The sequence below is a fragment of the Mercenaria mercenaria genome, unplaced genomic scaffold (assembly GCF_021730395.1).
Source record: "Mercenaria mercenaria strain notata unplaced genomic scaffold, MADL_Memer_1 contig_790, whole genome shotgun sequence".
NCBI lineage: Eukaryota > Metazoa > Mollusca > Bivalvia > Venerida > Veneridae > Mercenaria > Mercenaria mercenaria.
The window spans coordinates 1-71,819 of record NW_026463693.1 but is presented as its reverse complement, the minus strand read 5'-3'; the positions used below and the strand labels follow the sequence as shown (position 1 = coordinate 71,819).

The following is a 71,819-nucleotide window of genomic DNA, read 5'->3' as shown; positions in this document are numbered from 1 at the left end:
CTGGTTACTTTGGCTGGCCAGAGTAGCCAGAGTTTCTAGGATTTTAACATGTTTTGCTACTCTGGTCAGACAGAGTAGCCAGAGTAACCAGGTCCCATGTTCACATAAGTTTTTCAGTCTTAGCTGAATTTGATTATGAAATCTAATAATTGAACCGTTCCATGAGAAAACAAACATAGTGGCCTTGCAACCAGCATGAATCCAGACCAGCCTGGACATGCCAATCAAACGCAAAATGCCATTCAAAAATTGATCGTGATCACCTTATGCCATCAGACAATCAACATTCCATGTTGTATTAACTCGGTATTACTTGTGTACGTGTATGAAACGATATTGACTGTGTTTGGAATAAACAGTTATAGGACTGCTAACTGATAAGTAAGACAAGTCTTTGAAGTCCGTTTGATGAATCACTTGATACATGAAACACTAAAAACCCCTGAGGGTACAAAAAGGGGTCATTTCGCAACATGTTAAAGCCCTAGAAACTCTGGCTACTCTGGCAGAAGTCCGTTTTATGAATCACTTGATACATAAAACACACAAAAAATCAACCTTGAGAGAACCAAGATAGTCAACAATCTTCTCACAGCTTTCCAATGTAGCTTCCGTTCCAAACATAGCTGTGAGGCTCAGCTATTATCCTTTACACAAGAAACTTTTGACAATCTCCATTCTGGAAACAAAGAGATCTCATTGTAATGGATTTCTTGAAAGCTTTCGACAAGATCGATCATCAACTCCTTCTCTATAAAATCGTGAAACTTTGTGTCTACAGAATCTCTCTATCCTGGATTCAATCTTTCCTTAGTAACCATTCTCATTCTGTAGTAGTTGAAGGCTCACACTCTTTACCAGTTCTATCAGGGGTTCCTCAAGGTTCAGTGTTGGGTCCTTGTCTCTTCCTTTGTTTTATCAATGACCTTCCTGACTCTGTTAAAGGTAGAATATGCTTATTTGCAGATGACACTATCATATACCTCAACATAGACTCGTTAATAGACTCTTACAAAGTTCAAGATGATTTGACAAAATTAGAAGAATGGGAACGTAATTGGTCTATGGAATTCAATCCTGATAAATGCGAAGTAATAGAAATCGCAAAAAAAAAGAGAAAAAATATCATCTTTCCATATAAATTACTTAATGAAGAACTAAAAGCTACAGGAAATGCTAAATATCTTGGGATTACTATAAGTGATGTCTTAACTTGGAAACACATATTAAAATTACATCTTCAAAAGCTAGTAACACTCTCAGATTTATAAAACAATATGTACAATGTAATAACAATAATATTAAAGAAACTGCCTAAAAACATACGTTCGCCCACAATTAGAATACTGTAACACCATATTGCATCTATTGCAGAAAAAACGTAGTATATTAGATTATTATCATTATTATATCATCATCAACATCATCATCATCATATCATCATCATCATCATCATCATTATAATTATTATTAGTATTATTATTATAATTATTATTATCATTATCATTATTATTATTATTATTAATCCAGATTTGTTGAGCGCCCATTTAATATAAAATATACGTTCAAGGGCGCTTAACAATTAAACATGTTACATATCGCAGATATGTAGGAAAATCAAAAAAAACATGGCATATGCAATATTAAAACTAAAACTGAATGATTTGATTAATGGTTATTACACATTATTTGGGATGCAAGTATTTTTCTATTTTCTAGTGTCTGCCACATTTAAGTTTCAAGCATTGATGTTACGCTGCTTTGGTATGAGTAGCCAGAACATGTTAAAATCCTAATAAACTCTTGTTACTCTGGCTGAACTCTGCCTACTCTGGCTGAACTCTGCCTACTCTGGCCAGCCAGAGTAGCCAGAGTTCTGGCTACCATGGCTACTATAAATAGCCAATTTGAAAATAGTTATTAACTTGAAATTCAGTTTTATACTTGCTATTTAGAAAGAAATAACATATTAAGTTTCAAGATCGAATTCAGCTAAGACTGAAAATGTTTTGCGAACACGGGACCTGGTTACTCTGGCCACTCTGGCCGGCCAGAGTAGCCAGAACAGGTTAAAACCCTAGAAACTCTGGCTACTCTGGCCAGCCAGAGTAACCAGAGCTACTTTAATTAACCAACCATTTAAAAATAGTTATTAACTTGAAATTCAGTTTTAAATATGATATATTTACATAGAAATGACATATTAAGTTTCATAATCAAACTCAGCTAAGACTGAAAATATTTTGCGAACACGGGACCTGGTTACTCTGGCTACTCTGGCTACATTGGCTGACCAGAGTAGCTAGAACATGTTAAAATCCTAGAAACTCTGGCTACTCTGGCTGAACTCTGGCTACTCTGTTAGAAACAGCCAGAGTAACCAGAGCAAATGATATCCTGGTGACTGGGGCTACTGTGGCTACTTTGGCTGACCAGAGTAGCCAGAACATGTTAAAAATCTAGAAACTCTGGTTGAATTCTGGCTACTCTGGCCAGCCAGAATAACCAGAGTTCTGGATACTGGATGAACTCTGGCTACTCTGGCTGAACTCTGGCTACTCTGGCCAGCCAGAGTAACAAGAGTTCTGGCTACTCTGGCTGAACTCTGGCTACTCTGGTTAAACTCTGGCTGAACTCTGGCTACTCTGGCTGCTCTGGCTAATTTCACGCACATGTTATGATCGACGAAATGTACAACAAGGTAAATACAGACAAACACCTTATCATCGATCAAATGATGAAAGATCGAAAAGACGATACCATCATTCAAATTCGGGTGTTACAAACTCTCCTCCCAAGAATAGAAAACGAGAGTTCCGTTATAATTTAAACCAGGCAGCTCAGAATTGAGATCGAAGGCAGGCAAACATATAGATGACCTTAGATTCAATAAACAAAGCGTGCGAAAATCAGGTTTATATGCCACAGCAAGTCGTCGCGTGAGTGGAACGATGCTCTATCTACCATTTTTTAAACGTGGCGAAAATCGCTTCCAAAGTTTAACTCTCGTCTTTTTTCTTTATGTCTGGGCGAAAAAGATGATAAATATATCTTCTTGTTCCTTGCATTTAGTTCTTTCAGATTGTAAATGCTTTCAAATACCTTTCGTTTTTACTTTTCTGCAATTATACATTTTTCACTTTGGAGATAGAGCAAATTTGAAAAAAAAAATGTTAAAGGTGTATTGCTCTATCGGGACATAGAGCACTGTAAATTTACAAAATTGGACATAGAGCAAGATAATATTTATTACAATTGTATATGGAAAATAGGGCAAGAGCTCTTAAACAGTAATTACAGTCGTTGTACTCATTTTGAAATTATTTAAAGGAGGATTGGTTTTGGTTTTAGTATCGTCAAACTGACACAATATTATAGGCCATATTGCAACTTTTAAGATTGTCATTGTAGAGGAGGACTCTAGGTGCATTATTTTTGGCACGGGCAGATACCTGGGTATATGACTTCCTTCGTGTCAGCTAGATTGCTTCCTCACATGAAAAAGCGAGGTTTCAAACAGTGGTGAGGGGCAGGTGTTAAAAAATCAGAAGATTTGGACTGATTTGCCAGTTTTTACCATGCTGTCCAAATTGTCCAGAGTTAACTAAACTACTACGCTACAGACATAATTGACTATTAAACTAGGCATATTGGTCGAAATTATTTGCAGATGGATATTCGTAAAACCCTATCGTAGTATTGTGTTAAACAACAACAAAAAAATTGAAGTTTAATTACTCAGTGACCGCAATAATTATTATCAACAATGAAAAACAGATTTAAAATCGTTTTTAGTCGTGACTATTCTACATGTATTTGCCAAATACAACTAGCTTTTCATTACGCTGAGTAAGATTTCCATGTTTTGTTATCGGTTGGCATTAAGTTTGACATAATACTAAGCATTATAACAATACCTAATAACATTGTCTTTGCAATTAAATATTCTCAGTAATAACTGTATTCTTTCACAAAACAACAGTTTTTATATTATGTTCAATTTCTGCATGTAACACAATGTGTTATTCATGTCTCTTTTTAGCTATTAGTATAGTTGGATTGTACGGCGTCCATCGTCCGTCTTCCTGCGTCAACAATGTACTTAAAATTCTTCTCCTCTGAAACTACTGGTTACATTTATACCAAAACTTGGTCAGTAGAATTTTCAGATAGATCTCTATCAAGTTTGAACAAATGGTTAATCTTGGCCCCTTTAAGGGCCGCCAGAGCAGAAAAAATAGGAAAAAACATTTAAAGAACTTATCATGAACCTCTTGGTGGATCTTCATCAAACATAGTCTGTAGCATCATTTTAATATCCTCTCCCAAATTTGTTCAAATGGGGACGATTGGCCCCTTTGAGGGGTTACCAGAGCTAAAATTAGAAATGTCCTTAAATGATTTCTTCTCATGAACCACTCGATGGATCTTCTTCAAATTTGATTTGTAGCATCATTATAAGAATCTTCACCAAAATTGTTCTGTTGGGGGCATTTGGTCCCTTTCAGGGGCTGTTAGATTTCAAAATAAAAATACCTTTAAACGACTTCTCATGAACCACTTGATGGATATTCACCAAACTTGGTCTAGAGATCAGTATAAGGTCCTTTCTCAAATTTGTTTGATTAAGGGCACTTTGTCCCTTTTAGGGGCAACTAGAGCTACAAATAGAAATGCTTTCTTGTCATCAAAACCGCTTGATGGAACTTCATCAGAGATGGCCAGTGGCATCATTGGAGGGCTCTCTTCCAATTTTATTCAAGCGGCGGCTGTTTGCTCTTTCTAGGGCTAAAATTAAAACTACCTTTAATGACTACTTCTAATGAATCACTCAATGGATTGTCATCATTCTCTGTCCGTAGCATCATTATAAGGTCCCTCCATTTCTTTTTAATTGTGGGCAGGGATGGGGGCATTTGGCCTTCTAAAGGGCCACTAAACCTAAAGCTACAAATGCCCTTAAATGACTACTTCTCAACTGCTTGATGGATCTTTATCAAACATTTATTAGGTCCTTTAACAAGAGTTAAAAATTGAGATATCTTTTACTAAATTCCTCTCTATCTCCTGAATTGGTCTTCATAAAACCTTGTCTGGAGCATCATTATAAGGTCCTTTACCATGTTATGTCTTATAGTCAAATAGGGACACTTTGGCCCTTTTAGGGACCACTAGGGTTGAAAAAGAAATAACTTTAAATGATTTCTTCCTATGGTTATGTGTTTTGGTGCGTGACAGCAAAATGATCACGATAAAAAGTAATGACCAGCTTAAAAGATTTTCACAAACCCTAGTTAGAAGCAAAGTCAGATTGTTAAGGTTTTCTTCAGTTGAAGGATTTAGGCCCATTTAGGCCTCTTGTTAACTTTTCACATAATTCTGACAATTAAATCAAGGCTCAAAGATATTACATCGCAAATAATATGTCCCGGTCATACCTTTCATACTAATCTTATTGTATATATTCATTTTAGTTTCTGCATGTCGTACTCAAAACTGGTGGCATACATTTCAACTTAATACTGAGTATCATAACAAGAATTCATAGCATTAATTTTACAATTAACCATTTGCAGTCACAGCACATATGTTTCATATTCGGTACAGTTACATCATGTGATACTTTAATAGTTTTGTGGCATTGATTTTGATTCACACCAACCATTTGTAATAAGTATTGATTACTTGAAATTCTAAGAAACATCTATTCTCTCTCACAAACACAATCGTTATTTATATTCCTCACAGTTTCTTCATGTACGTACTTTCATTTAGCATCCGTTTGAATTTCACCATTGCATTCCCTGTTTGATATTTGTCTTTGTTTTTTAAGTCTATATACATATAATTTTCTCTGGTGACAAGGGTTGCAAGTTTAACGATAGGATTTTTGCATCTGGTAGTAGGGTTATTGTACTGCCAGTTCTTGTTGTCCTATACTAAAAAAAGTGATCAACAACAAAATTAGTTGGTGCCTTATTGTAACTTTGTAAAGTAAAATATGTTCTGTATTGGTTTTATTTCTACTGCTTTTAATAGACAATAACACAAATTTGCTTCACGGAAACATGTTTGCAAATATCGCTGTTATATCAGGCGCGTAGCTGGGACATTTTACATAGTACGCAGAGGTGATGTGGGGGTCGGGGTATCCTCCCCTTGATTATTTTTTTAATGTGAGAACGGCAAATGGTGCAAATTTTAGCGTATATTTGAAGCATAAATATTGCAAGAATAATTTATCCTTTCTCATTTCTTTTATATAAAATGTATTGTTTTACTAGATGTTCGTGTAATATTGCACATGTAAACTGTGGTTCATGTAGGCCTACATGTGTGCACATATTTATTCAAAACAGATGGTTCATGGTAACACATTTTCAAAATATTATTATGACTGGATATATCATTCAAGGGATATGTCTATAAGTATATATATATGCGATAGTTGTTAACAGGAATTTTGCCATATCGCAAGCTTTGCCATCGTGATTCCGCGCTTCACGTATCGCCTGTCCATGATGGAGAAGCGTGACACGCGAAATGACGACGGCGAAGAGCAAGATCATGATTGCAAAGTGCGAAATTAAGCAATGTTCGTGATTTCACGCTCTGCTTTCTCTATGAATATGAGAAGCGCGAGGCCACGACGGCGAAATGGGAGATTTGAACAATTTCGTGCTTCGCCATTCGCGTATCACCTGCGCATGTTAGCGGAGCGTGAAGAGCGAAATAACGGTGGCGAAGCGAGAGATCACGATGGCGAAGTGCGAAATTAAGAAAATTTCGAGATTTTGCGCTTGTGATCTCGTGCTTTGCCGTCATGATTTCGTGTTTCGCCGTCGTGATCAAACAGTTCGCTTATCACCTGATGGAGAAGCACAAAAAGCAAAATTATGTTTGTGATCTCGTACCTCGCCATTGTGATTTCATGCTAGCAAAATTAATGTATACAGTTAACTTCAAATATAACGAGCACAGTTATAATGAATTTTCGATAAATTTTTGGTTATAAGGAACAATTTAAAATGTCCCTTCAATGTAAAACAAAGTGGTTATAGCAAACATGATTATAGAAACTATCGGGTGTAAGGAACATATTTCCACGTCCCAGTGTAAAATATATATTGAAATAACATATATTAGACTATAGTCTAATAGTCCTTTTAAGAAGTTTTATACAAGGGTTGAACATTAGCACTGGGCAGACATTGTACTAACATACTGATTCATAAAACAAATGTTAAAAACATAGCGTGATGGCTGATATATCTCAACGACATCTAAAACCAAGTACCTTGTATTACACTGAAATCTTGATCTGATAAATTTTAAGAATCTTGTTTAAGGTCTTCTGAAATATAATACTTATAATCTAGTTACCTATTAGGCCATTGAAAATTATGTAATTACCAATAATAAGAAAGAAGATATTTATCTCACTGTGAACTGGATGTCACGAACTATCTGAATTAGTCTCTAACCTCGGATGACTTGTACCGGTGTCATACCAGGGCAATAACTGGGTATAATTATTTGATTTCTATTTGATTTTATTTTCTTCAATAATGTGACCATGGAATAATTGATAATTGTATACACTTAAGTACAATTATAAGATAGGGGCCTATATCAGATATTCTATGGCGTCTGAAAATAACTTAATAAGCTTTATGCGTGAAAATTATGTCTGCAGTATTATATATATCCTATTCAAAATTTCTTTTAGGCTTGAAAGCCACCAATTTCTTTTCAATTTTTGATATTGTGTTATAGTTCTATTATAGAAGTTTGCCTTTTTAAACCGTTAGCATAGACGGCGTACGATTGTAATATTTCACATGTTCAGGATTATTACAAAATAAGTAATCAAACAGTAGGATAGAGCGCTCAAGATAACGAAATAAATTGCAAAACTGTACCTAAATTGTTAAACAGAATATGAAGTAAGCAATGATTGCGTATGAAGCAACTTCCGTTGCATGATATAGACTTCTTACTGCAACGAAAGAGATTAGCCAATTTAATTGTGTATGCTTGCCAGATTTTCACTACGCAGCTGCGTATCTATAATATTCAGTGGTATTTCTCAAGATACAGCTTCAGAATGATGAAAATAGCTTCTATCCGAAATCCACATCACTACAAGTTTGTTGAAAAATCTTGCATGTATTTTCTTGCCTATAGCTTGACAAAGCTATGTGTTTGTATAAGTATTAAAATGATAAAATAATTAATCTATGTAAGTAATCTCGCCTATGCATGTCGTGTAGATAGGCATTCTAAGTATATTTCAAACATGCTACAACTATGCCTATCCGCCATATTTTGTTGTGATCACTATGTAACTGTGCATTCTATTGGTTAAAATGGAGTTAGAGCAATTCTGGATTAAGTTACCTGGAGATAGAACACTCCTTTACAAAGTCTAATGATGATCACATGATGTTAGTTTATGTGTATGATTGGTCAGAATAATTTTAAACATTACAGTGCTTTAAGTCCTGGAGATAGAGTACTTTAATCGCAACTGTTACATTCGAACAGAGGACATAGAGTAAAGTAATGCCCAGGATCTTCCTCTATGACGTCAAAAGTTACGTTTTCTTGCTCCAGAACGATAGAGCTCGGCGAGACAAACAAAATGATGTAAAAATCTCATTTTTTCAAAAAATGGAGATAGAGCACTATAAGAATCAGGCGACGAAGTATTAACAGGAAGTCAGTGGATTGTTTGATCGATACCGGAGCAACTTTAACTCTCCTATCCAACAGATTGTGGAGTTCAATAGAGAATGAGCACGCTTTGAAAGAATTTGACTCCCAAGTTGCATCCACGAGTGGGCATTATTTGAAAGTCAAAGGACAAACAGAGCTGTCAGTTTTATTTGGTAACAACTAATATTGCCGTACTACTGTCATAGTTGCAAAGATTGACATTGACGTAGTACTTGGCCTTGATTTTATGTGGATGCATGATGTGAGCATAGACATTGTAAACAATACCATAAAAATCCGTGGACAAACTTTCGACATGTTCTGTTCCGGAAGAATAGGTTGTTATCAAGTAGGTCGCTTAGAACAAGTTGATGAACCGACTGAAAGATGGACATGCCGTAGGAAAAGAAAGGCTTATACAGGCAGTGAGAATAAAGTAAACGTAGACTCCTTACAAAATACAGGTGTTTGCAAAGATATTAGCATGGCAGGCAAGACGAAGAAATGTCAACTTTTGCCAATATGCCCTGTGTGCAGGACATATATACCAGAAGGTATTAGATTTGAAAGCCATATTGTTGAGTGTTCTAAGATGATTTAGATAGAACATGTAAAGTATGCAGTAAGGTTATGCTGAAACATACATACCTGAGAAGGCATATGAAAATGAAACACAGCAGTGCTGTTGTTAATGACTCTTGTTCATCAAATGGCAAATTTTACGTGGACGATCATTGAATGGATAGATCCCAGTAAATCATCAAAATGTGATTTTGATGTTTCATCTTTAAAATTAATAACAGGCTGAGATTTAAAAAACTGACTTATGTTATTGGTAAAAAGTTAAGATTTCATGACAAATATTGTCTATATGTATGTATTTGTTTCAGGGAGGATCATTTTACAATGCCTCGGTATACTCTGAATTTTTCAGTTTGTCGTAATTTATTAATACAAAGTTATAAATTTCTAAATGTCATGCGGGGCGCATGAACTCGGAGAGGGTAATGTGGCGAGATGCCCCTATCAAGATTTATATGTTGATATGATTTATTTGTCGCATACCTTATAATCCGTACCTAAAATATTTTAACCCAATCATATTCGCACCCGCCGATGATCCGTCATAATTCAATTTTTTAGAGAATAGACTTAAAGAAACAAACATTAATCTCTAACGAAGTCTCAGAAAAGAAAGTTCTATCTATTGATATGAAAATTCCGATATTTTAACGCTCCTATTATGGAAAATATACAAATTAAGGACAAATTACGCATTTCGATGATTATTGTACTAGGGAGCTTGATTTAGTCATAATCATTGAGCGCTCATTAATTACAGTTGTGTAAAAGCTTATAAATACGAGGACAGAGTCACGAAGTGATCAGAACCTGCCTGGCTACCGAGGAGACAACAACGTCAAAGTAAATATATTAGAGAATCTGCCAAGCTACCGAGAGAATAACCATCGCTGAAAAATAAATAATATAATAAATTACCAAATACTATTAGGTTCTTGACCTCCTATCATAGTCTGAGTTCTTACTCGAAACATTGCGTTTCGTTTAAGGGCCACGACGATAGGAACTTGACATCTGATTGTATTTTGGTAAATCGTATGTATGGTATTCACCTCAGGTATTGTTTGTTGTGAATCACCATACTAAAAGATCCCATCCACGAATTTTGAGTGCTCGTCATCAGTTAAAATAAAATAGATTGATTCACATTAATTATTTTACACATTACCAATCATTTTAAAAATCATTTGTTTCAATCAGTCGGCAAGGAAGCCCATAGGAAAATCTATACTATATTTTATATACTGAACTAGGCCGTGCACGCTACAATATGTTAAACCCAATGATGTATTTCTGATACCTGGGTGAAATAAAAGTTTTGTTTTGTTCTGTTCTGTTCTGCTTCCGCTGCTATGACTGAAATGATTCTTATCTGAGTAATGAATTACATGATCACCTCTAATAAAAAGGTGTTGATAAGCAATAAACTTGGAAAAAGGTGTTGAATTGTTATAAAATTCTTTGGTTTCTATGGCAGTATCAGATGATCTGAAAACAATTTACTCAAAATGTTGCATCATTATAGTTTTACTTTTAGTTTATTTCAAATATTCCATTAGGCCAAAGGGCCCATGAGGATTTACAATCAATATAATGGCGAGACAAATAATACAATGATATACAAAACACTTAAACGGAGAAGGTTGTATGGTTCTAAATCACTATACATACAATTACGTATTACATTGTCTAGTGAAGATTTACTGAATAACAGAAATGGCATAATAGCTTAACTAGCAACTGGTGTTACGTCGTATACCATGTTTACATGATACTATTGTCAAATGCTTATTCAACTAATTTAAATAATTATTACAGTGCGTATGTCAAAAACGACAACGATTAAGACAATTTTATCTTGAATCCATATAACAAACGCTGATCTTATATAATTATATAAATCCTTTATTTTATGTATGGCTAAAAAGTTCGTGTATTCGGGTGAGTCTTCAAAGTACGAAACTGTGGCTATATCGTATTAATTCTTTTGAGAGAAAAAAAGAACCAACGAAACAGATAAAAACCATAATGCGTAGCAAAATTGCTTATCAAGTAATTATCTACTTGCAAAGTGCATTATGACTTGTAAAATATAATTATTTTTTTTATTCATTATTCTAACACGATTCGCAACACTTCTATATAAATATATAGCGAAATCGCCTTTACATGATTCTACAATAAAATATAGCTGTTCCATTCCACCCTACGGTTGTAACATGACTATGAAAATCTACATGCAGACTAAATACTCTCCTTTTTCAGTGCTTCGTAATAGTAATAAAAAGTACATCAAATGTTCTGAAACAAACAAATTCTAAATGATTAATTTATTTGTTTATATCTTTACCGAAAGAAAATGTTTCAGCCAGTGAAGTTTCAATTTCAACATCGGTGCATCTAGAACAACTGGTCATGTGCGTAGTTTACAATTTCTGCGTTGTAGGCACCACAAATTTTAACTATATTCTACTTTGACAGTAAATAAGTTATAAGTCATGTTCTAGTCTTCTAGACTCATATGTTTACATGCAACAATGTTCTGGCGTGTATCATTTCAGTGCCATCATGTAGTTGACGTGTACTATTTTTAGAAACTGCATATATACGTTCCGAATGAAGATTTCTATATCCGACCTTAAATGTTTAACATTTTCACAGCAATAACTACTTAATACCTTAATCAAAATTTACTAAATGTCGAAAATTCCGTTTTATGCAACGTTTTCCATTCATAGGGAGGTTTTTATAATAGCATATACCAGCCGGATGACGTATCGAGCTAAAATGTAGTCCCGTAAAATTCGAGGAATTTGCGTGGTTAGAATCGAAATAATAAATATGTTCCAATAATATTACCAGTTGATAAAATATGGGCTGTCGTTCGGATGCGGATATAAAATCACTCGTGCTACGCACTCGTGATTTAATTATTACGCATCCGAACTCCTGCCCATATTTTATTAACTGATAAATTATTATTTCTTAACCCTTAGCCTGCTGGTGGCAATTGATTCTGCCTTTGCGACCAGTGCAGACCAAGATCAGCCTGCACATCCGTGCAGTCTGATCATGGTCTGCACTGTTCGCCATTCAGTCAGTATTTTTTTGGTTAGCATCCCTTTTAACAGTTGATGGTACTGTCCAAATTGAAAGATGGACCAGTCCATTTTAGAAATTTAGCAGGCTAAAGGTTAAACATCATACGTCAGCATCCTCCCTGAGGCATTTTATTACGGAATGTGGGAAAATTATAAATATTATTCCATTAGTTCATCCAACACAAAACATCAAATTCCCGAGCTGTCATTGTCACTTCTATAATTATCCACAATAATAAAACGTATTTTCCAAAATTAACATCTGGTTAATGGATTACTTAACCGCTCCAGTCACACAAAATCGTTGTCGTTAAAGGTGATAAATCTAAATTATCATTTGAATCAAAGATAATTAACATACTCTAGTTTCTTTTCTAATTCAATTCAGTTCAATTCATTTCTTTCTTTCTTTCTTTCTTTCTTTCTTCCTTCCTTCCTTTCTTTCTTTCTTTCTTTCTTTCTTTCTATTGAATTACCAATTGACAATAATATTCTGTGGTAACAAACGGCTCTTTCTGTGTCACCGGCAGCTTAACTTTGGCAGACTCTCGTATATTTCCGCGAGCTAAGGAAATACGGATGTAGCAGATTAGCATTAAATACAGTTGATGCTGACGGTTACGTACATGAAAATTGATATCAGTTGGCGGTTAATAAACAAAATAAATATTATAACAATGGTATCAAGTAAGTTGAATCGGGGGTTGAATTGGTGCTTTGCTAAAACAGGCATTTTAGCGAAATTTATTCATTATGGTTCCTAAAAATTTACGTGGTTTAATTCTATGGTTTAAGCATTTGAGTGTTTTCAGACGACAGTAACGTTTTAAATGATAAGTTTTGTCTAAATGACTGCGATTCCCCTAAGAAACGAGCTCTTTGTTGTTGAAAGAAATCACATTGAAACAGATAATGACTCTCAGAACAGATTTCGTTTTTATCGCAGATATTTCAGATTCTATCATGATAAGGGATGTTCTCTTATCTTTACTTTTCAACCGGGTAGTTTGAAATTGACAGTTCTAAATCTGAATAATGTCAGGGCGTCATCTAGATCTAGAACTTTAAATATTTTTTGAAACAATGTTGGTCTTTAAATACGTTGTATGTTCGTCCTGTATTTGATTCCATAAGTTTAGATGTCCATCGTTTATATTGATCTATAACTGTTAGCTTGACTGACTTATGTATACATCTACTGGTTACTAAGTTCTGATCAACTTCATAAAGAAGTTCCTTGGGAATCTCTTGAAACCCGGAGACGAAACCATAAACTCATACTACTTTTCAGCTCTAGTTCCTCCGTCTGTTGGTGAAGCAACCCGATACAACCTACGCAATGTTGATGATATACAGGGTATACGCACTCGAACTTCTCTTTACTACAACTCCTTTCTACCACCTGCTCTAAGAGAATGGAATAGTTTATCGTCAGAAATACTATATTTACCAACCCTGACTTCCTTTAAATCACAGCTAAAGCGAAACACCTCCACATGTCCAAAACACTTCTACATTGGTGCACGGAAATGGCAAATTTATCATGCCCGGCTGCGTACTGAGAGTAGCTCTCTGAACCAACATCTTTACATGAAAAACATTTCTCCTTCACCCCTTTGTCAGTGCGGAAGCACTGAGAGCAATCATCATTTCTTTTTTGAATGTCCAGATTACAATGATATCCGTAGAAGACTCCTCCAAACAACCTCTAGCTTCTGTACTGTCTGTACACACTCCTGTATGGTGACCAAAATCTTAGCGACGACATCAATAACAGCATATTCCTAGCAGTTCAAAACTACATCAGGGAAAGTAAACGTTTTCCATGAGTTTAAAACTACATTAACTAACATTCCAGTTTGCTCCAAACCTTCATCAATCCAAATCAAACCTCATACATTTATTTCTTTTTCCCTCTCATTTCTATAGGACGCTTTATATTTGACTAATATTATCTGTCTATACAGTTCATACTAAAGGACGGAATCTTCTTATACATAAAATTTCTCTCTTTTTTTTTTAATGTTTTATATACTATAAACTTCGATTTCTAATCTCGATTCTTTTCAAAATTTGCTAATTCCTAACTTGATACTAATATTTTGTTTCATGTCATTTTTTCTATTCAATGCATATTAGCTAAATGTTTGTTCGATAACACATTTCAAACAAATTATGTAATACCGCCAAATTTACTGTAATTTATCCCATATAGGAGAAGACCTTTATAAGCTTAGCTTTCGGATCTTATCCTTTTTCAACATGTATAATATCGATATTGTAAATTGTAAAATGTAGTATGCGCATATGTTTGAAATAAAATATGTTTAAATCAAGCTAGGCTTTCAAATCCAAATATTTCTGAGCCATATGTTAATATAGGTAGCACTGATGGTGTTAATGAACACTGGACTGTGCCTCTTGTTTATTGCATATTTTGTCACAGTCTGTCCTGTCATTCTTTCGTCCAAAATAACATTATATAAAAATAGACTGGTTTTAATTCTTAAAGTAGTTTTTTTTAGTTTGGGCCATTTCTTAATTTTCTTAAGCCAAAAATTAGCAATTTGAACATTTTGCTCAAAATGCCCTTTCCAGCTCTAGCCCTTTATATTTCCCGCAGTAGCTGCATGTAGTTCTCGTGTGGCTATCAGTGTGTAACATTATCGCATTCGCATTAACCTTTAATAAATAGGCTATAGTATTTGTTTTTAACCATCGGTATTCAAAAGATTACTTGAAGTGTTAAAGACCAACCACCACCTAGTGACCTACTTTTTCCTCCCATATGAACTTGGTGCAATTCTGGTCATACTGGTATAATAGCTGACAGGTCGACAATTTAGGCCCTGATTTCACAACTTGATATGCACACGTATTCAGTCATTCTCTTCTCGGTATAGTTGTATAAACATAGAATAATAACTATCTTACTCTGTAGAAACAAAGTGTGGTCTAAACTCACCTTAATACATGTAGTGCCGTGCACATTACTACATTAATTTGGTAATGTATTTAGACATAAGTTACTGTCAATATGTAACTAGATACTTGTTATTTCTCATTTTCTGCATGCAAAAATGTATGTTTACTATCATGGAAAAAATACCAAAGAATACAAGTATTTTGTGGTTCGTCTTTATGGTAACTTGACAAACAGCCAATACTGACCTTGACATTGTACAGGGAAAAATACAAGTATGTATAACTCTCAAAATAAACTAAGTATTTAAAATTGAACTTTAAACAAGAACTGTCACTGTTAGTGACAAACGCCCCCGAAGTGTGCCAAAGAATGCTACAGTTGTCTGCATAAAATATGCAAGAATAGTTTAGGTAACCTTAATCTTGGAGCCATGGGTATGGCTTGAACATAACACACCAACTCATATTAGGGAACAATGATGACAAGTAATTTCAGCGTCCTTTGATGGATGACAGGGTTATTGACCTGACAAGAAACGTACAATTTTAACCTTTGACTTCTAAGTGTGACCTTGACCTTGAAGGTAGGGGTCTTGGTCTTGCGTCTGACTCGTCATCTCAATATAAGGAACGTTTATGCAAAGTGATTTTTAAATCTCTCCATCGATGGAAGGATTAAGGAATGGACATATTAATTTTTAATCTTTAAATGTGACCTTAGCTTAGAGTTAGGGGTCTGGATGCTGTGCATGACACGTATTCGCGTTATGGGGAATATTTATGCCAAGTAATTTTGAAATCCCTGGATGAATGGCAGGGTTACGAAACGGACATAAAACTGACCCTATTTACCTTTGAATTGACTTCTTAGTGTGACCTTGATCTTGGAACTAGGGGTCTTGGTCTTTCGCGTGACACATCGTCTCATTATGGTAAACATTTATGCCAAGTTGTTTCAAAATCACTTACATGGATGACAGAGTTATATACCGGAGACGACAGAGATCCTTATAACCTTTGACTTTTAAGTATGGCCTTGACCTTGGAGCTAGCGATCTGGGTCTTGCGCATGACACATTTTCTGATTATGATTAACATTTTTAACATTTATGCCAAGATATTTCAAAATTCCTTCATGAATGGCAGAGTTATGGACCGGACACAAAAACAGACCCTGTTAACATTTTACCTCAGAGCGTGACCTTAACCTTGGAGCAAAGGGTCTGGATCTTGCACATGACACGTGTCTTATTATGATAAACATTTATTCTTAGTAATTTTAAAATAACTTTATGAACGGCGAAGTTATGAACCGGACACGAAACAGACCTTATTAACGTTATTAACGTTTGACTTCTAAGCGTGACCTTAACCTTGGAGCTAGGGATCTTGGTCTTACGCATAAAACGTCGTCTCATTAAGATAAATATTTATGCCAAGCTATTTCAAAATCCCTTCGTGGATGGCAGAGTTACAACCCGGACAAGAATTTACAAAGTTGCGGTCGGTCGGTCGGTCGGACGGACGGACGAACGGACGGACAGTGCAATTTTAATATGCCCACCTTCGGGGGCATAAAAATCAAAGAACTTACTGTAGTGTAAATAAAAAGTTATTGCCTGAAACATCGTTTAAAGATGTTAGTGAGTTATTAATAAATAAATAATAACCTAAAATTATCATATGTTTTCGTTAAAACTCATGAAATATATTTATGCTGAATAACTTAATGAAAACGTAATATATTTAGCCGCATGAGCTCTAGTGGGTTTAAATTGTGCACAAGTCACTAGTGTACATGTATTTTCAAATTTACAACTATCCTTTGCACGGGATGTCACGGATCAGTCAGGGGAAGGTATACTGGCTGTACTCATTAGTATAATGGATCCTTTTTCAACGTTGAGAATTGACCCTGTCAACATTTCAAAATTAAATTTTGACCAAAATGTCCATTTTCAACGTTGAGAATTGACCCCATCAACATTCCAACATTAAATTTTGATCAATGGGGTCAGTATTTAATATTACGTCGGCGCTGAGTTAACAAACTGTAGGTAATCTAAAGTGGTAGTATGTTCATGGCATGATCCGCTGCTAGAAAAAGTTAGACCTAAGTATTAATATTTGTTGACGGGCACCGAAGATGACGATTTTCGTTTTGGCTACATTAACATTTAAGCGCCAAGTATTGCAATACGTTAATTAAGTGAGTCGCGGCAGTTTTGTTAATCTGTTGAAGTACTAGCAAGAAGGACAGTATCGCCTGCAGTGTGTAGAACTAGCAGCTCAAGCTAAGGTGTAAAATCAGGAGAGTCTTTACACACGGTATAAATTCTCCCCTCGACGGACACCGTTCAGGCGTTTTAGAGGGGGTTAATTTTACCGATAAGACGGCGAACTTAGCCTAATTTTTGATCAATAGGAAAATATAATAGCCTACTGCCTAATGTGCACAAATAGTTCAAACTTGCAAAGTGATTGTTTTCTAATTTTTGTCCTTGTATTTGTTGTCATCAGCTCTATGTTGGAGTTGGCAGCATTTTAGACTGATCGGAAATAGATATAATGCTATTGGAATAATCAGATACAATTACAATAAATCGTAAAAACATTGTTTACTCATTTAAATTCTTCTTAAGTCGGAATGGTTCAATGATTTAAATATTGCACACATGAATATATAACACAATTTTGCTTTTGAAGTTTCCCACTGTGCCCGCATCTTTGTTTCTTCAGCAGTTTTGAAATGATAATGGTCAAAGCTAGTATCGTTTTGGAAATTGTTAGGTTCCTTAATTGATAAACAAATTGAGTGCACGGTCGTTGTAACTTCACCATGATACGGATAACAGGGATTCTTCTTAAGCTTCTTCTTTATGTTTTTATGTCTTTTTTTCTTAAAATACTTTTAGAAACTGCTGAAACTGTGTGTATGAAATATCACAGATAGGAAACAGACATGTTTGTTTCTCTAAACCATACATTATCAGAAACCGTCAAGAAGGTAAATTTACTTTTCCCTCTACTCACCCTGGCGTTGGCGTCGGCGTCGGCGTCACACCTTGGATAAAGTTTTGCATGCAAGTACATATGGCTATCATTTAAAAACATATAGCTTTGAAACTTATTTTTTCTCTTTCTAGGTCAATTACCAATCACATTTGGTCAAGCCCAACTAACTATGACATGTATTTTGGCCAAATTATGCCCCCTTTTTGACTTAGAAATCTATCTATCTATATATCTATCTATCTATCTATCTATCTATCTATCTATCCCATCCCATTCCCTCCCTCCCTCCCTCCAAAACCCACCCGTCCGTCCGTCCGTCTATCCATCCATCCATCCAACCAACCATCCATCCATCTACCTAAGCAAAAGCAAAGAAAGCATCTTTATTTATATAGATTACAAGCTAGGCCTTTGCATAATACTCAACAAGAAACAAATATGTACACAAGTGCAGAACCAGATGGTTATTCAGTCAAAGAAAATGCTTCGTAGATTTTTACGTACTTCCTAAACGCCGAAAACGCCTCATCACCTATTATCATCTATTTTCTCCCATAAAACGTTGCAACTTTCGCTCTTTTGACTTGATGGACCTTCGCTATCAGAAAAAGTATGTGCAAATTAGATATCTAGTACACAGAAAAGCCGATTATCGAGAAAAAAAGATGGAAAATGAAATTTCTTGTAACTCATATAAACCGTTAAAATACATTTTTGGTATTGTCTCCATTTTTCAGGGCATCATTGACAAACGATGGTATTGATAATATGCATATTCACACACTTTGAAAGAACAAGGTCTTTGTTTTTTGATGGAACACTAATATTTGACACAAAGTGAATACAAAAACGATTTACCCTGCGGATAAACCCTCCAAAACGGGTTGAATCGAGGAACTCGACCCTATTTTGTTCCGTACTTTTGATCATTGTCTTTTTGCATACGACACGAACATAATTCCTTATAAAAAATTCAAGTGGAAATCCCGACGGGATTTCGGTAAGATTTCAGTGGGAATTTCAGCGGGAAAATTTTTCGGGATTCCCAGTGCCTTCCGGTGTGATTCTCAGTGGGAAACATTGGTTTTCCCGGCGGGATCCCACTTGATTTCTCATTGGGAATCCCGGATTTCAAGTGGGATTCCACCGGGAATTTATATGGGAATTCCGGTGGGATATACCGGGATCTTAGCGGGATATACCGGGATCCCGAAAATTTTTCCCACTGAGATCCCGGTAAGATTCCAATGAAATTCCGCTGGGATCCAAATTGATCTCAGTGGGATCCCAGTATATATAGACTGTGGGAATAACCTGGATCCCAGAGCGTTTTTGGTTGAAATCCCGCTGAATTACAGCAGGATCCCAACAAAAATAACGCAACAAAAAGTCTGGTGAAATCAACTTCCGGTATTACATAGAGAAATAAATGTCTTTGCACAGGTTTTAAAGTTAAAAGGTTGCAAATTAACATCACGTTTTATATTTTCTTTCAAATGAAGTTGTTAATTAGTTTATTGTAACATTTCCCCTTTGCTCTGAGTCTTTTCTCCAATGATACCACATAGTGACAATGATTACTAATCAAAATGATACCTACTTATCTGGAGAGAAAAACGAGTTTAAACTCATGCTAGATCTGTATTAAAGACGACCTGAAAAAATACAAATCTCTCCAAAATAACAATAATTCTACTAAAACAAGCACACATATCGACTGCAGAAACGAATGCGATGTTAGTTTTAGCTATTACACCAATAATATTTCCACATAATCTTGATTTATTTTATATTACTCGAAATAAAATAAGACCATGTACCATTCTATGTCTTTTATTTACCTCATTGTTAAACTGTTAAATATTTTAAGATCATATAACACATTATGACGAACAAATGACTTCAAACTCTTGATTTCTAAATTAATATATTGTACATCTGCTAAGGTAAATGCATCAACAGATCTGAGAAAACATTGAAAAGTTAAGTTGGCATGTTTTTGACCGCTCTATCTTCAAGCGAGAGGAGACCAGGCGCAAGCATGAGACAACACGCGATGCGATGACCCCTAAAAACCGCAGACGGCACCCAGCACACGAACCACACCCGAATGTATGACAGTAGACCTCAGCTAACCACGGCTCCGCACCAAAACGATGCCACGAAGCAAGTCAAGGGCTACCGCCAAACACTCAGCCCTAGAAAGCTGTTTAATATATGTCTGTGCTAAAAGCAAGAACGACAAAATTGGCATTATTGTCCACGAAAACGACACGCGTTAAATATTTATGAGACAGCTCAATGCTTCAGCTAGTAAAACTAAAAAACGGACTGACTGGGCCTACCACACAAAACACCAACTGATGCACTCTAGACACTTCAGCTTGCAAGACGCAACGCAACATCACCAACTTTATAGTGAAGCATTACAGACAACGGACAGACAACGGAATGAAACCAGGGCCTCACCAGTACCATTGTGATACATTACAGACACTTCGTATCGCAAGAAACAATGCAACATAGGCATCACCAACACTACAGTGAAGCACTACGGACAACGGAATGCAACCTGAGCTCACCAGTACCATAGTGATGCATTACAGACACTTCTTTTCGCAAAACAATCTAGGCATCGCCAGTGATGCACCACAACGAAGTGTTTTAACTTAGCAAAAACGCAACACAACATATGCTTCACTAATACTGTAGTTATTCACTACAGAAGCTTCACTACGCAAAAGGCAAAGCAACCTAGGCATCACCAGAGCCTATAGTGGTGCACTACAACCACTTCACAAGCAAGCAACGCAACGCAATGCAATCTAGGATTCGCCAGTACTATAAGGACGAAATCCTAGTGACCCGAAGCAACTTAAGGTCAACCAACCTTAAATAGTAAAGTGCATCTTTTGCAATGAACAACCTTTGGTGTACTGTTTAAGACAATAATGTCTCTATGATAGGCCCCGATAAAGGCACACATAGTTTCACAAAACTGAGCGGACCGTGTCCATAACTGAAAGACGACAACGCCAATTACACTGAACTGTTCCGAATAAAATTCATCACACCAAACGCTTAGATGTATCTCTAGTTCGGCGTCTACCGTATAAATCGCCACAAAACAATGAGAAAACACCCAACCGGTTATTGTTGAGCAATCTACTTAACTCGATATCTCGCCTGATCCCCTATTCAACATTATATGAGCGACAATCCTAACATTTAAGATATAATTACAGATTCATAAAAGTTACTTACTTATCGCAGAAATAACTCTCAGTGAGCCTTATCATATACATGTATATAGAAGCTAAGATATAAATGAAAATAACTAAGCTAATGTAATACACAAGTTCATGTAATTTCTTTTCCTATATATTCTTTTTAAAGAGAATGTCTTAAACATTAATTTAATTCCCGATTTCCTAAAAAAGCACACAGTTCCAGTTAAAACATTCCAACGAATGCTGTTATTTATGAACACAATACACCTGAATTCCATAAATCGGGAACGATCCAAAAGTTCATTTCCAGGAAGTATCTACGGTACTTTGAAGTTCCTTCGACTTGGCTTCTATAACAGAACATTCATTCGTAACTTCTTTGAGTATGATTATAATTGAGATATCGGAGACTTCACAGTGTTGCACTACCAGCTCACTGACAACTTCAATAAATGCCATATAAGAAATCTGTACCCTGAAAGTATAATACAAAAAGCAGCAAATCTGATACAAATTTCTCAAGAACGTCAGGTCTTTCACCAAAATCTAAGTTAACCATAAAATTACTACATTAGCACCCATAGGGGTGTGGCGGGAGGGTAAGTTTATCTTTACCGAACGACGTGTAGAAGAACAGTGAGAAATCTGTCAGTCAGTTTATAATAACGGTCTATTCGCCCTTTCAGATGCAACGTGAGAAATCTGCACGGGCTTTTTGCTTTTATATTGAACAATTGGCTGTGTTCTCGGCTCGCTGAACATGCACATCAGTACTGTATTGATAAAACGAGAACCAGTTCAACTGAATGATAATGGCCGATTAATCCCGATTCCTTTGCAACTAACAAACTTATTTCTCCAGAAATAAATGAAATTATTTCAAAGAAATAATTTATATTATTTCATATTACTCGAAATAAAATAAGAACATGTACCATTCTATGTCTTTTATTTACCTCATTGTTAAACTGTTAAATATTTTAAGATCATATAACAAATTATGACGAACAAATGACTTAAAACTCTTGATTTCTAAATTAATATATTGTACATCTGCTAAGGTAAATGCATCAACAGATCTGAGAAAACATTGAAAAGTTAAGTTGGCACGTTTTTGGCCGCTCTATCTTCAAGCGAGAGGAGACCAGGCGCAAGCATGAGACAACACGCGATGCGATGACCCCTAAAAACCGCAGACGGCACCCAGCACACGGACCACACCCGAATGTATGACAGTAGACCTCAGCTAACCACGGCTCCGCACCAAAACGATGCCACGAAGCAAGTCAAGGGCTACCGCCAAACACTCAGTGCTAGAAAGTTCTTTAACAAGCACCAGGCGTCCCGTCTCCTCTCGATTTATTGATTTTTTCCGCCACTATAAAGTTTGTAAAAATGTATCCCCCAAAAAATCAACACAAAGAAAAATTCGACATTTACAAGTTTCTATTAAGCATCTCTGTAACCGAGGCAAATCTCAAACAAAATGCAATGAATCCGCGCGAAAGAAATTATAGCGTATGCATAAAATATAGGTAAACATTCAATCCACACGGCCAGCCGATCACTCTAATCGACAATATCACGCGGTGCTACCGAAAAATACTGTAATATTTCTAACACGAATGGGCAGTTAATCCGTCTGCCAAACCTAATAGAAGCCTTAATTAAGGACCAATTTTGATTAGTCTGTAACCCTGCCTGAACGGAAACTGACGGAACAGTACGTACAGGACAAACTTAGCGTATTGATGAACTTATCTCTAATAGCATAAATCTAGAACCCCATTTTACCGGGAAAAGGTTGCTATGGCATAACAAAATATAGTGTGATTTGGTTTAACCGTAAAATTCTTGGGCAAACTAGGCCTTAACAAAATAATTCGATGTTCGGTTATTTGTGACGTCAAAACTTTGAAGGGGATAGTCATGAAAAGTTTGTTTTATCTCTTGCGCATTTTGCGTGAAAACACGGTAAACGTCAATCGTGTAAAGTACATACATAGTTTCAAATCACCAGTAAATTCGCAATTTTAGATATTACTTAATATTCTTACCTAAATCAATCAACTTTTGACACATACAAGTTTTATTTGAATTCGTGTCCAAATCGTGAAATAATTTGCATAAATTTAAACCTCTAGCATGTAAAGCGTCGGTAGCAATGAACATTTTTTTTCGGAAATTGCTTAAACTATTTCAAATGGTCTTTCGAATGTTTGACTCAGGTGGGGATATTGCCCATAAGAAAAAGAGGATCTTAATATTTCCTAGAATCGTGTTAAATTAGTTGAACTATGGGCAAACTAGACTGGTTTCTTTTTGTATTTTCAACAAAATAAGATTCTCTTTCTGATTTGTCTTAGAATTTATTAAACGTATAACCAAATACTGTCCGTAAAAGTCAGGTCAGCCTGTTCCCTAAATGCCGGACCCGGCCGACGCTTGAAGCGACCAATACACTTAATCTGAATAAGCGGCCTGCCAAAGTAGGCCGATGTGAAAACAACTGTAAACAAACTTTATTTGTAGTTATAATAAATCTGCAATAAAATAGGTATATATCTACCGCCGCAAAAGTGGATTTGATTCTGTATGACAACCCTGTAATAGATTACTTATTAACAACAACGAAAAAACACACTCATATACCAGTGAAAATAATGTAAATGATAAATCGGCAACGTTAAACTATGATAAAGTTTGATGAGAACTCTTACACTAAACCATACATCATGAATAAAATGACGTATTCACTAAGTATAGGCTATACTTTTACCGGTTATAATTGACAGAATATTTCAAATGCTTTTAAAAGCAGTGCTACACATTATCAGAGAATCGGTAGAGATTTCCGACCAGTTCTAAACAAAAAGCTATAAAAATAAAATGTGTATTTTATACTTCTTTGTTCTAAATAAAGAATGTCTTAAATTTTTCAATCCGAAGGCGAAGCAGGGCATCTCAAATGCCATTAAAACGACCAGGCACGTGATTGGTTTTGAATAAAATATTTAAATGAAGGCACCAGACATATAATCGCCACTGAATTTGATTTCTTCATTCGACAGGCCGGTACCCTAGATAAATGGGGAATAATATAATAGTTCTAGAACAATTCTATCGGAAGTTATGCCATATTTATGCCACGTGTCCGGCAACTTTGCGTGACACCAATGACCTTTATTCAAAACATTCACCCCAAACATTTACCGAAAAAACAACTGTTCGCCCTGTTTGGGAATCCAAAAATAGTCCTAAAAAACGGGTATACCGATTGTAATATCGCAAGAATCCTAGTAACATTGTTGTAATAGGCTTGCTAAGCCAACAGAATGAGTCAGATGAAGCAAAGACGAAACAGTCTACACAGATATGTAGTCCTAAAGAAAAAAAATATACTGTGAAACAATCGATGGTGTTTTTTTTTTTTTTTAATAAACAGACTTCCTGTATTTATTAAATTTACTTTCTGAAGTGTAGTGGTCAGAATTCGGACCACCATCTATAGGCCTACAAATCAAGCTCTGAACCCCAAAATCTCGGTCATTAGTGCCTTCGTTTTTCGTCTGCCAACTGCTATCAAATCCTTAAATACATTTAAAGCCGCCCGTAAAACAAGTTTGTGTCGTAAAAGCAGCACCAATAAAATCGTCTAGATAGTTCTGTTGTTTGCCCGAATTCATGTTTGATTTCAACACAGAATTCTTAAATGGCCACCACGACCTGACCTAGTAACCTTCTTTTTTTTTAAACAAGAAAACTTCATGAAAATCATTCTTAAATTACAGGTAATATACAGCTATGGATAATTAAGGCCCTTCCTACAATTAATGAGTTTATAGCTTCATCTGCAAACTTATTCAATCAATCTCTTATCATCATAGTTTTAAGAACATAGCATAGAATGACTACTTTACACTGAAGAAACCAAATGTGTTCGAAATCAAATTTAACTTAACTCCCTGGGGCCGAAATGCGACTATAGGCGTTATATTTTCTACCCCCGTAGCGTCGATATCCGACTATACGCGCGTTATCAGGACTCCCCAGGACGGCGATTGACGAGTATAGTCGCGGCACCGAGATCATGCTTATTGTGACATGTACTTGTTAATTTTTGATAATCTTGGCAAAAGCAAAATTATTTTGCATACTGGGTATTATTTTTTATAATTAGTGCTAATTAGTTCCCTTGTTGAAATAAGTTTTTGCCATTATGCGGCCATGTAAAGACGAAATCCACTGTGTTCGTTCATTCTGTATTTCAAAGGAGTAAAATAATGTCGTCTGCCAAAATTCTTTCTTAAAATAAAGAAAATATTCATTATCATGCAGCTTCTGACATATCAGTTCCGTCCGATGATGATTCAGACGATGAAATTCCATTATCAGTTAAATGAACGGTCGGAAAATGTTAAGTTTTAGAAGGCTGAAATATTCGTACACTTACATCGAATACGATACAAACTGAAAAACATGAACACAACAAAACATATTTTATAAAATACAAAAACAACGTGACTACATAAACATATGATTGTAAATATAATAATCTTTCAAAGGTAAAAGTATATATTACAACTTAACTGTCTCATCGCGTGTCACAAAACGTTTGTGTACATGTATACATCAAAATTAAAGGCATGATCGATATTCACACAAAAACGGGTGTCAATTTTAAGTATGCGTTTGTACAAAGTCTTTGTTAATATTATATTTCTATTCAATGGAGTTCAATGTTTTTACATGTGAAAAAAGTAAGCGAACCAGAAACGTTCAAATATATTCAACGCAGTATAGGTTTGTTAAAATTGTGAATACTTCGAAGTGAAAATATTTTTCTATTTGGATATAGGTTACGGATGAAATAGGATATAAAAATATTTTTTGAAACTTCGAAGGTTTTGTAAGTTTATTTTAATTTATTTTAATCACCAATGATTCCCTGCATGATTTCAATTGACTGCATGTGCGTGAGATCGTGATAAAATCAGAAAATGTTCTTCGACGTTAGGTGGTAATTCTTATCTCGCCGCAGCAGATATATTACGATATCGGCCTCAGGGAGTTAATACACTAATTTCTGTACATATTGTTACATTAATTAAATAAAGTGTTAAGACATCAAACACCTTGCCTTGGCCTATCTATGTCACCGTCAACTTGTTACTAAATACTTGTATATTTCAATCTTTTCATGCAAATCATGTAAAACTACCGTCATGGAAATACATTTAAGAATACAAGTATTTTGTGGCGCATCTTTAAATTCTAGTAAATTTCGCAATGTTATCGATTCCCCAAAAGGAAGTGCTGTATCAAAATAAAACGTTCTGTGTCAGTCCAGTGTCTGTGTTAGCAGAGAAGACTATTAAACGGTATGCGTTTGCGTTTTTTGATGCCAAGTCACTTGACCTAGATCTTGACTTATTTTAGAAATTTGACAGCTGTTATTCTGGGTCGATATAGTCTACTTTGACCGGCGAATTTGCTAAATTAACTATATCGATATTGTTTGTGTGTGTGTTATTTTCATTTTTTTTTTTGAACAGCTTAGATTGATTCAAGTATTGGAGCTCTTGGGACGAAATTTCATTTGATCTCCTGGCGCGACCCCAATCTTGACCCCTAAAAGGTCTCTGAAATGCTCTACTTGCAAATTATCCCGGGATTTGGGTTTTGATACTTAACTGAAAAGTTATACTGAATACAGGACACTCCCGAATGTGGAGCGAAGTACGTGCTACATATGAGAAATTTGAATATTAAAGAAGTAATTGCACGTGCAGTGACGTGTACTCGCCCGAACCGTTTCCGCCGCATCGTTAACCTGCACACATCGCCGCCACAAGTCTGTTAGTTTTAGGACCAGGATGCGGGCGATATTGCCCGACGCAACCGAACCTGCCCACCGTGTACACGCCATGCTAAAACTTGTACATGTAACAAAGCATTTTCTGAACTTAGATATATCGACGCATAAATAATGAACGCTTTAGACCACTGCATATAGAATTAATCTTGCCTGGGTGTTTATAACCTGACCGTCGGTAGACAATTTAAAATGTCTTTCTTACTAAAAATGTTTTGATAACTAAAATGCCCCCTTTGACCAATAACGCCAAATTGATATATTCGTCTCTGAAGATCTGCTCAAGGGAGAAATGCAGATGTGCCGCCAATAAGACACTGGTAAGACTTACAGAAGGTATGATATGATTTGCGCATTTTGCCACAGACTGTAACCTTTTGTTCAATATTAGACCTGCTGGCCATACAGGCGAGCTAGTATAAATGACCTATACACTTACATCGACACACTTTCCTTGAATTTTTACCTCTAACAATGACATAGTCTTGTGAAATACCTGAACCATGTAAAATACTTACAAATCAATAATATTATTATTACACCCACCAGCATCATCTTGCAACTGTCTGTTTCTTCCTTTTCGATATCGTTTGCACCATTACCGATCCCTCGTGCTCCAAGGTCATGTGGAGGTATCTGATTCCGCACCTCTTCCCAGCCGGCCTTTTGTTTCTCTCCCCTCGTCCTATGGTGATATTCCTGTTGTTTACGATTTTGTTCGTCTTACTGATGAAAAGCTCTTGCCTGTGACCTTCGTACTTCCTTTCCCAGCCTTGCCGTTTAGGTCTAACACGTTCATGCGGCATCTCAATTTTAAGATTACATGTACTTTAAGTTTATCTTTACCGAACGACGTGTAGAAGAACAGTGAGAAATCTGTCAGTCAGTTTATAATAACGGTCTATTCGCCCTTTCAGATGCAATGTGAGAAATCTGCACGGGCTTTTTGCTTTTATATTGAACAATTGGCTGTGTTCTCGGCTCGCTGAACATGCACATCAGTACTGTATTGATAAAACGAGAACCAGTTCAACTGAATGATAAAGGCCGATTAATCCCGATTCCTTTGCAACTAACAAACTTATTTCTCCAGAAATAAATGAAATTATTTTAAAGAAATAATTTATATTACTTTTTGACAGGGAAGTCGTAAGAAGAAAAATTCACGATCATTTCACAGATTTTAATTTAATTTTTGCAGGTTAATAATATTAACAATGTTTTACCTTATAAAATGTAAATAATATGTTAACAATAGTTGTGCTTATATAGTCTTACCGGTACATTATTTCTAATTAAAATAAGTACTCACTAGGAAACACTAAATAAGTCTGCAACAACAGAAGTTGCATTACAGCACAAAATAAATACAGAATAAGACGTTTATCTTTCATAGAGTTTGCTCCCTTTAATTGGTTTCTTCGTAACTCAAAATTATAAAATGATATTAAAATTGAACCCTTTTATTCGAGTTTGCTCCCTTTAACAAACACAAGCATGTATGTTGTGGCAGATCCTTAACATCAGCATGAATAAATCAAAACCTGTGAATCATAGACTTGAAATGACGCACATTGTTTAAGATATCATTATAACAACAGTAATGTCAACGATACGTTACACTACTAAGACCCGCAGAGTAAAATTTAAAGGTGTTCTTGTATCAGTACTACCCTATCCGTGGCTAATAATTTTTTCCAGTATTTTGTGTATGTATTATGTTAACTCTTAGTAAACATCTTTATCGTTGCATATAAATTATAACTTATTTGCAAAGTAAATGAAAAGCCTGCACATGCATAAAACTAGAAATTTTGATAAAGCGTTATGCCGACCCGACCGTGTAGAATTTCCTAGTTCTTTAGTTCCTGGTTTGAATCTCCTTATAATTTTCTTCTATCTATTAAAATAAGATAAAAGCGAATGTTTCAATTTACATTTTTCACTTTTATCTGTTATTTTTTAGTGTTTGTTGATATATACGCTTTGATCTTGCCCAAACAGACAAAGCAGCTGAACTAAAGATGCTTCAGCTGCATGCTTACTCAAAATAATAACGTATTTTATATAAAGAGTAAAAGTATGCAATTTAGAAGAAATACAATAGGTTTACAGAGAAATGTATAATAAGAAATAAAAAAAAAAAAACCTGGACTCCAGATTTATAGGCTAAGAATGATCCTTCTGGAAAGTTTGTCATATTATGAGTATTAGAACATGATCTTTTGTTTATAAACTATTTTAAAAAATGCTTAATCAACAAAAAATATGTTCGACTGAAAAATCTAGACATTCGCCCATGCAGTTCTTCTTATCGAACAAGGCTATCATTTGATGAAAACCAGCGGATTATGCGTAAGATATCAACAAAATACAATTCCACAACATGTACAGAAAAAGTAAAACAGAAATAATATGACACTACACACACTATCTATAAAATGAGCATTCTATTATTACAAGAACTAAAATATTTGGTACATGTAGATGGCAATGCGACAACTTTTCTCACTCTTACACACTTCTATTTCTGACAATGTTTTTTCGAATTCTTTATTTTCCCTACTTAGTATTTAAAAATAAATTCATTTTTCGAGTAGGTATACCTGTAGAAGCACGAAAACACTTCTCCATTTTCGATAATTTTCCTAATGTCAGCAAATCTAAATAGTTTTTATTAGTCAAGAAGAATGTTCTCGCAATGTAAATAATTATGTTGATCATTTCTGACCAGTTTTCGCGTGTTGTAAAAACAGTGGGGACTTCAGTCCTTGCCGCTTTCATCGGATTTCCAACCCGCAACCTCTACGCCTTACCGAATCTACACGAAGATACGTTTGACAATTTATGCATATTTTGAGTTATAATCATTGTGCTCAGTTTGTGCATTTAATGAAATTGTGATTTTTACAATTAAATGCTGATATGATTTTATAATTTGACATGCGTACCTGCACGTTTGATTTGTGGATTTGATATGCACATAACATATGAAATCGGGTATCGGCAAAATCTTACTTTATACATGTTTCTTGCGTAATATTTTAGAGCGTATATTGCAACAACATATCTTTAAGTATTGTAATTAACAAATAAAATTAATATCAATGCATCACTAATACATGTCATATGTGAATAACAGATAACAAGTTTAGTACGATACGGATATAAGAATACTGAGACTCCTATAGCAGTATATAGATATATGTTGGACATTGATAGCGGTTGCAGCGAAATTCAACCGAAATTTAAGAATTATAGAAAAAAACTCAAAGGCCTACTGGTGTTGTTTCCTTACAAATTTATTAAAAATGTTGTACAACATTTCTCTTAGTATTTTATGCCTTTTTTTCTGCATAAAGAAATACCATACTTCTGTTCATACATTCTAAAAGATAATTACAGCGCATGTTGCCGCTCCAAGAAATTATACACATGTTTTGATGGCAGATTTTGGTTTTAAAGGCCAGTGATGATTTTTGAAATTTTAGAAAGCAGTCGCTAAATTATATCATAACTTCTGTGTGATATAAAAGATGTGAGCGTATCTAATCCTTATGAACTTATAAATGTTTAAGAATTGTAACGTTAGATGAGTTTTGACACTTCAGACGCTAATGAAAATAAAAAATAAATCTCCTACACATATACACGTACACGTACATTTCCTAATGTCTCGTAAATACGAAGACAGGAGTTGCATGTTTGAGCTGGCGGTAGAGAACGCATTGTATTATTAAATGTAACATGATATTGGACACAGGATATAGACTGGCTACATTCACACTTTCAAGAATAAAACTTAAAACAAACGTATCATTGTCTAGGAGCTAGTCTAGTCGTGACGCTGACAGTTTCTTGTGAAAAACACAGAATCAAGGAAAACTGGAAAGGTCAGTCTGGCTACCGACAAGATGATCTTTTTTTCCCCAATCATTGCTTATATTCTGCTCAGTCTTTCTTGGCTCAGATTATCTCATATATATTTTTGTTAACTTTGTATGAAACAGATAAAATAATATATAATTATGAGCCAGATTTTACTCAGTCGATAATTATGGTTATTAAGCAGACTCATAAATTTGCAAGTATCCATTAAACCCTTTGTAGCACAACATGTTTTCACCAAAGTGTTCAATGTAGTCGAGATAACGAAACTACGATGTTGAAAAATCGAAATCACGATGATTAAAACACTAAACTACAGTGGTGGAAAGTCGAAATCACGATGATAAAAACACTAAACTACGGTGGTGGAATGTCGAAATCACGATGATTAAAACACTTAACTACGATGTTGGAAAGTCGAAATCACGAAACTACATGTTTCGTCAATTCGACTTTTCAACATCGTAGTAACGTTGTTTCGAGCTCACATTATGTGGCTGTAGCTCTAACGGGACACCGTAAAAAGCAAACGAAAAAAAATCTTTCTTTTTACGTTTTACGGAACAATTAACATTTTAAGCATCTAGCATATACTGTACTCATATCTGTGATGTTTGACAGGTTTCTAATGTTAGCAAAAACACTCTCTGTGGAATAAATTTTTATTTTTTGTCTATGCATGCAAGTGTAACTTCTCTTGAGAGCTATAACCTTTTTTATAAAGGATGTTGTTTTAAACTAGAAAAAATGTTAAATGAATTAACCTGTTCACAGCAACAACATCTGTACAACAAATAAATGCAGTTTGCCCGTGGTGCTTTTCAGATTATGAGCTATATTTGAAATCAGGGTTTGTAATAAAGTTAGATAAATTAGATAGATTAATACATGGTTATATAGTTACACAAGGAATTATTCTTCGGCGATTACAATTCCGCGTCATTTGCTAATACTAAAATAAATATTCTTCATTTTAACTATGTTTTACCTTCATCAATTCCGAGGACGGTATACCTCGTTATGATTTTCTAAAGCCTGATCGGTTAGAACTCGAATATTACCTAAGAAACAATACATGGCATATATGTCGGCCTAAAATGTGCTTACCTAAATGCTATCAAATGCATAAAATATTGAGTTTTTTCTTAACGCATAGATAACAGCGAGTTTTCATGGAATTTTATACAGGTACATGTACTTGTTCAATAAAAAATAATTTGTAAATGTTTACTATGTCTTGAACATCGATAGTGATTCTTCATGTATTATGATTAACTTGCGAGATAAATAATTTCAGTCTTGATCAACGTGATTTTAACGTTGAATAATATCATTACACAGTAACACAGGACTATTCGATTTAATTCTACGTAAAACGGAATAAAAATGAGCTTGTCATATGAGCCGCGCAATGAGAAAACCAACATAGTGCGTTTGTGACCAGCATGGATCCTGTATATTTTCTGCATTTCAAAAATGTTGCAACAGTTTACTAGCTTCTGCACAATATTTTGGGTTATTTATGGGCATTTCCTGCAAAACTTTTATATCAACAAATTTGTACCAGTAATTTTAAACGCTTCAGTGCTCTAAATCTTTTATATATATTCTTCGCCTAAAATTTGTAGTTAAGTCCCTTTAAAGTTAATTAAATATTGGCTTTTAATTAAAATGATCTCCATAAGTTTGATACAACTTCCAAAAGATTGTTCTGTGAAAATATGATATCGATACTTGTTGACTGAAAAAATACAACAATTTATAAAAACAGTCTGACGGATGTGAAATCACGATTCATGAAATCAGTTATAGAAATATCATCGGTATAAAATACGAAATAAATGAGGAAAATGCTGAACATTATATTAAATAAAATGTCAAAACGGAACACAATAACTTCAACTTGTGCGCATTCTGTCTAAAGGCGCACTGTATCCGTTCCCAGTTATTAATGTCTGCGCTCATATGCTGGTTTAATGTTTAATATAATAAAAATAATAAATATTTTACAAACTAAATCAAATGATGTCCACATTAAAGAAGCCTTCAGGTTTTCAAGAAAAGAATGAAAATTCAATCTTTCTCTGAGAGACAGATTCTTATGTTACTTCTGCAACTTATTTCATTTTTAACTTAAAATAATAACAAACAAATAAGTGTAACATATATTGGCTTCTATTTGTAAAACATGCAGCAAAAAGTGTTACTTTCCAGTTAGTTTCATCTCTTGTAAACTTTTATCAATGATAGCTCAAATGAACATAATACTAGTAATATATGGTTTTTCATTCTGGTCATATTTTCTGAAATACTATTTTTGATAATTTATTTCATAAATCACAAAATATTTATAGCAAAACTAAAACACGTATAAAAAATCTAAAGGCAGTTAATTGCATGTTGTTTTTTGTGTGTGAAATCCTAGTTACTTATATACACATTGGTTGATTACATAAATTATGCTACTAAGTTCTTGTCTATAACACTAAGCATGTAAATCGACCAATTTTTTGAGGGCACATATTAAACAACACGCATCTCTCCCAATGTTCTGACTGAAATAGAAAAAGAGGCCGGAAAGAATGGGAGATAATCAATTACTTTTTATTTATATTTAAAATAGTAGCGGCACATTTACTTCCCTTTATTATAGATAATGTGTTGCTATAATACATGTACCGAATTATCTTAATCGTTTAGTCAACAAAAAATTGATAGAAAAGAATTTTTGTAAACAAAGGAAAAGCATGACGTGGATTAAAAGGACTTTTTTTCTTACTATTTCATAAAAAATATGTATTTTTTTTTTGTAAAATATACGAACTACTACTCTCCCAGGCGTCGACGTCTGCCTCCGTACTTTGAATAATGTTTTAGTGCATTTTCACTTAATATCCGTTTTTACTAGATTGATTTGTCAGTCATCATCAACAAAATCTTACGACACATGGAGCATACGTCTCGCATAGATATTTCATGGGTTGTCCTCCCTTTTACTTAGAGTTTCAGAATAACGTTTTGATGTATTGTCTCTGCAAGACGGGTTTTATATGAACTTAAAATACGTGTCATACGTCATCATTCACATGGCTTAAGATACATAAAACTAAAAGGTGATGAATTTGGTCCCATTTTTACTTTGAATTTCGGGATAAAGGTTTGATGCACGTCAATAGTAAAAGGATTTGACCTAAACCTAAACTGTTTTCCAAGTTTGTTGTATTGATCACATTTTAATTATTGCTCTAGTTTCCTCAAATATGTCTCATTTTACAAATATAAATAGATATAGTCGAGCGAACCGTCTCCTTTGACATCTCTTGTTGGTATTTCGAATATTCAAAAGTTTCAATATACTGTTAATTGAATAAAGTAAAATACAGCTATTACGGTAATTGCATGATTTTCATTATTATAATTCACAATTTATATCGAACTCTGTATACCTGTATTTACTTTTCTAATACCGATATCAGTTTTTGACTTTATAACAGCACTAAGAAATCGATATTTCAGAATGTATTCGTATTTAAAATAGTATAACGTCACATTTACTTCTTTTATTATAGATGTGTCGGAATTTCTTATTTCCGATATCCCGGTCTCAGCATAAAAATCCCAGCCTGGTATTTATTTCCTGAAATTTCCGGAACTGTGCCGGGAATTCCGCTACGTCAAACGGGAATCCCACAATATCCCGGTTCTTTGCAAAATAATCCCGGTGAATGAATGAATTCCCGGCGGGATTTCGACATCCCGGTGGAATTCCAGTGAATTTCACTGGGATTCCACTGGGATCCCGTAAGAATTTTCTAAAGGGTAAGTCCCCAAAGTGAATATTATGCATCCAATTCATACCATACGAAATGTGAAACATTCAGCATACGGACCTTTACATTTTATTCGGCCATATAGTTTAAAACAGGTAACTGTAAACTATAAAAGATATACATAATGTAATTAGGTATCCTCAAAGTAGAATCAAACCGTAGGAGACCATTTAGAATATGGACTTGAGGGTCAATATTTTCATATCTGGCTAAAATAATCAAGCACACAAGTATATGTCTTATTTTCTGAATTTCTTTCGGATACAGTAGTACTTGCAAAAATATGATTTAATTACGTTCACTTTGTTGAACATTATTTGTTTCAAACGTACAGAACTACCTGAAATCAGACGACTGAATCAAAGCGAGTATGCTGTTATTTTGCTTAGTTACGTTTTGCGCTTCAGAAGGAACTTCTTCATTTTTTAGAACGCCATTGTGGTAATAAGAGGACACAATTCCTAGAAAGAGACTTATAGATCATTTGCTTTTAGGGATGCTACACTATGCACTTGCTTCTGCCTACTCGGAAAAATTTTATTATGCATTTCATTGTCTTTTACTACTTGCAGACTGTTCTATACGATCCAAACAGATTGCCAAGATATGATGAAAATTGTTATCAACTGATAAAATGTATCACCAGGTATTTGTTTCTTGTTTTAAAGTATTAACTTATAAAATGGTCGTTTCTTATTCCAGCAATTTCCTGATCTCCACAGTGTCTTATGTTTGGCAAAGTGTTGAGAGAAATACTATAACCATAATCTTCACAGTGTCTTATGTTTTGCACAGTGCTGAGAGCAGTACTATATCATAATCTTCACAGTGTCTTATGTTTGGCACATTGCTGAGAGCAGAACTATATCATAATCTTCACAGTGTCTTATGTTTGGCAAAGTGTTGAGAGAAATACTATAACCATAATCTTCACAGTGTCTTATGTTTGGCACAGTGCCGAGAGCAGTACTATATCATAATCTTCACAGTGTCTTATGTTTGGCACAGTGCTGAAAGCAGAACTATATCTTAACCTTCACAGTGTCTTATGTTTGGCACATTGCTGAGAGCAGTACTATATCATAATCTTCACAGTGTCTTATGTTTTGCACAGTGCTGAGAACAGAACTAAATCATAATCTTCACAGTGTCTTATGTTTGGCACATTGCTGATATCAGAACTATATCACAATCTCTACAGTGTCTTATTCTTGTCACACTGTTGATAGCAGAACTGTACTATAACCTCCAGAGCTTATTATGTTTGGCACAGTGATAAGACCAGAACTATAACATAATCTCTACAGTGTCTTGTGTTTGTCACAGTGTTGAGTGCAGAACTTTACCATAATCTCCACATTGCCTCACGTTTCACACAGTGTCTTATAGGGAACTTTGATCGACTACCTTTAATGCTTTTTGAATATCAGGAAAAGTAATCGTGGATAATCATCATAATTTAGAGACAATTCTTTTTCAGTAAAGTAAAAATGTTTAGAATAAATGAAATTAAATGAATTCAGGTTCTGAAGACTCGGAAGAACAGAGCTAAAAAAAAGAAGAAACAACAATCACAACTACAGCAACAGAGGCATTTGCCGGTTATGCCAGAAATTACATCACCTGAATTGCCAAAAACCTCTAAAGGCAAGTATTTCTGTATCGTATTCAGGTAACATCTTGTTTCGTGACTGCCTTTTGACAAATTATTTTCTTTTAAATGTATGGTATTGATGGAGATACCAAATACTGTTGTCTTTTATATAAATATTACAAATGTATCCCACGAGATTAAATAGTGAAAACAACTAATTATTGAAACGTGATAAGAACGTTTTTCTCTATGTTTGAAGTTAGTTCAACTTAACCTGGCCTAACGGAGGTCAATACCTTTATCATATTTCTGTTCGATCTGCACCATACCTGGCCAGAATGTTTGTTTAAAGTCTTAGCCAAGTATGAAATTAGATACCTTGTATCAAAAACTAGGTCAGTTGGTCAAGTCATTAAATTTTCCCTATGAATATATGAAAACTTTAGCATTGATATTTTCTACCTGATTTATATTAACCATTTATAGAAGCTTAATCTTGAAAGTGATTATTTAAAAGTTTGATCTTTTTTTTCATATCTGTTAAAACGCGAAAGAGTTTAGGGACTGTAGGAATAATGGTCAGTAGGTCAGTTTCTGTAAGTCTTCTAGTCTTCCGATTTCGTATCCCAGAAATTAGGCAAAGGTTCCTCCACTTCAGCTATTAATACATTCATTCCGGGATTTATTAAGACCGGATATTGCTTTCTACTGTTTGCAAAAAAAAAAAATACTAATATGAGTAAACCTTGTGTATGAAAAATGCGGAATTCTCCCACTGTCAATGTATTATTGGCGACACACAATTTTTCAGTATCTTTTCAATACTGACTTTCAGATATAAGCTGTTTTCTTATGTACCTGTTCTAAATCAATAAAAAGCTAGCTCACTGTAACAATTTATTCCAAATTTTGACGATTTCTACCGGAATTTAGCGGTTAAATACCACACCCACCCAAGTTTTTGCCTGTTTTAATTACTCCTTAAATTTTCAAAATTACTGTATTTGTTAATTGTTTTCAGATTCACATTGGTATATATTATTTCATGAGAAAGTATAATATTTTGCAATCAGTTTAGGTTTACGAATGTTACACATATAGATCATATGTAGTTTATCAATAAATCGAGCCTATTTGTGTTTCATCCAGAATGATTTCGGAAACAATAGGTTCCTATTTTTATCTTATATTTTATATTATATTTTACATGCTAAAGTTAGCTTACTTGTATAATTTTGACTTTTAGTTTATAAGGATACTTTAAAATGTAACATACGTAATAGTTGTCATTCAAGTTTTCCACCTTGAAGAATTAGCAACATTGAAAACAGTCCAAAAACTGCATTTGCATGTTCTTTATAATGGCACTGACCTTCAGATTTGGCTAGAGATAATCTTTCTTTCAAATTGAAATTTGATCATATTATGGACATTAGAATATGATTCTAAAATATCTTAAAAATTCTAAATCAAGAAAAAAGCATGACGGCGTCGGGAATAGAACCACGGACCGCCGCGGCAATTAAGACATTTTCTCATCATCTTATCCAGTAACGCTTTGGCAGAATTAGTGAATTATGACTTCAAAATATAAATATTTATAATCGAGACTGTTACGAGTAAAGTAATACAAAAGCTTTTCGATTGTCATCGTAAAAGTAGTGTTGAAACACGTAGATTCGGGTGAGGGGGTTTATACTCCATTGATAAAATACACTTCAAATCCAATTTTCAATGTTAGTTTATTATAAGATTTTTGTCTAAGTGATGGAAATAAATTCGTCAAAATTATAATTCTCTCATTCCTCTGGTCTAAAGTCACTTATAATTATAACTGTAAAGTATTTCATTTCTTGTTTCTATGATCTGTCATTTTCAAAGTCCGAGCCAAAAGTAAAGAAATTTCTCCCTAGTTCTGACCTAGGTTTATATACAAAAGCAGGTACCCTCCCATATTTGGAGTGTATCATAGTAATGAAAGACAAAGATTACCCCTAATATTTATGAGGATAAACGTTGACTGATGGTACCATCCCAAATACGGAGCCACCTCTAACTCGAACAAATCAGACATGTTTACGATGGTACATGATGACAACATACCCTGATAAAATGATACACACTCCAGTCCCAAGCAATTTATGAGGGTAACTGGTGAATGACATCTCTAGTAGCAGAGGCCAAAGTTTCTCATCAGTAGAATCAATAAATCAGATTTAATAAGACTGCTAAATTTACAACAGTAGTAAAAACAGCAGATTCTGTTTTTATCCCCCGCCGATGAAATCGGGAGGAGGGAACAGAAATGGCGTTGTCCGTCCATGCGTGCGTCCGTCCGTCCGCAGCCATTTCTCAGTAACTAGCTGGTAGAATTTTTATAAAACTTGAAATAAACATGAACCAACATACTGCGTTGATGCCCGTCAAGTTTATTTGGATTGGTCAATTTCCCTTAGAGTTATTGCCCTTGATTTAATGAAAAATCCACGTCTGCAGCCATTTCTCAGTAACAAGCAGGTAGAATTTCATGAAACTTGAAATACATATGAACCAACATACTCTGATGATACCCGTCATGTTTTTAATTGGTTAATTTTCCTTAGAGTTATTGCCCTTGATTTAATGAGAATTCCACGTCAGGGGCCATATCTAGGAAGTGGTGAAAAATATTCAGATAAAACTTCATAAACATGCTCAACATTATCCGGTTATGCGGCCTGTCAAGTTTCCGTTAGATTACCGAAGTAACACCACAGTTATGGCTCATAGAAATTTCTTGTGTTAACTATATAGGATATTATAAATATTACAATTTCTGCTGCATAACTTGTGATATATTTGACCTAAAACTATGAATCTTAAAAGAATTAAGATCACCATAATGTGGGTGAGCACACATAATTTTGTCTAGATCTCTTTACTAACTTTAGAGTTATTGCCCCTTAATTATTTAAATATCCAGAGATTTGTACCTAAAAAACCAACCAGTCGGTAGAATTTCATTAACATTCTTTCATTCTTTTCCATGAACATTTATTATAATCATGTGAAGTTGTTTACCCACACCTGGTCACCACCTTGCCTTAGTCACACACCCCCCCCCCCCCCCCCCCACACACACACACAAACACACAAAAAGAAATAATAAATAAAAAAAAAAAAAAAAAAAGGAAAACGAATTTTCATTCTTTTGTGTGATTTTTTTTTTTCAAACCTAACATGAATATTCATCAACATGCAAAGTTGTACTTTCCCCCCACCTCACTCCTCCAACCAGTCATGCCCAGCACCCCAATCATGCACCCCCCCCCCCCCCCATTTTCTTTTTTCATTTTAAATTTTCCATCAATATTTATAATCAACATGTGAAGTTTTGTACCCTCACTCGGTCACCCCCACTTCCCCCCCCCCCCCCCCCCTCCAAAAAAATCATTTTCTTTTAAATTGAATTTGACAAATGAAATTATTTGCTTCTTAGTAACATCCTTAACTTTTTGCCGGATATATTTGATTTTGCCATTCCTCACCACAAACCCTTTCGGCGGGGGATATCAATTCATCGAATTTGCTTGTTGAACATCATTGCAAGTAATTAAGTTTTAAAGCCTTCCTAAGAAATGTAGTATTTACTTCCAGATATATAAAAATATATTTTTTGTTGTTGCCAAACGACCTAGAGGCCAGTCCATTCAATCTGAACAAACCATGTTTTCTCAACATGCATACATGCCCGTTATATTTTTAGAAGATGTAACCCTGTTACTTTTCTCAATTACAGGATGTCTGCTTCTGTTCCAAACATAGTTAGCATATTGATAATTAACAAAAGTCTTGGTTACAGTATGTGCGCAGTCTAAATATTTGTGACTTTCATTCAAAAGAAATACAGAACATAAGAGTATATTAGAATAAAAACACGTTTCAAATTAATAGTTTTAAAGCTACATAAGCTACCTCCCCTGACGCTCATTCCAGTTTGTTTGTTTGTATATAAACTTATTTATAGTCGCCGCCTGTAACCCATATTGGTGACTCCTCCTGAAAACTGTTAATAATGTTAGTATGAAGATGGTGTAAGATACTTAAGATTCCAGAAGCTTCCCTGGTTCTTTAAAAATGTCATGTAAAAAGCACCGATAAACGGGACTCTTATCCAAATGTTACTAATCTTTATTCGGAGGAACGGGGACTCAAACTCACGACCCCTGGTTTCTTAATCAATGTTACTACTAGAGCATTGCATCCGCTGTATCCACAGAATACCAAGCAACGTGCAGAAATGTTTTAGTTCTGATTTATTTCATCATGGGAGGTAAATAAGTTCTGATTAATTTCATTATGGGAGGTAAATAAGTTCTGATTAATTTCATTATGGGAGGTAAATAAAGCATTTAAAGGATATAATAATAAATCGTGACAGAAGACAATTTAGGTTGTGAACAGTTGGAATTATTTAACTTTTTGTTAATACAATTTATCAGATAATGCAATTTGTCAGATCTCTTAGACGCAAAGATCGAAGTCCTTATGACAATGACATATTGCGCATTAGTACACAAAATTAAACAAGCGCAAGAATAAATTCGTTATTAAAAATATTTTCCTTTTCGCCATTAAATCATCATTGTGTAAGATATAATGCCTGAGACATTGATGTTTATCAATTACGCCAATTTGTAATAGCCGTTGCTTGTTACTCTGTGGATAAAGCGGATGCAATGATCCAATGGTTACATTGTCTGACCAAGAAACCACGGGTCATGAGATTGGGCCCCCACTCCTCCAAATAAAAGTTACTATCATTTGGATAAGAGTCCCTTGTAAGGGTGCATTACACCTGACCTTTTTAAAGGACCGGGGAAGCTTTTAAATCTATTGTATCTTACACTATTTTCATACTCACATTACTAATTGGCTTCTGGAGGAGTCACCCATACGGATTACAGGCGGCGACTATAAATAAATTGACTTACAAACAAACAAACTCTGTAGACAGAACGTCAGGAGAGGTATCTAGTGTAACAGATTTGGACTAAATGCAGATTTTTAGCAGACTCGGTTGACTGAACCTGTTTATGAGAGGTAATATAATAAGATTCACCCATAGCGCAACCTAGCACTGGCTTAAGCGGAATTAATGTAAACGTTGAATAAATTCCATGAACCAACAGGGTTGGAAAATACCATCATACTTTCTCAAATGGCTCTTAATACCTGAATGCCACTTTCATTACTTTGTATAAGATATATAACATAAGATTAAATGTTTGTAATAAAGGTATGTATACAATTATTATATCACACCTATGTGCTGACATATTAAATGCTTATCTGGCTTCAGATTGGTTTTGTGCATTAGTTATATAATTAGTGTATATAGTGTATATAATAATAATTAGTGTATCACTTTTATGATTACCATGTTTAGCTCCAGACGAAATCATTTTTGACCCCCTGAAACTGTACCTTTATAAAAAAGCCATTAGAACTGGAATAGAGAGAGAGAGCAGTATACGAGTAAATATCATTGGAAACTTCTCCCAAGGCAAAACCTCATTAGCACGGCGCTTGATGGGTCAAAACTGTGAAGGGGTTATAACTACAAATGGCATAGAAATCAGAAGGTTTAAATGTAGAATGATGAAAGGGGGAAGATTGGAACTAGTGGAAGATGAAAACAAGGACTTTTTTGGTAGATTAGCTACAGTTGCACGTTCATTTGATACTGGGAAATTGAGTGAAAGAGTTGAACGTACCGCAGCTGCGAAAAAACAAAGCAATCAGTTTGTTTCAGCAATCGTAGAAGACCATACACATTCACTGCGGCAAATTCAGTTTCCAACAACATCTCAAGAGCCTACAGAGAAGCAGATCATAAGCACTCCTACAACATCTCAAGAGCCTACAGAGAAGCAGATCATAAGTACTCCTACAGCATCTCAAGAGCCTACAGAGAAGCAGATCATAAGCACTCCTACAGCATCTCAAGAGCCTACAGAGAAGCAGATCATAAACGCTCCTACAGCATCTCAAGAGCCAATTGATGACAGGTCTTTGTCCACGAATACGCAACAACAGGTTGTAAACACAACACAACGCCCCTCTATTTCGAGTGAAGATTTTACAACATTTTCTAGCAGAGTTGACAAAGACAAAGATGATGTAGAGCTGTCTTTTGACATGTGGGACTTTGGTGGCCAGTACATCTTTTATGCAACGCATACTTTGTTTCACAGCAGAAAGGCTTTGTATCTTCTTGTAGTTAATTTATCATCCCCTCTTGATAAGATTGTCATTGATGATGAATTTCCCGCCGAAAGCGGTGAGAAAAATATGGAATATTTCATAAAGTTTTGGATTGAATCGATTCATGCATTTGTTGGACCTGGACCTCCAGTTGTTCTTGTCGGGACACACAAAGACCAAATTCAACATAACAAGGAGGCGCAACAGTACTTCGACCAGATAAGAAGTATTTTCGAAGACACAGACATGATTGACCATATTCAACCTGAAGACTTTGCTGTTGATAATCACGATTTGTCTGACACTGAAATATCAAATCTTCTTCAGTATCTAATACAGAAAGGCAGTGAACTGGTGCAAACTGTAGAAATCCCTGCTCGGTGGATACAACTCGAAAAGAAATTAAACCAACACAGGCAAAAAAACGTTATTACTTTCCACGACGTTATGAAAATTGATGCCGATAATGAGTATCCATTGAAAGAGGAGCAACAAGTAAAACTTTTTCTACAATATCATCATGAGAAAGGAACATTATTCTATTTTGACGAAGAACCTTTGTCAGAGCATGTCGTCCTAGATCCTGGCTTTCTTGTAGATGCGTTCAAATGTATTATCACACCCGAGCGATTTCGCCTGAACGACATTTCCATACGTCCTTTATGGTGTATTCTGAAAAAAGAAGCTAAGTTATTTGATGAGTTGATAAACAAGGTTTGGAGTCATAATAACGAAAACTTCATGAAACACAAGACGGTTCTTCTAGGTTATCTCAAGAAGCATTACATAATATCACAAGTAATAGAGTATGACATGATAAGCGGAACTATTAAAGAGCAAGATTGGTTCATTGTTCCAAGTCTCCTTAAAGACAATTGCCTGACTGAAGTTATGGAAGATTTTCTTAGGAAAAAGCCGCGAACAAAGATTCGATATTTTATGCAGTTTGAACAGACATCAATTGTACAAATGCTTTTCCACAGATTGATAAGTGCGGCACTAGGAAAATGGGCTATCCTTAAGTTTGGAAACAAATATATGCTGTTTAAGAATCTTGCTATTTTCAAACTCGAAGAAGGTCTTGCAGGCATAGCAGAAATGAAACATTCTGGTATAGAATTATGGATAGTAAGACTAAGTGTAAACGCGATTGGTAGGCAAGTACCAGACAGATTTAGACGATTCACTGAAGCAATTGTTATACATGAATTCAGAAAATTAAAGTCACAGATGAACGACAATGTCAAGCCGTTTTCGCAAAAATACAGATGTAACCACAAAATACACAAGCTTAATGGTAGCTATAACATTAGTGACATTTGTCTCTTACTAAAAGAAGATTCCCCGTTCTGTCCCGACAATCATACCCACAAAGACGGGAGTGGTAGAAAAGCAAAGGCAGAATGGTTTCAAGACGAAAGAATTGCAGTTGTATATTCAAAAAAGAAATTGTCACAGAAACATCTAAGTCGTCTGGCTTCTGCAATTGGTAAAGGGTGGCAATGTTTAGGAACAGAACTTGGCATAACACAAGTTGAAATAGATCATATCGAACTCGAGAATGAAGGGGTGGCCAATAGGATATTTCAGATGCTCCTAAAATGGAAATATAGGCCCGAAAACAATGCAACATTAGACGTTCTGGTCAAATCAATAAAGAAATGTCCATCGGTTACAATTGAATGGGATGAATTTCGAAACATCAACGACGAACAAACTGGAATATTGATGAACGAGCACCCAGGTATAATCAACTTACTTTTTCCAACAAATAATGATCTATTTATCTTATATTCGTTTAAATGGTTACTTCATGTCAATTGATTGTATAGCCATAATGCTGTAACATGTATGGATGAATAAAACCGTGACAAATACACCACCTCTGGAACATGTTGTATAACAATAAGAATTACTCGACCTTAAAATGTATTGTGGTGTAATGACTAGTGTAATTATGCTTTCTAATGAATTATTGGGAAACATTGATATCAATATTTATTTATTTTGTTGGGGTTAACATCGCACCGACACAGTTTTAGGTAATATTGAGACTTTTCAGCTTTGATGATGGAGGAAGACCCCAGGTGCCCCTCTGTGCACCTAGGCAGAACCACGGACCTTCCGTAAGCCAGCTGGATGGTTTCCTCGCATGAAGAATTCTACGCCCCGACCGAGGCTCTAACCGACATAGATGAGGGGCAAGCGGTTTTAAGTCAGCGACCTTAACCCCTTAACCAATCGGCCATGCATTAAATGCATATTTTCATGTGTATTTTTTCACCGCAGTTAAACATAATTTCTATCTGCAGTAAAGAGTATTTGTATTTTCCTTATTTTCCCTGTTTTTTTATCTTGTTTTTTTTTGAACACTCAGTATTCTATGTCAGTGACTTATTTTAAAAAAAACAAGAACAACACATGAATATTAAAGCAAACTATTTCCCTAATAATTTGCAAAAGTCAAAATTAGGAACCGGCATACAATTCATTTTGTACGGGTTTTATACGAGTACAAAACAATTGATTTTCGGACAGTATTCGACAACCGTTTCACTGCCAGAAAAGAAAACAACACCCATATATCAAATGTATCGGGAACTATGAGTTTTGCAGTACTGGTTCAATTAAATTCTTTTGATAAGAAAATGTGTGCGTTGATGCTGAAATATGTCATTTTGAAAGTTAGAATAAATAAGATGCTGTTATTGTTGCCGCATGTCCTAAATGTAATCTAATGGCGTTTTTAGTTGAAAACAGCATGGATCATCTTTATAAAATACAGTAAAATAACCCTGAAATAAAACCCATATTCATGAAAAAAACAACTGAAATATCCTTAATATATTTCATAAAACGAAAGCTTAACTGTGGCTAAAAGAGCTTGGTTCTTAGAAAGATGATTTCATATCCTATTTCAAAAGTCAAGGTCAGCTCTGAAAATCTGGTCAAAGTTAGTTTTCTGGTAAAATTCCAAAGGGTATGCTACTGCTTTTATTATATTTCTTTGTTCAAAATGTCTTGTCGTTTTCGATCATCGGGTAAGACATCGCAAAAGTATCACTTTTTTTGTGATATATCTTTACTGTTTGAAATTATTTGTCATTATTAATAACTGCTCGTTTTTTGTTTTAATGTATTTATGTCCAAAAGTATAAGTGATACCTTTTACTCATTTTTGATGATTCTTCGTCACTGACATAGCAGTGCATACATACATTAAAACGAATAACGACGGCAAACAGTATTTTTAAACAATAGAATTATATTGACTGAAAGCTATTTTTGGCTTGTGTGTTGTTTTTGGGGTTTTTTGGTACCCAAGTGTGTGTTAGTATGATACGAAAAGCCGGAAGGCTGCCGCAAACCGAGATCAATATGTTACGAATTCAGTGATTGGTTGCAGCAACAAGTGACCTGTGACGTAAGCTGCCCAATGCGAAAATATTGGAAGTTTTCCGATTGCAGTTGCTCTTTTGTTTGTCTGTTATTAAAATGGGGGTGTACAGCAATATGAATATAACTATAAAACGTAAGCCTGTACGATAAACTGACAACTTCTCAATTTTGACGTTTACATTATTCATGATTGAGTTTACATTTATCCATTGTAGTAATTGTTAAAAAGATTTAACGGGCAGTTGTGAAATTTGTTAGAGAACACCCCCCTGAAAGGATGTAACCTGCCAAAAGGTGTCTCAAAAGACATTTTGCCGCCAATATTTGACAGGACTATTATGGCTGGTTCGATTTTTGTTGTAGGGGTGTTATTAAAACAAGTTAAGGAAGTAGCTCTGCAAGGTATATTAAACCAATTTTTTTCCACAATACCACCGTATTTTGTATATCAGTGTTTATATTTCTGTGTTCGTATTGTACTTACTGGTGAATGCCACGGCAAATCTGGGTTGCTTTTCTGGGTTGTTTTTCGTACGTGCACCCTTTTGTAAGTAATAGACCATACCCTTAGAAAAAATGGCGGAGAAGAGCGTTCATAGACCATAACCTTTGAGCCTGGTAACTATAGAACCATTTAACCCCATAGTCTTCAAACTTCAAAGAATAATTGGTCTCATTGAGTAGAAAACCCCTATTGTTTTTGCGGTCACTGGGTCGAAGTCACAGGGGCCTAGTAAAGGAAATTGGTTTCCGCCCAATAACTAGAACGCTTTGTGCCAGAGTCTTAAAATTTTATATGGAGGTTGGACATCAGTAGTGCAAAACCCAAAACGCCAAGAATTGTTCAGTACCCTTGCCTCTAAAGTTAAGACTGGCGTTCCCATCGGAACAGTAGTAGAAAATCGCAATCATGTTTTGCATAAAATCTTATGTAATGACCCCCCCCCCCCCCCTCCCTCACACACACACACACTTGTCCAGCTATGTAGACTATGCCAAAACCAACCAAGCCTTTCCTTTTTAAAAGGAAACTTTATTGCTTTGTTTTTGTACAAAAATGTTCTTTGATATTAATTTTGTCCTGCTTTAGGATTAGATCTACACTGCTGACATTACCTGACATAAAGCATTAGAATTAATAAACATTATTGATTTGTAATGACATATTAAATTATATTTTTGGACAGAGAAAAAGTAAACATGGTATGCATAGATTTGTCGCCCGAATATAAACTATCCTAACAATTTCAAATATGCCGTTTGCAGACTTTTACACAAATTTGACCTGTGACATATAAGGTGGCTAATTTCGTCAATTTTGCGATGGCGCGGCGAAAACACGACAACACAAAACACGAAAACTCGACAAAAACCAAATTCTTCAAGTATTCGTGTTATCGTGTCGGCGGGGCGAAAAGACGAAAACACGACAAATTTTACGCGAAAACTCGACGTTCAAAAAGCACCGATACAACAGATTTATCTGTCGAGGATTCGTGCTGGCGGGTATAAAAATGTCGTGTCGGCGCCCTTTATTTGTCATGTTTTTGTGTTTTCCTGTCGGCAGGGCGAAAATACGACAACACGAAAACTCGACAAATTAGGTTTTATTTTGTGTTTTCGTGTTGTCGTGTTTTCGCCCCGCCGACACGAAAACATACATTATTTTTCGCCCCGCCGATACGAAAACACGACAACAAGAAAACACGCCAAATTCTTTTCAGACATCTCTTATAAAATATATAGAGTCATACGAAGTATATGTATAACTGACCAGGTTCTAGAAATATTTCATTGGGGTGCGGGGAGCTGCAACAGTTTAAGAATGAAGGCGGCATCGGCGGGACGAGTGGGGTTAGGTACGGAGAGGGTAACCCCTAATGTTAGGTTGGTCAGGGCGTTCCTGGCATTAAATGTTTGAAATATATTTATAAAATGATGGCCATTGCTGCATTTTTGAGTCCAAATTTTGAGGTACTGGGGTTGGGTATTTTGTGTGAATAAGTTAATTTTATTGAGGGCCGCGCATATACGTAATTATTTTTCTATTTGTACAGTCTCGGGTCCCGGGCCGGGGCCGATGACCCTGCCATCCCCCCTCCCCTAGCCCCAACCCCCATAGTGACCTCTACTCGTCTTAGTTGCAACCAACCAAACTATTTTGGCAAAGGAATGGGTCAGAGACCACCAGTTCAAAATAGTACAGGGAATTTACTGGGAATGAGGTAAGTGTATACCTGGGAATAAGGTAACGTCTGTACGTTCTGATTGGTCAGTCATGTAATTTGTTTATAAACAAATCCAGGAAGTGATTATTTTTTCAAAATTGATATTTTTTCACTGCATTTACAGTATTTTATTAGACATTTTGACAAAATTTGCTACATTTTATGTGTATTGAGAAAAGTTTTATCAAACGAATTTCTCCCGCCATGCCAACGATGTAAACAGGGGGTCATCTCATTCACACGAAAATTACTTAAATAAAGTATCACTATTCATATGTTTTTCGTCCAATATTTTGGTAGAAGTAAGATAGTTCTTTAAAAACATGTTCGTGTATTCGTGTCAGCGGGGCGCAAAACCGAAATTACGAATAATGTATTTATCGTGTTTTCATGTTGTCATGTCGGCGGGGCTAAAACACGACAACACGGAAACACGAAAAATACCTAATTTGTCGAGTTTTCGTGTCGTCGTGATTTCGCCCCGCCGTCACGAAAACATGACAAATAAAGGGCACCGACACGACATATGTATACCCGCCAACACAAAAGCTCGATAGATAAATGTGTCGTGTCGGTGCCTTTAAACATCGAGTTTTCGTGTAAAAATTGTCGTGTTTTCGCACCGCCGACACGACAATACGAAAACACGAATACTTGACAAATATGGTTTTTGTCGAGTTTTTGTGTTGTCGTGTTTTTGCCCAGAAATTAGCCACCATAGACCTTAGATATCAGGTTTGACCTTGACGCCTTTTTAATGAACTCTTTATTGCTGATATTGTTAAACATATGGACGCTTATTGACTATCAGATAGTTACTGTAATGGAACAGTAAAAAATATATATACCGCGTTGACACTGAAAAATTGGTTTTCATGCAGGATACGTAATTTTTTTACGAAATTTATAAACTTCTTTTGGTCTTGTTTCTTTTAATAAAAGTTTACGAGCCTTTGGACCATAACACTTCGCCATTCCGCCACCGGCCAGTACTGCGAATATTCTAGAAATTGTTTCTGCGGGATTGCATATGAGTATGAATTTATTCCTGACAGGATTCAACATTCAATAATACGATTACAAAACATTTCTATTTCAGTCTTTAGTCAGCCATTACTGGACCTTACAGTTAAGGAAAATGATAGACTGGTTTTGGAATGTGAACTATCAAAGCCAGAAATTAAAGTAAAATGGATGAAAGATAATGTAGAAATTTCCGATGGGTTGCGGAGGATAAACGTGGAAAAGCATGTACACCGATTGATTGTTGAAAAGGTTACCCATACAGATGCCGGTATATATAAATGTGTCTTTGGAGACTGTGACACAACATGTACTGTCAAAGTCGAAGGTAAAAATGTTTCTATAATCTTTATTCCATATCTTGTAGGACTGTATTTCAGCATTTTACTAGATAATCCTTTGAATGGACAATACACGAGTCAGTGTCTGATTATTTTGTCAAATTACGGTATATTTCTGAAGTCCTGAAAATCACATTTGTCTTTGTAACTGGTATCTAACTGCTCAAGAACTATGAGGGTTTAATACTATAAACTATGAACTATGAAGATGATAAATGAACAAGTGTCCATAATATTCATGAGTTATTAATCCCTACCAGTAGACAATCAGAGGGGCTATATGAATGTCCATCGTTCATACGTTCGTCTGTCCGAACGCAAATCAGGATCCTGCAGTTACTAAAAAGAATTCAAGCTAGGTTCGTAAAACTAGGTAAGAGAATAGAAGGTAATATGCAGATAATGCAAGTATATGACTTATTTTTGTAGGTCATAGGTCAACATCACTATTGAATGTCAAGTAAGACTTGTTTCCACTTCATAACTTTGTACATTATGTCAAAACGGGACGTACGGTTTGCGGTTAAAGGTCTTGGTCAATGTTCGAAGTCAAGGAAAAAAAACTTTTGTTCCCACTAAATAACTGTTATATGCATTATTTATTTTTTATTTCTAAACGAAATTTTCCCAGTGATTAGACTATGTGCCGAGCAAATGACCCATGGTTGTCGGTCAAAGGTCAATGTCAGTATTGAAGGCCAACATGTGAATACCAACAGGTCATAAACAGTATACACAGACAGATGATTAAGCAGTTAAAGGAGGCATGCGCTTTTCTCAAAAACACCTCTTGTATTTAAAACTGTGTTACCGTAGGTTTTCAACAAGGTCACCAGACCAGATCATAGAAAAACCTTCCTTACATTCTAGAAGCCACATTTTCTACTTGATTTGATAAAGGTTGGCCAGATCATTTGTCTCTATAAAATTGAAGTCGAGTTCAAAACTGGATGACTACGGTGGCTGATTTCTGCCATTTCGTGTGTTTGTGTCGGCTACGCGGAATGTCGAAGTATCGAAAACACGAAAGGTCGACATAATACATATTTGCTCGTGTTGGTGGGTCGAATTGTCGAACACATGAAAACACGAAAGGTCGAAATAATGATTATTTGTCGTGTTCAGAGGCGAACACACGAATTTTTGTATTAATCACTTTTTGTGTCGGCGGGTAACAAAACTATGTGTTGTCGCCCTAATTTTGTCGTGTCTTCGTGTATTCGCATCGAAGGTCGAAAGGCGAGCACACGAGAAATAAGCAGTGTTCGATCTTTCGTTACTTCGACCCGCCGACACGAACACACGACAAATGTGCAGTTTCGTATTTTCGTGTATTCGCCTTCTGGTAGGCATGAGCATAACAATTACGCATATGCTACTGAAATGAATATGCTATCTAAATTTTTACCATTTATGAAATGATATTTGTCCGAAAACGAAAGATAATGATCTATATTCCATAAAAGATGTCATTGTGTAGATATTTTATCACTAGTATCAAATTTGAACGTACATAAAGCTTACTGTCTCACAGGCCATATGATAACGACGACCTGAACTTTGAATGATATCTAGATAATGTATTTTACAATTTATACAAAAGATCTTCTCAATTTATGATAGAAAATATTTCATATGCAATAAAACATAAAACTCTTCAAGTTTTTCTGCTCTGGTATAAAATTCATCTATACATTACGCCCCATTTTGCGCCATTATTATAGTGTTTTAAGGCAGACCTTACACGAAACATTTGTCGTGTGTTCGTGTCGGCGGGTCTAAGTAACGAAAGGTCGTAAACAGTTCAATTTTTGTGTGTTCGCCTTTCGCCTTCCGAAGCAAATACACGAAGTAACGAAACATTGAAGGCGAAATAACGAAGTTTTAATACCCGTCGAATCGAAACGTGATTAATAAAAAAGTTCGTGTATTCGCCTCTGGAATTTCGTTATTTCGCCTTCAATGTTTCATTACTTCGTGTATTAGATTCGAAAGTCGACAGGCGAACACACGACAAATAGCATTATTTCGACCTTTCGTATTTTCGTTACTTCGCCATTTCGCCTAGCCGACACGAACACACGTAATGGCAGAAATAAGCCACCATAGGATGACTAAGCCTAATCAAAGAAACACGTTTTTAGAAATATAGCGGCTATATTATCTACTTGATCATAATAAATCACCGTCAGAATGTTTGTCTCAATAAAATCCATGTCAAGTTCAAAACTTGAATATCTGAGGTCTTAAACTAGGCCACCAGGTAACACAATAGAACCTTCTTAATATCCTAGAGGCCGGATGCTTTAATTGATCTCCAAGATGCTTGGTCACAATGTATGTCAGTTTAAAATCTAAGACAAGTTCTAACTTGGTTGAAGAACTAGGACACTAGGATAGATCATTGATATAATCTAGGTTTATGATCAACTATTTAACACAGTCATAATGTTTTTTTTCTGTGAAATATACTTTAAAATTTCTTCTAATCAGACCCTCTACCATTTTTTTATTTAGGTGAGCGATCTAGGGCCTTCGTGGCCCTTTTGTTGTACAAAATCATATAAATATACTTGTTAAAACTATAGAAGCCACATCTTTCGTTTGATATATTTAAATCATTGTCAGAATGTTTGTCTCTGTGAAGTGCAGGCCAGGTTCAAAACTGGGTAACTTGTGATCAGAAACTAGGACATTAGGTCAAATCCCGTAAAGACCTTGTTAACACTCTAGAAGCCACAATTTCTACTTAATCGTAATATATCTTAATATACGGCCACATTTTATACCTGATCTTTATGAAACTTCGTTCGAATGTTTGTCTGTTAAAATCTAGGACAACATTTATAACTGGCAAACGTGCTCACTAGGTAAAATGATAAAAAACTTGCTTACAATGTAGAGGCCACTAATTCAGCTTGATCATCACAAATTTTTATCAGAATATTTCTCTGTACGGAATCTGGGTCAAGTTCAAAAGTGGGGTACCGGAGGTAAAAATATGTGCCACCAGACCAAATAAATGTAAAACTTGTTTAAGTATCTACCTGATTTATCTAAAACAGGGTCAAAATGTTTGTCTCTATGAAAGTTTTACCTAATTTGATACTCTGTTATCAGGGTTTAGATCTTGATCAGGTGAGATACAGGGCCTTCTTGTTAAGAAATGGCTCATCTTGCTTTTAGTAATAATTTTAGTTTTTCAACAATATTCTGTTTGCGATTGTTAGCAAGGTAGTTTCTCAATGACTACACATCAGATGTGAATAAAAAAATCTGCAAGAAATCATCTGGAAGCATAGAACGCAACCAAGCAACATATTAGCAGGCAAGGTTTGAGTGCGTCTGATAATGAGGGAAAATGAAATGTGCAACACCCAAAGCACTGGCTTATGCAAAATTCTCTTACAGTTAAAGAGGACCAGAAATATAACAACGCTTAGTCAGATAACGGGAAGCCATTTAACAGACGCCACACGATAATTTAAGACTGCTGTTGTGATACATGTAAAACTTCACACACTTATTTGCCATATGGTGATACCTATCAAATAGGTTCCTTAACTCTTCCGTTCTAAAAAATAATGTCCGTTTCTTGTGTTAAGCCATTTTAAACACAAATTATTTCTCTCTCTTGAACATACTTTATTATTATCTGCCGTGATATGGAAAGGGGGAGTATAGAAATGCTGTTCTTGCTTTTATCTCAATGCTAAAAAGCAATTTGTTTTGACTTTCAGCTTTTTACATTTATTTATATATTATCTCCTAGTGTCATGTTATCTGTCCCCTGTCATCATCATTCAGTCCTTCACCAACACCAACCGCACTCACATACAACCTCTTTCTTCCCCCAAATATGTTTTATAAAGGTTTAGTTCCCTGTGTTTCCTGATATTGTGTCTGTCTATTCCGTCACAGCCGTCTTACATTGCACCTTGTGTATCTTAATAATTTCTGTTACTATCCCACCACCCTAACACACCAAACATTTCTGCTCCAATTTTATAAATAAATAGAAGCAGTGGTTTTAATTTCTTTTGATTAGCACCGGCGTTAAGTTCCCAGCATGAACCCTGCCCCCGACACCAGATACTTTTTTCTTGCGGGTTTTGACTTTGTATTATATTATCCCGTACCTTCCCCTTCCTCCCTCCCCAAATTCCCCTTTTTTGCTTTGTTATTTTCATGCTCCCGAAGGTATGCATATCAAAATCGCAATGTCCGTCAGTGCGTTGTGCGTCCGTGTAAATTCATGAAGGGATTTTAGAATATTTTGGCATAAATTTTTCACCATAATGAGACATGTCATGCGCAGGACTCAAACCCCGAGCTCCTAAGTCACTGTTACACTTAGAGGACAAAGGTTAACAAGGTCTGTTTCGTGTCCGGTCCATAACTCCACCATCCAAAAAGGGATTTTAAAGTAACTTGGCATAAATGTTTACAATAATGAGACCACTGGCACCAGATCAGAAAGAAAATGCCTCCGTACGTGTTATACCCTACCCCTAGGTATTCTATAAGAACCATGGTCATGAACGGGAAAATATACTAACCCATTTCAATCGCGTATTTCATACCTAAAACACGCAGTTCAGTAAATGTGTACTATTGATATTAAACAAGCGATAATTTATCTTCCATCGTGCACCAGTCACATTGTCTCAATATTCCATATTGCAGAGATGCTCCATATATTTTATGCTTTAGTCAACGTTACAGAAAAAAATTGCGTGAACTCCCCTAATGAACATCCGATCTAGAGGTCACGGCAGTGTGCACATGTTAAACGAAATGTAAACAAACAAAAACAGAATGCAATATATTCACAGTTTTACGATAAGACTCGAAATGATGAATGGAATTCATCTTGTATATGATTTTGAACTTGAAATCATACATTGGTATACATCTATTCTGTTTATTCAATTCATTTTGTACATTTATGCTGCATATAAACATTTTAGCGTACACGTGTAGTAAAATGACGACTGACATACATCTTCACATCAGCCAATCAGAGTGTGTTTGTAATCTAGAACGGAACTTCACCAGGGAAGTTCGAGCAAGTTTTTTGTGAACTTTGAAAAAACTGTAAACTACACGTTGTTTTTCTAAGATAAGAAGTATTGAAGAAAAGTGACCGGTACACAACGGAAGATAAATTACCGCTTGTTTAATATCAATAGTACACATTTACTGAACTGCGTGTTTTAGGTATGAAATACGCGATTGAAATGGGTTAGTATATTTTCCCGTTCACGACCATGGTTCTTATAGAATACCTAGGGGTAGGGTATAACACATACGGAGGCATTTTGGCGTAAATGTTCTCTATATTGAGATTACGTGCCAAGCGCAAGACCCAGACCCCTAGCTCCAAGGTCCAGATCACACTTAGAAGTCTTAGTGTTTCTTGTCTTCTCCATTAATCTGCCATTTATCAAGGGCTTTGAAAATAATGTGGCACACATGTCATCAATATTGGGATGGTATATCGCGTTCATGACCCTGGTGTGACTTTTTTGCACAGGCGACCGCAGCATTCGTGGGCACGCTTCAGGGGCATTGATAGTGACATGTTTCATACTCATCCAATATACAACAATAACACCCATATAGGCCTCTCTGAGAGTGGTGTTCGTGTCCGGGCCATAACTTTGAAATGCTTGGTCCGATTTCAGAATAATTTCACACAAATGATAAGCATGGATAGACAATGATTCATACGCAACAATCAGGTCACTTGGTCTAAGGTCAAGGCCACAGTCCTTGGTTGAACTTAGCCAATTTGCGCTACATATAAACTGATAATGTGGTCTTCGTGTCCGGTCCATAACTTTGACATGTATACTCTCATTTCAAAATAATTTTACACAAATAATGAACATGGATAGACAATGTGTCATACACAACAACCAGGTCCCTTGGTCTAAGGTCAAGGCCGCAGTCCTTGGTTGAACTCAGCCAATTTGCCTTTCATATATACTGATAATGTGGTCTACGTGTCCGGTCCATAACTTTGACATGTATGGTCCCATTTTAAAATAATTTAACACAAATTATAATATTATGTGTGATGTGGCTAAACAAACGACATACGACATAAGACATTCGAAAATTATGAATGTCGTTCAGTACGCGACATACGACATACGACATTCAAAACATTTGAATGTCGTCCAGGGGGCGACAAACGACATTCGAAAATTTTTATTGTCGTCCAGTGCGCGACTAACGACATACGACATTCGAAGAAAGTTGAATGTTGTGCAAAAAACGACATTGGACAAACGATATTCGAACTTTGAGATGCAAAATTTGAATGTCGTCCAGTGCGCGACATACGACATACGTCATTCAAAAATTTTGAATGTCGTCCAGTGCGCGACATAGGACATTCGAACTTTGACAAAAAAATTGAATGTCGTTCAGTACGCGACATATGACATACGACATTCGTAAAAAGTTGAATGTCGTGAAAAAAAACGACATTGGACAGACGACATTCGAACTTTGACATGAAAACCTTTGAATGTCGTCCAGGGCCCGACATACGACATACGACATTTGAAAATGTTGAATGTCGTCCTGTGCTCGACATACGACATTCAAAACGATTGCATGTCGTGCAGGGTGCGACATACGACATTCGAAAATTTTGAATATCGTCCAGTGCGCGACATACGACATACGAAAAAAGTTGAATGTCGTACAAAAAACGACATTGGACATACGATATTCGAACTTTTACAAAAATATTGAATGTCGTTCAGTGCGCGACATACGACATACGACATTCGAACTTTGACATGCAAAATTTGAATGTCGTCCAGTGCGCGACATACGACATACGACATTCAAAAGTTTTGAATGTCGTGCAACAAACGACATACGATATACGATATTCGAAGAAAATGAATGTCGTGCAACAAACGACATACGAAATTCGAACTTTTGACAAATAAAATTTGAATGTCGTTCAGTACGCAACATACAACATACGACATTCAAAACCTTTGAATGTCGTTCAGTGCGTGACATACAACATTCAAAGTTTGGACCTATAGTACAGAAACTTTTATCATTGAATGTTTTGCACTTGTTACTTGTTGTATGGACCAACGACGTTCGACATACGACATTAAAGCTTTTGCAAAAAATAAAAAAAAAAAAAAACAAAAACAAAAACAACACAACTTGAATGTCATTAAGCGACATACGACATTCGAAATAAAACTTTAATGTTTTGCAACATGCGACTTGTAATTTACGACATTCGAACTTTTACATTTTGCTTTGAATATTATTTGATAAGTATTAAACTGGCACGATGCCAGGAAATAGTCGGGTATTGCGACGTTCGTTGTTTTATTAATGTTGCCGGACGGATCGAACTGTGTATAGCTTATATAATAATTGTCCCTCATAGAAAGGGACTAAAGCGGAACAGCTATCGTTTCAGGTAACGACTTTGTTTTTGTTTTTCTGACAATAATATGTATAAGTAAAAATGTTATAAGTGATTTCTTATTTTCAGGTCTTACGCAGAATATTCTCAGTGTATATTATTTTTTGCCATAATGGTTATTCAGTATAGATATGTAAACTAAAATTTCTGAAGATGACATGAATTTTATTTGCTCCTTTATATTAAATTTCATTGTTTGATTCAGCGACGAAGTCTAATGTAATTAGATCCATGTTTTAATGTTCTCAATATAATCAAATATTTAAGCATCTATACGATATTGAAGGTCATATTGTGTTTTAAAAACGGCATATCAACAATAAATAATTTATCTTTAATATTGATTCTCTTAAAGTTTCATAAATAAGTATTTTATTCAGGTACATACATGTAAATTTTCTTTTGTCCCCTTGTTGCTATATATTTCAAAACGTATTGTTTGAAAATAATATCAAACATAAAAAATATAATATTTAAAACAAATGCTCAAACATGGGTGCCATGATGTCAAAAACCAAAAAATGCACGAAAATAAACCTTATTTTTTTAAAAACAAGTATTTTACATCAACTCAGACTTTTACGTACACCGCTTTGGTGAATATCACTCATCTCTATGGAAATAAATAACTTTAGGTAAGTTTTGTCCGTCTGTCCGATCTGAAAACTTTCTAAAGGGACCGTATAACGCTTATCCTGGTCGTATTTTTTCACAAAATTAATCGATTTCATTTTATTCTAAAAAGCGTTAAAAGTAAGATATGAAACTAAAATTTATTTCAATAAATAGTTACAAATATTGTCTAATTGAATATAAGAATAATTTGCTTCCTCGACGGGCACGCCGCCGGGAACATTTGCTTAAATTTTACTCGTAAAATAAGGAAAAAAGTGCTTATAAAAAGTAATTTTGGGTAAATAACTGCAAATAAAAACTGATAGAAAATGACAAAATCTGAAAGTTTGTGACAGAAAAAGATAAAATTTGTTTCTCCGTTTGTACGTAATTCATTTCTTTTTCGAATATCGTATGTCATATGTCGCGCAATGGACGGCATTCAAAATTTTCGAATGTCGTATGTCACGCACTGTACGCAATTCAAATGTTTTTAATGTCGTATGTTGTATGTCGTGCACTGGACTACATTCAAAATTTTCGACATTCATTTTTTTTCGAATGTCGTATGTCGCACACTGAACGACATTCAAACTTTTCATGTAAAAGTCCGAATGTCGTATGTCAAATGTCGTTTATTGCACGACATTCAACTTTTTCCGAATGTCGTATGTCGTGCACTGAACGACATTCAAATTTTGCATGTCAAAGTTCGAATGTCCAATGTCCAATGTCGTTTTCTCACGACATTAACTTTTTTCGAATGTCGAATGTCGTAGGTCGCGCACTGAACGACATTCAAATTGTTTTGTCAAAGTTCGAATTTCGTATGTCCAATGTCATTTTTTGCACGACATTCATCTTTTTTCGAATGTCGTATGTCGTGCACTAAACGACATTCAAATTTTGCATGTCAAAGTTCGAATGTCGTATGTCCAATGTTTTTTGCACGACATTCAACTTTTTTCGAACGTAGTATGTCGTATGTCGTGCACTGAACGACATTCAATTTTTTTTGTCAAAGTTCGAATGTCGTATGTCCAATGTCGCTTTTTGCACGACATTCAACTTTTTTCGAATGTCGTATGTCGTGCACTGAACGACATTCAAATTTTTCATGTCAAAGTTCGAATGTCGTATGTCCAATGTCGTTTTTTGCACGACATTCAACTTTTTTCGAATGTCGTATGTCGTGCACTGAACGACATTCAAATTTAGCATGTCAAAGTTCGAATGTCGTATGTCCAATGTTTTTTACGACATTCAACTTTTTTCGAATGTCGTATGTGCGCGCTCTGAACGACATTCAAATATATTGTCAAAGTACGAATGTCCTATGTCCATTGTCGCTTTTTGCACGACATTCAAGTATGTCGTGCACTGAACGACATTCAAATTTTCCATGTCAAAGTTCGAATGCCGTATGTCGTTTTTTCACGACATTCAACTTTTTTCGAATGTCGTATGTCGCCCACTGGACGACATTCAAAATTTTCGAATGTCGTATGTCGCACCCTGGACGACATTCAAATGTTTTGAATGTCGTATGTCGTATGTCGAGCACAGGACGACATTCAAAATTTTCGAATGTCGTATGTCGCGCAATGGACGACATTTAAAAGTTTCGAATGTTGTATTTCGTATGTCGCACACTGGACGACATTCAAATGTTTTGAATGTCGTATGTCGTATGTCGCGTACTGAACGACATTCAAAATTTTCGAATGTCGTGTGTCGTATGTCGTTTGGTTAGCAAACTTCACACAGCATGGGTAGCGCAAAACCATGTCTCTAGGTTTAAGGACAAATATCACATACAAAAATGACTTTGTCCTGAGCATTTCTTTTTCATGCATGGAGGGATTTTGATGTTAGTTGGCTCAATTGTCCACCATCATGAGACAGAATGTCATGCACAAGAACCAGTCCCTACTTTAGAATTACTTCCCTTTGTTGTTACTATAAATAGCTTATATTGTAATATTTTTATTCCTGGTCGTAGAGAAAAATCAAGACCACTTTTCAGTAGTACAACATACATGTTACATCCGATTTTGAGATTTTTTTTACCTATCTCTATCTGGTAAGGATTTTTGTGTGGACTTAGAATTTTTATTTTTTTAAGATGAACTTTCCTTGGCCGAAGGTCCTTTTTGTTAGTGAGCAGAATCATGCCTGTGACCTTTCTCATGTTGCGGGGACATCCGTGTCTGTGACACATTTCTAGTTAAATTATGTAGATTGTACAAAAAATTTTATTTAAAAAAAACAAATGTTATTATTCCTTATAATGGCGGAACACAAGAGGGGGCTATAGAAATGCCCTCTGTCTGTCCGAGCAAACGAGAGAACTTTGTTGGGTATAGAGGACAATGGGAAACGGTAAATTTAATTCATTCCGTACTGCTTATTAGGTACTTTATATCGCTTGTTGGGTACTTTATAACAAACGAAAATCGCAAAAAAGGTCCGTTCGTTAGAACGTTCGTCCGTCCATCTGTTCGTCATACCTGAATAGTGGGCAATATGTAGATAATACAGGAACAAGACTTAAGCTTGTAGGTCATAGATCGTCATTATTGATGGGCAGGTAAAAATTGTTTCCGCTTCATAATTTTTATATGGATCGACCGATTATCTTAGTGCTATACACAAACATTTCTCATGGAGAGACCATGTGGGAACACGTGATCTATGGTTGTCAATTAAAGGTCAATGTCACTATTCAGGTCAATTAAAAATTTGTTTACATAACTTTTATATGCACGGAAGGATTTTTGCCACTACAAATAAATGTTCCGCATGACAAGACAATATGTCACATACATTACCCATGCTTGGTGATCAAAGATCAAGGTCACTATTGAAATTAATGTAAAATAATGTTTGTTCCTTATCTTTTAAATGTCTTGAAACATTTTTAAAGACACTCACACACATGTTCCCTGTAACCAGGTGATGTGATGCTTGTGTTGCTTACATTACCCATGAAAATCAATCAGCTCTAGGTCAAAGTTACCATTGAAAGCCAAGTACATAATATTTCTGCTCCATAACTTTTAATTCAATTGTAGGATTTATTCAGTCAGATATTTAGCCAATCTATTCATATAAGTCATACAAGTTTGTGTTGCTTGTATCGAAAAAAGTGTTTGACTTAAAGTCATAAAACGTTAGGGAGTTTTTATATACCATATGCAGTTGTGCATCTGCTGTCCTGTTTGGGATTTCAGTCAGACATACGTATTATGGCCCTTGAATAAGTGAAAATTACACATTTATGCCTTACACTTTTGTCTTAAAAATATTTGATATAGATTTATGAACTCATGTTGGAATATTATTCAGCATATGAATTTGTACTTTTGTATTTCTGTCTGCAAGAACAAGTTTTGGCTCTTGACTTAAAAAAAATGCATTAATGGCATGAAACTTTGAGTTAAGTATCTTGTAAAGTATGTCTGTTAGTAAACATTTAACATTGGAGGATTGTAAACTTGCTTGTAAATTTGTTTATTAGAGATTTCACTCAGCCAGACTAGATTGACCAGATTGATGGTACTTGACTTAGTGAAAGAAAGAAAACAACAACAGAAACTGTTTAAAAGTTTATGGTATCTAAAGATACCTTAAAAAGTAGGGGCACCAGTGTCCTATGTACATGTCTAGTTTTATTTATTTAATTATTTATTAATAAAATCGCCATTATACATATTTGGGCAGTAGGGTCAGTTTCACATTTACTGAAAAGGTCAGGCCGCTCTTAGATTGAAATATTGTCACCACTCTTCATGTATATCTTTAGATGAGAACTTTGACTATTTGAGTCCAGGGAAAGGTTGCTGTTCCGCTATTTCTAAAAACAAAGAATGATTTCCTTTAAGTGTTTTTGCGAAGAAATGTAATTCATTAATAGAGAACGATAACGAAAACATTATCGGAAAAGTCGATTATGTCTTTATTGATAATTCAGTGTTTACTTCACGGTAAATAGGGTTTTCAATACGATTCAAAAATAGTACAACTATTTTGTCACGGATAATGGTTTCACTACCTGATTCCCCTTTTCTCAATAATAACATTTAACACGGTATTGTTACAAATACCGTGCGAGAGTAGTAATAGATTTTTTTTTTTTTTTTTTGATAGCTAACCAGAAGGTTAAGGTTTTGGTGCCGTTTGTGGCCTCTTGTGTAATAGTCGAATTCAAAGCGAAAACTCTTGTTTATGAACCAAAATTAAGATTACAATTACAACCAAGAAAAGACTTTTGAATAGTTTTAAAGTCAAATAAAATGAAATTAGTCATCTATAATTCCACGATATGCATTAATTTATAGACAAAACATTACCAACTGAGTTCCTTCAGAGGCTCTCGGACATATGTATTGAAGACAAATCTGGATCTGTCAGTTTCCAATGTAAAATAAACAAAGAAAATGTAGACGTCAAATGGTATCATGAAAGTCGGGTTTTATCACCGTCGGAAAAATATCAGCTTATTGATGAAGGGCCAGTTCACATACTAAAGATAGACGATGTTCAAGACGAAGACGAAGGCACCTACCTTATTGCTGCTGATGGACAAACATCCTCTGCGTCGCTCAATATAGAAGGTTTGATTTGTTTTAATACTTCAAGAGAGTATAGTCACTTTTTGTGCGTGAAAGAATGTAAAATAGTATGATATAATAAGAAGACTTTTGTATGAAAGAAAATGATTTTGTTTAAAATGTAAGCGAACAGTTACATGAAAGCAAGAGTAAGATTTGAAATAAGATTATCGAATTTAATACAATAAGCGATGCACCCTGTCCGATTTATATCTACCTCAAATAGATTTCGAATCATTTCCATTTATCAGTTTTTGTTCCTACGGCCTCACCAAACTAAAAGGAAGTGGCTAGGGGCCCGGTAACCGGACCTCTATACCCGGAGTCTAGAGGTCCGGTGATCAATATACATGTATTTTAATGAATTTTTATACCAGTGTATAAGGTAATTAGTGGTAAAAATAAGAAGTTGCCTTTATTACGTTTATTTTTGTACATATTATATGTATAATTAGCTCTCACTCGTCGCGGGTTCGATACATATTGAATATGAAATTTTAACAGCGACTTTCGGTGGTCACCGTGATTTACTCGACCAGTAAACGAAGTCAGCAATGAGAGACTTTTGTGAGTTTAAAATTTTCTCCCTTATCGGATTATGTCCTTGATAATAAAACTGTAAGTAGGTCTCATCATATGGAATTCTCTAATTTTATCGCTGTTTTGCATATGAGATATCTCAGTTCTAAGGTATATCTTGCATATTTGTTAAATTATATGTCTCGAACGTCAAAATTAGACACTTGAGTGTTTATAGAATATATAGTTGAAGGTATATTTAAATCAACAGTCATGATGATCAATTACTTAGCTTCATTTACAACATACTGTTAAAAATAGCATAGCGATAACAACAGAGTAATCCAAATGAAAGGATCTACTTACTTTAATAGAGTAAGAAAGGCAGATAACTGATCAAAGTCTCCCATTCATGAGCAAATCCATGTCTTAAATACTCGTAAAGTTTATCATTTTTATTCATCGGTCCTGAGAAAAAAACAAGAAAAACAATAAAAGTTTCCGATAACGGCATGCAAATTGCTATTAATTATTTGTAGAATTTGCGATCGTGTTTTTCACGGGATTAATGATTTATAAATACTTCTGTTTCCGATGTCTTACCACGTATTTAAAACAAAGAGAAAATACGAGAACAAAATTTTGAAATTATCACCCGTTTTTAAAAATAAAATATAGTCTGCTCTTTGTGATACAATTTTAATTATTCTTATTGATTACCGGACTAGCCTGTCCTGTATGTGTTGTCTAGATGTCTGGTTACCGAACCCCTAGCCACTGCCTAATTAAAAAGTTGTTCATCGGATTTGGCGCTCGTATATTTTCCTGTTTTTGGCTTGCGCTCGCCCCATTGAAAAATAAAATAAGCTGAACGTTTTTTGGTGGTTTACGTTTTACGGACGTAATAGTGTACAAAAGCTTATAATTCCAGTCCCAGATTGTTCTAAAATGGACTTTAATCACAAATGATACATAATACGCACACATCGTCTTTAATATATCATATTTTTATTAAGACTTTATTGAAAACCTTGGCCTCTAAGAGGGTCCAAAACAGCATAACGATTAACACAAATGGCAAGACATGTCAAACTAAGAGATCATAAAAACATATATAGTATACATAGATATCTGAGTCAACTTAACAACCGTTTTTGAGTTAAATATAGACATCGTTGATAATTTAGAAAGGAACTATTTTTTATGTGTTTACAAAAACCTGCTAGCTTAACAAGTGTGTATCTTTCAGTATCATTCATTAGTATTACAAAGATTACAAGTTCTTTGGTCTATAGGGATATTGTAAAATCTATCCTTTTCAACTGGGAATTTATTATTAACACATCTGTAACAAAACAAGTTTTGGCTAAATTATTTGGTAGAATGTCTAAATATTTTTCAAAAACAAAATTATCTTTAAACGTTCTGTAATTCAAACATTTACTGGAATCAAAAATATTACTATGCAAAGTTTGCATATATTGATCTTTTCTTAAACAATACAGGAGAGTTTGCAGTATTATTCAACCAGTAGTTTGATAAACCATATGAACAAACTTTAGCAAAGGAAGTTTAAGATCATTATCACAATAAAGCTTATATGAGGTATCGTAAAATATATGACATTTTTTTCTGGTTTGCTATTCAAAATCTTATTCCAATAACAAAGAGCACGACACTTTATATGAACAGATAGAGGTAGAACACTAAGGTTACCTAACAACATGCAGTTTGGTGCACTTTGTTTTGCATTAAGAATAAGTCTATAAAACTTAACTTGAAATTTGTCTATCATAACTATATTTTCTATACCCCATACTCCACTACCATATAATAATATAGCAGCAACAATACTATAAAAAGATGTAATTGCATACTCATGGGTAAATTCATTTTTCTTGACAAAACAATCGCAGAAAACATTCCTTTTCTAGCTTGTTCTATAAAATATTCTTTTGTCATTGTAAATTAACCATTAATGGACTCGATCTAGAACTTAACTCCAGGATAAGAAAAACTATTAACAATTTCTAAAATGTTAACATCAAAGTTAAAAGATTGAATATTACGTATACCTATTTTACTTTTCAAGAAAACTACAATTTTGGTTTTAGAAGGGTTAACTTGCAAATGCTATAAATTATAGTAATCTGATATAGCATCAAGTGCTTTTTGAAGTTCTGCAGCGGATTCTGAAAAAAATTACAGTGTCACATGCATATGAAAGAATATGTAACTTAAAATATACTTTTACATCCAAATCGCTCAATGTTTGTTTTACAATGATGAATAATAGATTTAAATCATTACAGAGATTAGACAAGAACTGATTCAGATCATTCAAAAATAAGAAGAAAAAGTTCTAGTGATATATTTTAACATGGACGTACACCTGTATGGCTAGTGAAAAATTCAGACATTTTACTGAAAGAGTTAAAATTTGCCTTAATACAAAATTAGCTTTTAAATACATTTTATGAATGATTTTGATACATTTACCGTCAACATTATTACTGAGTAATTTTTGCCAAAGTGCTGTTCTGTCAATACTGTCGGACGCAATTCTGTAATCAATGAAAAGCAAAACATTTTAAAATATTTTAAGTATAAATCAGTCAACATTTTCAAGGAAAATACATAATCAGTGCTGTAATTTTTCCTAAAAGCAGCCTGTTCCTTGCAAAGGATGTTGTTAATTTCTAAAAACGTTATTCAGCCTCATAATAAGTACATTTGAAAAAACGCTCACTACAACAACTTAAAATTGTAATGCCCCGATATTTATCTGGGTCACAAATAATTCCTTTGATTTTATAAACGGGTTACATGATCCGTTTGCTCCCTACATCTGGAAAAAATGCCAGAATCCAAAATGATATTGAAAAGACAACAGAAAATGTCAAACATACTTTCAAGAACATTTTTCAGGTATTCATTTGATACATTATCTTCTTCTTCTTCTCGTACGCGACTATACTGTCAGACCAGCAGCCTCAATGAAACTTGTGGTTTTCCTCAATGCCTCCATACAGTTTCTGGTGGGTTGAGGTATCTACCGACCAAGTCGCAGCTCGCTCCTGGTCATGATTTTACATCTCTGAAGTAGTCTCTCCGCAGTCTGATCTTCCTCACCACATGGACAAGTTGGCGATGATGCCAGTCTGTATCTCTTGTACATGTGAGCATTTAGCTTATTGTGCCCTGAGCGGAGCCTGGCCATCATCACTTGTTCAGACCGATCGAGGAGATGACAAGCATCTTCCTCCATCCTTGGTCTCGTTAGTGCCTTGATGGTGGTGACTTTCTCCTTGTAACTCAAAGGTTTTGTTAGTTGTTCTGACTGAGCTCCTATCTTAACCCGTTGGTCTGCCTCTTCATAGCCTGCAAGTCCACAATGGGATAGAATCCACTGAAGTGCTACTTTGCAGGCTATACTCAGGCTCTGCATTCTCCTGGCTAGCTGCGGAGCTTAGTTGTTGATCAGAGCTTCCATGACAGACAGTGCATCTGTGAGAAAGACGACTGACGAGCTTTCTTCTGCCGAGTCTTCAACCATTGAGACGGCCTTCATGAGTTCTTCAGTCTCTGCCTTGTAATTACTGCAGTGTTTTCCTGTGGCTGCATGTAGTGTTTCTCTCTTGCCAGATGGGTATTGAATGAAAACTCCTGCTCCTCCATCTTTGACCGCGCATGTGGCTGATCCGTCTGTATAGACATGAGTCCATGATTCCGGAGGATAGTCTTCATTGATCATAGCAAGTGTGAGGCTCTTCCGAATGCCTTCATCCACTTGCTTCCCGCGGTCTAGACGAGGAACATCAAGTCTCACAGTCACTGAGGACAGATCATTCGCTTGTGGGTTTATAATGTCTTCACTACCTAGGGGAGTCGTTGGTATGTTCAGCTCAGTTTTGACCTCTCGGTTGAGTTTCTTTGCCTCATGAACGAAGCTGCTACGTTTGAGCCGATTTTTTGGTGTGGCCATCTAGCTTGGCTTTCATGGGATGGTCTTGAAAAGATCTGAACTTTTCTGCTTGAAGCAGGACCTTTGCATGTCTCCTGTCTTGTAACGGCTGTGTGCCTGTTAGCTTCTCCATAAAGGAGATTGGTGTAGACTTTGTAGCACCTGTCATGATCCGCAATGCTTGGTTCTGAACGTTGTCTAAAGCCTGTTCTTAGTTTTGGCATTATTTGTCCAGACAGTTGAGCTATACTCTAAATGGGGTCTCACTGTTAACTAATATACTGTCTTGAGTATTTGCTCATTTGCTCCCCGCGTTGTTCCAGCAAGTTTGCGCACTACGGCAAGCTTCCTACGGGCCTTCCCTTCTGCTTGGCTAATGTGGGGCTTCCAGGTTAGCCGTTTTACAAAGGTCACTCCAAGGTATTTTGCCTCGTCTGCTTCAATCAGCGAAGTATTTCCCATCTTGATTTTACCCGCCCTCTGCTTTGACGACAGGGAGAATAGTGTGGTGGACGATTTCTCTGTATTAATCGATACACACCAATCTTCAGCCCAAGCTGAAAGCTTGTTGATGGCTTCTTGCATCCTGTATGTGGCTGTAGTGGCATGTTCTTCCTTACACCATTACACAACATCGTCAGCGTAGAGTGCAGCCTTAACTCCTTTTGGTAGTTCAGACACCAGATCATTGATGAAAAGCAGGAAGAGTGTAGGGGCTAAGACTCCGCCTTGTGGGACACCATGATGCAACAGGAACTTCCTACTGCTGGCATGTTCTAAACTGACTCTTGCTCTCCTGTTGTAGAGGTATGATTTAATCCACCTCAGCTTGTGACCTACTCCACTCCTCATCAGTTTGACGAGGAGTCTATCAGTCAAGACTTTGTCTAACGCTCTCTGCAGATCAATCCATGCTGTAAGGCGTCCTCTATCTCTTGCGATAGATAATTGGTCTAGTTCTCAGTGGAATTGTCAGAAGCCAGCTTGTTGCGTTGCAAATAGATTGTTAGTCTTCATGTACAACTTCAGGCGTGCTTTCACAATCCTCTCCATGATCTTTCCAACACAGTTGGTTAGGCTGATTGGGCGATAGCTTGCAGCCTTTTTGGTTCCTTCCCTTTCTTGTGGATGGGGATCATGACTGCCTCTTTCCATATCTGTGGAAGCAGTCCTTGTGTCCAGCTGTAGTTGTAGATTTCCAGGAGTTTGCAAATTGCTGCAGTGCCTAGATTGGTCAGCATTTCATTTGTTACTCCATCTGGCCTATGAGATGTCTTTGTCTTCAACTGCCTAAGAGCTGTCTGTAGCTCATGCAGTTTAAGACTCTGCTTCATGCATTCTAGTGTCACTTGGCTTGTCTGCCTTTCCCTTTTTTCTCTTCGGGCTTCCCTTTGCTGCTCCCTGTTGATGGGGATGTTGGAAACATTTTTGTTATTAGAGGCAAAAGTGTTTGCCGTTTGTTTACCCGTCAACAGTTCACCATTCCCTTCCACAGCTACTGTGCTCTTCCTGTATCTTCGTCATTCAGCTGTCTCGTCAATCTCCACAGCTTTTGGCCATCTCGCTCTAGGTTGAGCGAGGTTGTTTTGTTTCTCAAGCTCTTCCTCTGTGCTTCCCACTTGTACCTGAGGAATTTGGCCTTGGCTCGCTGTAGAGAGAGGTTACTTTCTTGTGAGGGACTGTTTTCTGCTTCCTCCCTGGCTTCTGATAACTTTGCCTGTAGATTCTCCAACTCATCACTCCAGTAGGGCTTATAGTCCTTTCTTGTTCCCCTAGGAATGGCGCTGTAAACAGCCTTTAGTATACTGGCATTGAAATCTTTGACAACCCGCTCAATGTCTCTACCTTCCACTCTAATGTCTTTACAGAGCTCATCACTCAGACTTTTGTACAAGGTCCATCTGGCCTTCTTGTAGTTCCATCTGGGGACGTTAGATGAAGTAGAGGCTATACGGTCTATGATAAGATGGACTGGGCGATGGTCTCTACCTCCTAGTTGTTCATCGACTTCCCGCGTGGCATGTCCATGTATGTCATCAGTACAAAAAGCAAGATCAGGGGTTGATGTTGTTCGCCAGCTTCTGGAGTAAAAAGTTGGAGGATCATCTGGCTTGTTGATGAGGTTTAGCTTGATATTATCTTGCCAGGTCTCCACTTACTCTCCACGTTTATCCAGGTGGTCATATTCCCAGCTTTGTGAGTGACTGTTAAAGTCTCCTACAATAATAAACCTGGTTCCATCAGCTGTAACTTTGTCAAGGGACAGAGCTTTGTCACTTGGAACGTACATATTCACAAGTTTCAAGTTGAACTCGTTCTTTCTGAGGCTCAGAACTCGGAACTCGGAGTCATCCATATGCGTGTTGGTCTGGACAGCGCTGATGTTGTTCCTGACCAATGTCATGATGCCTCCTCTTCGTCTGCCAATTCTGTCACAGCGAAAACACTGGTATCCTCTGCATTTGAAGGATTTCTCTGGCTGTAGGTGAGTTTCCTGAATGCAACAGCCATTGATGTCTTTCTCATGGAGGATATGCTCAAGTTCAGTTTTCTTGTTGAAGACACCCTCCGCATTCCAATGCATCAACCTGAAAGGCTGATGCGGATTGGTTCTTCTCCTTGGTATGTTCCTTCTTCTTTTTGTATGTTGTGGATTGAAGGAGGGACCTCCAGTAGCTGTGGGTGGACTCTGTCGAGGCTCAGAGCCCGGCACTGAATCCACCTGGAGGGACCTCAGAGATTCAGCGCCACCTTGTTGAATACCGGATGGTTGTGTAGGCATAGCGATATTGTATGGTGCTGTGGTTTGTTAAGAGAGTGCAAATGGTCCAGCACCTCTGTCTTCAATTCTCTAGGTTTCTGTCGGGGTTACGTCACCCTTTGTTCCGAGTTCATACCCTACCCTAGGAAGACAGGGGCTATTTGTCCCTTAGCTGGGGGTCTGTTTATAGGCATCAGGGTGTGTCCACACACCGGTGGGCCAGGAATGCCACATGTCTTGGGGCAAACCTCCTCCGAGTCCCCTGCAGTTCTGCCTTAGGCCGCAAGGTGCTCAGTTACCTACCGTGTGGCGCCAACTGGGAGGCACTGCAAAAGGGCTTGTCTGCAGAGAGGCTATGTACTGGCAGGAAAGACTTACGCACTCGGTTCCTTGTTCACCAGAAGGCTAGCCAGCGGTGGAGGCTGAAAGCGGAAAGTGACAAGCACACAACACACAGCACACCACACTTGACGCATCAGCAGACCAATGCCACACTATACATTATCAAACGAGGAAGACGCTTTGTTATTTTTCAAAGAACTTTACCTAGCTTGACAGATTTCTGATACAGTAAAAATTTTATCAAGTTCAATATTATTATCACTTATAGAAGATACATCTATGTTATTAGAGTCATGTTGCACTAAATTATCATTTAATTTACTACAATCCTCATAAAATGCCACATTAGTAATTTTATTAATGATATCCTTCATATCAACTGAATATCAAAGTAGTAAACTCCAATAATATTTTGGATCTTGTTTTTTAAACTTTTCATTTTATCAATAATGTTTTATATGAAAATCTTTAAATTTTTTCTTGATTTCCTTTTCATATGTCCTACTACTTCTAACTAAAATATCTCTATTGTCTGCTGAAGGTTTACTATTATACATAGATTAGAAATAGAAATATATTTAGAAATTCAATTCTTGCATGTTTCATAGTCTTTATCAAACAAATTTATTAAGGTTTGGAATGCCTTTTAGGTTTTTACGAAAATATTTATTCTGAAAAAGATTACATCCTTTAGCTGAATCTGTTAAAATGTCTGAAATTTTTTGTGTTATGTCATTATAATGTTTATATTTTGTTGCATTAAAGTTATTTCCCCTTGATGCAGTACGTTGCGCCATTTTCTTCAAATGTTTACCAAATTGTGTTATCACAATATATCGGATATATTTCATTGAAAAACGGATAAAAACATACTAATTTATTTGATAACACCAATCTACATTATATGATGCTAGCCTTACTCATTTGGCTTATCGGGATAACTTATTTTATGATCTGATAATTTATAGTTGTCATCCCTCTAAGCCTTACCCGTATTTGCATTTTACTGTTATGAAAACTAAGATATTAAAAAATACAAAAAAGTCATAATATACTTTCCTACCCTTTTGAGGGAAATCAACTGTCCTGCATAAATTAATCACGGCTCAAAACACGTGGCCGACCTTTACCGATAGCTCTAAATTGCAGAAACAAAACACAATACATGTATATACATTACTAAAATGTCAGCAAGGTACGTTTATACTTTAATATCAACATAAATTCATTATCAGAGATGTAATCATTGCAAATACTTTTTACATGTACCAGAAAATGTTCTAAACGGATTTTCATTGGGGATTTCCTGACTGAAATATGCAGAATAAATTTGGACGAGGTGGAAACAGCGACAGTCAAAAGTTATCACGCTGTCCCGAAACGTCCTAACATTTAAACTAGTATTGGTGCATGCCACTTTTCTGTTTTCTGTTTTTCCTGTCCAAATGATCAGCATTTGAATTTCCATTTATATACGAAAGTGGGTGGAGTAAAGAATTAACATTATGAGTAGTGTTCAGACCAGTTTAGATTTTC

The 71,819-nt window shown here is 35.7% G+C and overlaps 1 protein-coding gene across 1 annotated transcript; it reads left to right on the top strand.

Annotated features, from left to right (window-relative positions):
* Positions 1 to 26,353: 26,353 nt before the first annotated feature.
* LOC128554831 (uncharacterized) lies at positions 26,354 to 62,700 on the top strand (the record flags this gene model as incomplete). The annotated part of the gene is given in 6 exon segments (XM_053536140.1): positions 26,354 to 26,480; positions 35,737 to 35,810; positions 36,688 to 36,811; positions 42,187 to 44,748; positions 49,731 to 49,982; positions 62,425 to 62,700. Coding segments are annotated over 5 exon segments (3,226 nt in total), but the record flags the coding sequence as incomplete, so codon positions are not given.
* Positions 62,701 to 71,819: the final 9,119 nt, after the last annotated feature.